We start from the raw sequence: 68,819 nt of genomic DNA, 5'->3' as shown, positions 1-68,819 counted from the left end.
ATGTGAGATGGAGAATAGGATCGATTGCAGGACACGCGCACGTACCATAAGAGTTCTGTGGCGCGCACGCACATCACGCGTGATTATGATCAGACAAACGATGTGCAGTGTTAGTCCTTGGTGTTAGTGTACAGCATAGAGCAGCTCTATGGTGTACAGTTACACTTCAGGAATGAGCAAAGAGATTGTATGGCTCCAAACTATGATCACACGGGTGAACATTTCCCCACGGAGACGTGTGTTAAAATTCAAAATTCAAAAAATTCTGTAAAATAGCAGGGAGAAATGAGGTGTTTCATATTCGGTAACCTGAAAAATTGAAGTATACCCTATACCCATCCATCAAATTTCCAAGGGGGATTCTTCAGCTCAAACTCTGTCCAAGTGTTCGCAAAGCAAGATTACGAGTTCTTTTTTACTCAAAATATCACATGATTATTTTCTGTATAAACATGCACCAAATCAAATAATTAGTCCCTTCAAATTCCATGAGAAAAGCTTTCATCTTCTAACCAAAATGCAGTTTGTAGAGTAATTCATACTCAATATCTGCAGCTATTCAATTTCTGCCAAACTGCCTTTTCTGATTTTTAATTATTTTTTCCTTCATTTATTTTAGTATCTTTGGTACGATTTTGTGATCAGGGATAGGTATGAGCCCTGTATGGAACCTCACTATCCCACAATGCTTGTACTTGCGCATGTGAGCCATCCAAGAAGGAAAAACATCATAGGAAAATGACTCTCCCCATACACCCTACCTCCCTGCACCTGCAGGTAAAGTTGGTGTCGAACTTTTAGTGTTTGATAAAGTTAACATACTACAGTTGAAAATGAATATCGAACTATTCTAATATAAATGTCAATTAACTTGACCTTCTTTTTTTTCAAAGAAAAAAAAAAAAAGAGGAACCTAGTGGTCAAAACAGAAGTGATCTTTACGAATATTGTGTTAAAAGTGAGTTTACTTTGATGTGGATCACAATACCATCACCCATCACTCTTGACTGGCAGGGTCCCATTAAGAACCACACCATTTCATGTTAAGATTTGTCTTTGAAGAGTAAATTACACATGCAGTGGTAGAAGAGTTATTGATAGACCTACGGGGGAGGGGGGGGGTAGTAATAAAAGTAAGAGAGTTATGGAAGTTCCAATTCTTTGAACCCGAATATAGCGACAGGTGTACAAATTATAGCCGAGGCGAAGATTATACCTAGAACGATTCTCGCATCGGTTTCCACGCTGTAAATTCATAAAAACAACGCTTTTTGTCTTAAATTTAGCGGTTTGTATAATCCTCTCCTTCCTGGCAGTCATAACTGCTAGTTATTTCAACATTGCTGTCACCACTCATATAAATAAATAAAGTAAATAAATAAGTAAATAAATACAACAATGTGGTGCACTGTGGCAAGGTTTGTTTGTAGGCGATTGGTAGATTGCATGATGACATCATTACCTCATTAATCTGCTTGCTATTGAATGTGCTTGCTGATCACAACGTTATAGAAATCATAGGCCTATGCTTCCATATCCTTCGAATTTGTTGGAAGTGCTGACGATACTAGGCCTAGTACTCTGTTAATGAAGGGTTTTCTAATTATTTAACATGATGTAAACGAATATTTGTCTGCCGTTTTTCGAGTTCACCGAAGTACTAATGGGTCTTAGAGGATATACGGCTGTTGGCAAATCATAGGCCTATAATGCGAATTATAACAATGAAGCAATAAGATCCATGTATCCTTTGGCCGTTATAGATTTGTTTTGTGCAGCTTTTTGAATCCGAGGGTGTGGATTAATTGGGGTATAAGTAAACGGTGAGAGGACTTCGTATTTCCAATGGCATTTTTTTTTTCTAATTGAAAAAAAAAAACCTTCAATTTGTCATGAAATAAAACTCAGAACGTTTAATAACATAGAGGCACTGAGATTCGTAACAATTCCATAAACATAATATATGGTAATCTATCATTGTGTGAAGTGTCGATACACCTGGTGAAAAAAAAGAATGAACAATGATAAACACAAACATTTAAAGTTGTAGGAATCAAACATAAAAGATCTCAACCAAGCACAGAGAGCGGAAGTATTGCTAGACAAAATTGATAATGGTGAACACAATATTATGGATGGCAAGACATTTGATTAAAGAACATTCATTTTTCTTTTTTTTTTCTTTTGCTCTAAAGGAATTGCCGTCATTGATTTTGACGTCGTAATCTAACGCAAAACAACGCTCAGCATGCCACATGACGTCATCATCAGCCCCTGGAAGATAATGTCTTATGATGGTATAATTACTTTTCGCTGTTCCTTCTTATGAAACATGAGCGGTACAGACAGAGGGATGTGCGAATGAGAATTCCCTCGAATTACCCGACTTTATATGTTTTTACACTAATCTAACATATTATTATAAATGAATAAAGAACTATGTACAATATCAATTTTGTTTGTCGGATGTGATCGGAAAGATGATAAAATCGACTTTCCAGTATAAGGGTGCAGTTCAAATATTTTTACAACGTACGGCTCAGATTTACACTTTTTGGCGTAATCCTGGGCCCTGTTTCATAAAGCTCTTCGTAAAGTTACGAACAACTTACGAGCGACTGGTGATCAGTTCTGAAGTGCTATACTTATCAGAATTTCAATAATTCAGCACAAGAACTGATCACAAGTCGCTCGTAAGTCGTTCGTAACTTTACGAACAGCTTTATGAAACACCCCCCTGGACACTTACTTTTTTTCATAATTATGCCTTATCATTAGCTGAAATCTAATCTCCTTCAATACAAAAACAAACATAATGCAGCCGACATTATGTTAGCGTTCCAAATGAATCATCTCTTTGCCCGGAAAGACGGCGGCATCGAACCCCGATCATCAAAGTCACAAATGCACCTGTGGATTTTTTTTTTTGTACGTCAAAAGAAAACTGACAGTTTTTTTGAATGTTTAAAGCCACTTGGAACTCCATTTCTCAAACCTCCTTGGGACTACTTCGTCGCAACCTCCTATTCTGTCCAGAGTAATGTATAAACGAACAACATAACTTGCCTGAGCACGCTCGGTTTTGGAGCATGGATTCAAAAGATATCGACAACCTTGAACAAGTACAACGCAGGGCTCTCCGATTCATCACAGGAGACTATACACATAACCCTGGCTGCATCACCAGTATGAGGCAGAGGCTAAACCTACCCACCCTATCATCAAGAAGGCCGATACTCAAATTATCATCCTTCTTCAAAGCGATCGAGGGGTTGGTCCTGGGTGTACTTATTGATGATTTTCTGATCAGAACAAGACCTAAAATAAATATCAAAATTAAACAGTTCAAAGATTACAAAACTTAAAATGTTTTATAGAAAGACAAGCGATAAACCGCGACAAAGGGTTCAAAATTTGTTGTTGTAACACAGAGCAATATAAACATTCTTTTTTTTTCCTTTTTTTTTGTGAGCACCCACCCCCCGGGCTTGGAATCACCTCCCAGCAACAGAAATCAACAGCCAATCTCCAGAAATCTTCAGAAGTAAGATAGAAAAATGCCATCTTCCCTACAAATAAAAAAAAAAACCCACACAAACACAAACAAAAAACACAAACAAAACAAAATAAAAAACCTGTGATTAGTTTTGCGCCCTCTCTCCCCGCTGCACTAACCACCCGGTCCGGTAGCGTACTGATCCAGATCCAGATCCAGATAGGTCTACTACAGCTCATGAGTCACACAGCTCACTATATTGTAGATCTTGACGCCATCACTGATTTTGATGAGCCCATGTCAGCCGAGTTGAGCGCCATGATCTGGGCCTACACGATCGAGGCCGAGCTGGGAGACCCAACAGATCCCAGCGCGACAACAGAGAAGGAAATTGAAGAGAGGTATCGACTTATAGCGAGATTGATTTATGGTTTTGCCCTCAAATCTACTTTGTAGTGAAATGTTTACTTACAGTATCACGAGAAATGTAATAATTATGATATACAATATACCTTATTGATTGCTGGTAAGCAATATGATATCAATTTACTTCTTTTTTTTTGCGTCTATGAATAAACCATGCCGAGAAAGTAGGTATTGAAGCAAAATTCTAAATGAGGGTACATACATCATAGCTTATGTTTTGGCCCTACTTATATTGCAAATGTTTATTCTGTTCATGTCAAACAATATATACAGAAATCAAGTTTATAAATATATATTTTTAGTTTCTCTTCTTTCCTTTTTTTTTTTTTTTTGCCCGACAGTCTGCAGAAACTGGCAGAAATTGACTGACCGATCGGTAAATAACTGTACTGACAGGTTCAAATTTATCCAACGTTAAACTAGGAAATACAATGGAAGAACGGAAGGTATATTGATTGTTCATTCTCGTAAAAACCAAAACAAATAACATAAAAGACACAAATTATCCTAAGATTACTACAACTCTAACTTTGGGTATTCTTCTTTTCTACTTTTTCTTTGTAATAACTGAAGTTGTAGGTCTACTTAACTGCCGAATGATTCTCGTCGCGATTGCGAGAAAATGCACGTACTATGTAATTTTGTTAGCTGGTTAGTATGATAACTTATTAATGTGGAAATTGGAGTTGTCCATTAACTGTAGAATATAAAGGCTGTGGAAAAGAAGTGACGTTTCAACGTTACCATTGTACCTTGCCACGTTTCAGACATAATAAACATAGTGCATCTAGATTAAGAGCCAAATATCGCAGATGACAAAAATACAGATTTGATTTTGATTTTATTTAATTGTTCCACATCTCAAACACATATAACGTGATACAATCGATTAAACATAAGACTAGGCATAGCGTCATGATTTAAAAAAAAAAAAGAAGACAAAAGAAGACAATTTTACAAACATGACAAGTGGGGGACCTGCTAAAAAGCAGAGCTTGTAATTTATAGGTCCCTTGATATGATGTCGGTCTTGTTAAACAAACAACCTAGTAACGACAACTATATGAAAGGAGGGAAAGGGATGCAAATGTTCAGAGAACCTCGTGTTTGCTGTACGTTTAGGTTGTATCTGTGGTTCCAATTTATTTGCTCCTGCGACAATATTGCTTCCATAAATCTGCACGCTAAGCCAAACATGAATTCGACCCACAAACATAACCCTGAGCCTAATCCTAATCATCACATCAAATTAAATCTAAAACCATACTACAACTCTATAAACCTTAACCCCAAGTCCTTGGAGAACATGAGACCGCAGCAATAATATTATCGCATGAGCAAAACATTATTGTTGTGTCACCTGTACCTTCATTCATAGCGCCCGCCCGGGCTTCAGGCTGGTGATATGTACTTGCACAAAGTCATATTTCCATGGCTGAGTCACTCATATCAAGGATACCTGGTAAGCAAGAATCCAAACATTCTCGTCCGGACTACATGCAAAATCTCAAAGAAGACATCGGAGATAATCTCTTCAGCCCATATGAAAAGAGTCTCTTTCTCTTATTGTATACCCAAATCACTCTTCACCCAAGGAAATGACAAGGTCTCAAAACCAGTACGAGCCAGGAGACGGAAATCATCGCCTAGAGTGGGAGAACGAAAACGATCAAAGACTCCGAAAGAGAAAGATATGGGTATCTCTATATCACACTCTCAAAGCAAGCAGGCGAACCATGAGCAAACACCATCATCTCATCAACACTTCCACTTTGGGCATGATCCAGGTATACCTCACTCTAACACAGATATAATTACACACACATACATACACACACACACACACACACACACACACACACACACACACACACACACACACACACACACACATATATATATATATATAGATATATATATATATATATATATATATATATATATATATATATATATATACGAACATAGGATCTGTTCACCAATAACAATCAACCACACAGCAAACATGCACAAAAAAGTAGCTATAGATGTGGAGTAAGGATCACCGTGTTATAATCTATCAATTCTATATGATTCCGTTTCCTGCTGTGCAAGGCCAGCGTACTACAGTATACCTCGTTTCACTGCTAATGTCCTTTCTTCTTGTCGACTTTCCGACATTATTTCTTTCATTTCCCTTCAATGGAGGTCTGTTCTTTTCCTTTGAAAATACAAATATCATCCATTTTATCCGAAATGTGACTGGTTTTATGAGTTGCCCTTTTCCAATATCCTACATGAACAGATTGCCAAACTTGACTACACAATTTCCAAATCTGATCGTGCGTGCAGTCCAAAAATCGTACATGTACACATTGGCCGGGACAGTGCATTGGATAAAGCAAACTGTACATTGCCGCATGCATGACGTTGAACTTGAACTTTAATAGTGAGAGTGTGTGTGCGTGCCCGCGTGGGTATGTGTGTGTGTGTGTGTGTGTGTGTGTGTGTGTGTGTGTGTGTGTGTGTGTGTGTGTGTGCTGGGGAGAAAATGATGGATGATAACTTTTTTCGTGAAATTTACCATTTCCTCTATATACACACGATACATTTAACTCGTGAATTGACACTGACACCATTACAAATAATTTCTCTCATAGGCCTAGATTTTTTTTTTCAGTCAACTGGAGCTGTGCTGAGGCAAGTGTGACTCTAATGTGTTTAGTTTTTATAATGATTTCTCCGCAAAAACCTTTAAAGCAACCATTCAACCATTCAACAAATCCACTCCACACCATGCAAAAACGAAACAAAAGAAAACATAATGTTTCTACTGCTCCATTATAGTAAAACTATTTTTCACGTGCTTTCTATCGCTTGTTTCTACATTTAGTTTCTTTAATTGGTTTATTGTTGAATGACCAAAAAACAACATTTTTAATTTGCTCTTTGCTCTATGCAAACGTACAAGGAACAATCATCATCATCAATGGAATATTAAAGAGGCTGTTTTTTTTTCTCTCTCTCTCTCTCTCTAATTCGCGCCTTGTATATGAGTCCACTCAATCACTTTTCATGCAACACAATTGAAAAACGTTTCAAACTTTTTTCAAACTATTTTTCACTCAGTTTAACAGATTTGTAGTTCAATTTCGTCCCAAGAAATCTGGAATATGCCAATCCTAGTTTGTAATTCGTCTTAATATGTCGATCATTATATTTTTCGAACAAAGTATATTCAATTTGATAGTCATTTCTCACACATTCTCGTCATTTGCAATTCAGTTTAGTCCTTCACACTCGCTGCACACATAACAGCAAAAGCAAATTCGTTTTTTTAGCGATCATTTTCGTCAAATTTCCCTTCGAATTCATCTCGTATCTTTTTTGTTCTGATATCTTGATTATTTCATTTTTTCCGGTAACAGTTCACTTTTTCCACATTTAGGAGTATCATATATTTGTACCCCACCCCTACACACAAAAACACAGACACACACACGCACACGTGCAAGCATTTAAACACATCAAAATCAGAGTCACAGGGAGACAAACATTATAGTGTTACACAAATGAAAACAGTGATCCACGATTTCCAGGCACATTATGATTGACGACAATTTACGTATGTAGATTTTAAGCCCGTTTTGATTAAAAAAAATAATCAAAAGACATTGTTTTTGCCGTTTTCCGTGTTAAAAAGTTTGTTTCATACACAAGGTGCAATACCTCATATAAAAATTGTTCAGTTAAACTTTAGGGTGCGTTTGTATGTGTATATATATTATGTGTGTGTGTGTGTGTGTGTGATTAAGTTGAAAGGAAATCTGACGAAAATGATCGCTAAAAGGCGAAATCGCTTTTGCTGTTATGTGTGCAGCGAGTGTGAAGGACGAATTTGACATGTAAATGACGAGAATGTGTGACAAATGACTAGATAAAATAGACTTTGTTCGAAAATGATTGACAAAAGGCGAACTTGAACTTAGGATTGGCATATTCAAGATTTTTTGAGTGAATGAAGAAAACAAGTTTAAAATGATAGGGAAAATAAATAACATAAATTTCATTCATCAACGGAACATTCAAAAGACTCTACAACGTGAGCGTAACATATCGCGAGTGCAGTATTGACAGGCTGCCGTACAAAAAGAGCGACCTCATTCGGTGCAGCACACTACAATGTAGTTATCTGCTTACAGTGTAATAGTATATACTTACACTATATTTGGCTAGTGAAAATTTCCGTAGTATTTCCTGTTTGGAAGACATCTGAGATTTTTGGCTTAAAGGGAAGCTTAACCTTGAGCTCCAATTGACTCAATTGCGAATAATAATAGAGTAAATTAATGAGCAGGTGCCAGGTCAGTATGATAACATTCAGTTTCAGTTTCAGTTTCAGTTTATTTTATCTAATCACGGCAATTTGCTTCAGCAAAGCTGTTCTTCTGCAAATCCGTGAACAATATAAAAATAGCAGAAATACATACAAAGTGAATATACAATAATAAAGAAATGAACAAGAATCAGGTATAGCAATTAAACAACGAAACATTAAAAAAGTACAGCAAAAAAAAAAAAAACATATCCACTTATATCGGAAAAAAGCAAGAGAGTTAAGGAAATTCTTGTCTTTTTGTCGCAAAACTGTGAAATCACTTCATTACTTATACTCAAATCAGACAAGGCAATGGTAATCATCAATTTACAACGTTACCATTTGTAAGGTAATGGCTTCAATGACATCCGAAGAACGAAGACACTTGATGGTCTCGAAAGCAGTCCGGGATAATGAATACAGCATGACATCACAAAAGGGACATGTTTACTGTAGTCTCGGATCATCACACTTAATACCATAACAGCCTTATAGATTGGCACCTGAAGGCTATTATACCTGTTCTGTCACACAGAACAATCCTTTGTTTGCGTACATGATTGTTTGCGTACATGATAATATCATGCAATATCAAACTTTCCCGTCTGGCATGTAGGCATAGAATGATGTTGTTTTGTGTCACGAGACCTTTGGAAATAACAGTCCATTGATGCCATATATACGCACTTGAATATTGTCATGTCCCTGCTCATACAGCTGCGATCATTAATTCGTGTAAGTATACCTCAGTCATAAAAATCCCAAATATTGTATGAGTTCAAGGTTCACGAAGCGGTTAGTCGACGGTCATTTCGTCTGTAGAGAAAGATCAACAGCTTCAACGTAGAGATGTCACGTTCTGCAGGTAACAGAATCAGCATGGAGAAAGCTGTATACGAAATATTGGTGCGAGCTAAGGCTTTTCAGCTCTTATCTGCTAAATCTCAATACAATAGTTTTTGCAGTACCCTACTGCTATTATTGTCCCATCCCCATCCACCCCCTCTGGAATGTCCTAAGCAGACGGTTAAAAAGCTCTTTTCAAATCATCTGACACTAAAGGTGCCATGTCTGTATCGGCGTGCCAGTATATGGATTCTGTCTAATTCTACGTTCTGATATACATGTAGATATCAGCTGTCGATATTGTTGCGGCCGAATTAAAGATCTTTTCCAGAGTACTAAATTTAATGTCGACAGCAATTTATGCTTTGTATTTTGTTTCACATTTTTGTTGAATGGAAATAAATGATAATCAAATTGAATTGAATTGATCGGTAAGAGACGGTCTCTGGTCTTGCACACTACAAGGCTTTAAAAAATGCCACAAATTTCATGTCAGCTAGGATGATTTTAAAATGTTGAATTGGATTCGTCTACTTGGTTTTTTTTATGCTCGTCGAAAAAAATCTGCCAATAGCTGTCACATGACCTTACAAAGAATTAACAGTTCAGCATTCTCAAAAAGTGATTTGTATGTGTGTGAGTGTGTGTGTGTGTGTGTGTGTGTGTGTGTGTGTGTGTGTATGTGTGTGTGCTGATGAAAATATTCTTGTAAAAAACATTACACTTTGGTGAACATACGCTTCAGTATTATTGTGATTAATGGACAGACACATGCACACACACATACACACACACGCACACACAAGAAACTCGTAAATGTCGGAAACAGTTGTCTTCCTTTCATGAAGGTTAAACTAAGTGTAAACACCATTCACGAGTTTAGTCAGTTCGGCAGGAAAAGGTTACACTAGGGCGGAAGAAAAAGGCTGAGCGATAGAAAGTAGAGAGTCAGATAGAAATATAGAAAGATAGATAGATAGATAGATAGATAGATAGATAGATAGATAGATAGATAGATAGATAGCGATGCATGGATAGATAGATAGGTGGATGGATAGACAGGTAGATAGATAGATAAATAGATAGATAGATAGATAGATGATAGATAGATAGATAGCGATGGATGGATAGATAGGTGGATGGATAGACAGGTAGATAGATAGATAGATAAATAGATAGATAGGTAGATAGCGATGGATGGATAGATAGATAGGTGGATGGATAGACAGGTAGATAGATAGAGAGAGAGAGAGAGATAGATAGATAGATAGATAAATAGATAGATAGATAGCGATGGATGGATAGATAGATAGGTGGATGGATAGACAGGTAGATAGATAGATAGATAGATAGGTAGATGGATAGATAGATAGATAGATAGATAGATAGATAGACAAATAGATAGCGGTGGATGGACAAATAGGTGGATGGATAGACAGGTAGATAGATAGATGGATAGACAGATAGATAGATAGATGGATTAGATAGATAGATGAATAGAGAGAAGGGGAGAAAGAGGGAGAACGAGGAGAGAAGAGAGTATGAATTTCTTTTATAAAACACTCTAGAATTGTGTCTGGTAACAGATGGACGTGATTTATTGCTTCCTGCATTATCGTCGTGCGTAGTTCAAGGTACATAATTTAATCTTTCAATTCAATTCAAATGAATTTATTTGGAATTTTCTGCATTGAATATGTATCACAAATGAAATACAGTCATTTCTTTTTATTTTCAAGACAGTAAAACGTACAGTATGTTCATCCGAACATAATTGAAATATACGTTTACAGATTGAAGAAAAGAATAAGAAAACACGTCAATTCAGCACCACTCGGGATATGGTGAATCAAATCATCTGACTGAATTATGGCGCATGTATTGGGAGTGTGAATGCAGAAGACTGTCGTCATGTAAGCATATAGCTTGAAGATACGCCAGCCTTAAAACAGAGGGGGGGGGGGGAAGAATTATGGGCAAAACCTACATACACGATCCGATCATAATCATAAAAAAAGAAGAAAACCTTGCGAAAAAGATCAATCAAAAGCGATACAATAAATCGATAGATTGAAGGGGATTGATGTGCTTGTATATTTTGGAACATAAAGGAGAATTAGAATATCTATATACGTCTCATGTAAATGTGGTTTAATGGACTTACTCGAGAGATTTTGACCCTGACCCCATCACCTTCACCTTGCGCGGTGCCGGTAGCAGTGCGTTCAAGCATTCGCCCGGCACATTGGGATCGAGGATATTGTCACAACGTGAAACCGATGCGAATGACGTTGCATTCGGAAAGCAGAGAGAGAGAGAGAGATTCGTTCTCTCGAATAGAGGAAAGTAGAGCGAGATACGTTGAGAGACACCAGAACGTACGCGGTCGCCGTCCCGAGCGGAAAGCACCGGGAGAGGTACGCTTGACTGGCGATTATATACGACGCCAGTGTTAATTTTCGTTATGGACGGAGCAAAATCGGGGGTAGTATTTGTGGCGGGACACGTCTACAAGTTCGAGATCATGGACTGATAGTTTTGGAGAACCTTGCAAGCAAGTTCATCTCTGGGTCAGCCGAAATGTTTCGTGATCTTCATGACCGCGTTGTGTTGTTTGCATTCGTCAGATCTGGCTATATGGCACTTGTTGAATGAAGAAGTTTCACTTTTCGCATGTTGCCATTCATCTGGACTTCCAACGGTTATTCCAGACACTATCATTTGGCGAATGTACGTCGATTGCATTCTAGCGGAGCTCTATAGTTGAGCCTTGGGAGGTTAATGCTCTAATTAGCTTCAATACGCGCATATTTGCCGACTCTTTAAAAGTCCTACATATATCTCGGATGTCACCATCTTAACAAGCTCCCGGAACACAATATGATGTCGTGCTTATAATTCGTACACGCTTTATTGCTGCTGGAACCAACGTGAGATAGCAGCGTTTTTATCAGTGCCTTTGTGACAAACTATTTAAGCGTTTGGTGTCTCATCGACGAAACTTTGCACTACGCATTGCGACGGTTCTTCCTCGTAACTTTGTGCTCTCGTGGATCCAGGTCTATCTATCTAACTTACAATCAGCCTCCTCCACAATGCATAACGCCGCGCGACTGCTCCTCCTGACCCTGGTCTACATCCTCTATATCTGTATCGGGGCCAGCGTCTTCATGGCCCTTGAACAGCCCTACGAGCGGGACCTCATGAGGGAAATTCGACTGAGCAGGGAGCGGTTCATCGACAGCCACTCCCAGTGCATGAGTCCAGAAGATCTTGACGGGTTCGCGCTGGAGCTCGAACGGGCCATCCGTTTCGGCGTCATGTACAGCACCGTCCGAAACGCGACGTCCTCGTCGGACTCGCTTTGGGACTTCGGCGGTTCTTTTTTCTTCACCACTACCTTGGTGACAACTATAGGTAAGATGAACACATTGATGACATCTTCCCAGTTGGTATGTGGTTTCGTTCCCGATTGTTTTTTTTTTTCCTCCTCTTTTTCTTCTCTACTTACTTCGGTGTGAAGTGTTAAAGGGGTCATATAGTTTTGGTTGAGACCTAATTTCAGGTTTCAAACACTTTCGGTGAGATAATGAGAAACCTCTTATGAAATAAGAAAGAGCATGTAATTCTATGAGGAATTCAACGTTTATTTGATGAAAATTGGTTTTGAAATGGCTGAGATATCCACAAAAAAAAAGAGCAATTCTAATAAAGTGTGGGACCCACGCTTTATTAGGATCGTTTTGTTTTACTTTGTTTTTGGATGTTTCAGTCATTCCAAACCCGATTTTCATCAAACAAACTTTGATTCCTCTTAACTCTGTACCATATCATAAGTGTTTTCTTGGTATCTCGCAAAAAGTTAAAAGCCCAATTCTCATCTCCACCAATACTGTACCATCCCTTTAATATCAGATTAAAAAAGAAAATGGCGTTTCAGCTTTACACTCTCATAGCAAAATAAAATACACACACACAAACAAAGCCAAGAACGTACATTTTGAACTCACTGTGAAATCACATCTTTTCGCTATGGATTGTGACAGTGAATAAGTTTGTTGTTTCACGCCTGGAACTCTCGGACGTATATGGTTCCAAACTAACAACAGCACCTGCTGATCCAGGTAACTTTTAGGTCACCTGAAGGCAAATACCTTTCAATTTCTCCACCAAAACTATAATGAGCTCTATATTCAACATGACCATTAACTTTCAGTTCATATCACATAAGTTTTAACTCAAAGATATACTCAATTGTAGCAGTTCAAAGGCATCTAAAACATCCAATCACGTTTCATGACTGAAGTTGGATTTCTAGATTTAGTGAAGTGAGACTATGCACACTGTCTTTCTTGTTATTTATCTGCGAGCTATAGATAAAAAGAGATTTCATACTATCAATAGCGGGTAAATATGATATGGGTGAACTTGATATTTTGTTTGAATACTTTAATACGAGTAAATAGCAAACTTCCTGCTTAAAAATTGTGCTGGTAGGAAAGTATACTGTCTGCACGTGATTTCAGAATTCGGTGTTTTCTTTCTTTTTCGCTTTATTAACAATTTGTTTTCTTCATTCTTCCTTAGAGTTAGATTGAAATTCAGTTTCATATATTCCGCGTTCGCAGCAATAACTGCATGGAGAATTGATTATGAAATACTACTTGCGTGCTACAAGTCTTGGATGAACCCATCCATTTAGTGGATTACCGTACCGCACAATCCTTCCCGGCAATTTGCGGGCGAGTTTGGAAGACATGAATAATCCGATACATCACATCGAATTCAACAGTTCATGATGATTGAAATAAGTAGTGATGACAGTTCTAATATATCGACACTTCTATAATATCATCATCAATAGCAGGCCTACTTAACCATCAGGCGAAATCCAGCGCAAAGATAAATATTGCAATGCTTATAACAGTGACAACATTGAATTGTGTTATAACCAAAATGATTGTATGCAAGGGCAACTTGGCAAACTGTTCCGTTGTGTGTAACATATTTTTTACACACCTGCTCGTAAGCTCTTATATGGCGCAACCAGTATGTGTTTATTCCCCATTCACATTATAAATCCTTCATTTATGGTTAGGATTGCCCTTTCATCCGAAACTGGGTCTGATTTCAAAAAGGTTCTCCCCGTTTGCATTCTCTCTCCACGTTGTTTTCTATACTAGTACAGCAGTTCTTCTCAACTCTCGTCTAAAAGACAGCCATACTCTTTGGTATATCTACCCATTTCCCCCTTTCCGCCATGTTTCCTTGTCTCTTTCTCGCTTAATTTCTCTGAGTCCGCACTCCCATGTACACGAAAATCTTTGTTCTGAGGAGAGACAGTTCAAATAATGTACCTTTTCAGGTTTCTGTGTATCGTCACGTTTGTTTTCACGCTCTGTTGGTTGGTACTGAGATGGGACTGTCTATTCAGGGAAATTCCATGGCAGCCCTCGACAATGCTGCTAACAGTAATCTGGGATAGGAGAGCTCAGGGTACAAAATGTCAGTACAGTGAGTATACAGTGAAATGCAATGCCACGTACTGAAGAACGTACAATACCTCGATTTGTGATGGCACTCCTCCTACGGTGCCCGGCATAGACACCAGCGGAGAAAACTTCCTTAAGTTGCACACGATGCATCATTAAAAGGATGGTATAGTATTGGTGGAAATGAGAATAGGGGGCTTTTAACATTTTGCAAGATACCAAGAACCCTCTTCTGAAATGATAGAGCAAATAATTCTAAGAGGAATTCAAAGTTTATTTGATGAAAAGTCGTTTTGAAATGGCTGAGGTATCCCCAAACAAAGTAAAACAAAGAGATCCTATTGAGAATTCGGCCCCACCTTTTATTATAAAGGAGCGCTTAGTTGCTTTGGATATCTCAGCCATTTTAAAACCAATTTTCATCAAATAAACGCCGAGTCCCTCTTGGAATTACTTGCTTTTTCATAAGAGGTTTCTCACGATCTCTCTCTCTCACACACACACACACACACACACACACACACACACACACACACACACAATGATATAGAAACCTGAAGTTAGGTCTCAACCAAAACTATACAGTCCCTTGAAGAGATATCTGAGGCATCAACGTTTAAGTTCTCACAACCGCTTGTGGGCATCAGACGAAAGTAAGCACATCGTAGCTAATCATTATGACTAATCTGGCAAAAGGGCGATCCTAGTCACGTCACCGTCACAGTCGTGTTCTTGATGTCCACAAGACTGGACCACGACGGTGAAAAATAAAAGAAATGAATTGAATTATTAATTAAGTGACATTTTTAAAGATTTGTGTTAGTTTCCTTTACCGCGCAGAAGAAAATACTGACTCCACAAACCATATACCAATTGTCATCTATATTGTTAGAATGTTAACTCTAACTCTTTAACAGAGGGATATCTTATTTTAGGGGATGTCATTTGTATAAAAAACAAAACAAAACAAGAAAACGCTCGCTGCTCTATTATACTTGGCTTCTCTCTCTCTCTCTCTCTCTCTCTCAAAATATATAGTATATATGAATATGAATATATTCATTTCATATGAGTATGAAATGAATATAAACATGGATAAAATAAAAGGAGTGAGATCGAATTACGTCCCGTCGAAATATGTCAAAGTCTTGGAATGGTTAAAATGGAAACACGCATTAACAAAGAGTATGTGGAACTCGTTGGTGACAAGCACGCAATTAGTTTAAACCAAAGTGTTAAGATTGAGGTTATTGTAATGCATGTTTGCTGAAAGCATGCAGTCGCATACTAATTACGAAATCTTCTGACAAAATGTTATCAGACATTTAAAGGTTCTTATTCAAGTCTAATTTGTAAACATCCAGTAAGAGAAGCATGTAAGCTACTTTCGAGAGGGGAAATGACTGATATTTTGTACACATTTCTCTCTAAGTGTGAATATTATAGTGATTGGCTCACTTCTTTTGCACTTGACCTCACAAAAAATCGCGTTTATCAATTGGACCTCTTACTCAATTCTTCGGTATAGGTTTTCATAAATAAAGCAGGACAAAATCATACCTTACAACAACATTTAGTCTAAAACTAAAATGTCCAAATACAGCTGCAATGCAAAAGCGATGTTTGACGACTGAATCAAATAATCATGGGACGAGTTAGAATACAATGCGTAATGAATAGCGCATATTTCGTAAATATTCATATACATGATAATATTCATAAGTATAGCTATCTTTATTTCTCTAAGTATGTTTCTTATTTTCTCCTTGAGGTGATGATAACGATGTTTATTTTCACAACCTTATACCAATTTGATTTTTTGTCCAAACTTAAGTATGAAGCGCATTCATTATTTTCTTATTAAAATCTGCTTATCCTTTTTTTTTTCACTGAAGCGGATAGGCGCGGATGGAGTGAGGTTGATATGGATTATGTAACATTGCTTAGTCAACGCATTACTCGGATGCACTGAATGAAAAATTTGCTGGCCAAGAAGGAAAAACATGTTGTAATTATATGATAGCCGCTATTTTGTGTGCTTATACACCTCCTGCGTTTGAGGCAAATGGAGACACCATTATTTACGTCTTATAAGATTTTACCTTTCACACAAAGGAGACTCGTTATCCGGGAGACCCCCCCCCCCCCCCCCCTCGTAAAATAAAGAAAAGAAAAATGTATTACGAAAGCTCAGTTTATTCAGAATAGGTCAGCTTCCACTAATGAGACACCTCTCGCCTCGCTTTCGAGTCCCGTTAATCTCTTAGTGACGTAATATGTTTCCATGGTAACGAAATAATGGTCCATGCAAGTAGATAGAATTCTGAAGGCGTGTATTACGTAATCTTATGAAGTCTTTATAATGCAGCGTAAACAAGTAGCTTTTGAGCTGATGAGAGAGAGAGAGCAGAAAGAGAGAGAGAGAGAGATGGAGAGTGATTAACTTCGCATTATTTGCTGTCTAAATAGAAGATAAAACATACATGTATGCATGCGAGTTAAGTTACAAACTCATTTGGGATCGATGGTTTCTCCAGCCGATCAAGACCAGTATTGCAGCGATGTCACCATGTTTGCACTTTCGAGCACGCCACAGTTTTCATCAGTTATGGTATAAAATCCAGAGCATGGTTCCATGCCATCTGTGCGCAGTTTGATGCCTCAAACAACGCATCTTAATGAAAGCTTGACATTTAGAAGAAAGTTTGTCCAAATTATTGACATTATCGTGAATCAACAGCGTAAAATGACGGCGTATATCACGGCAACATATTGAATAACATACATACGTAATATATGTATATGCCGTCTGATTAATATGCTGTTTTCATGCGTATAAACTAAAAATACTTATACATTTGTACTTGCGTCCAAACCTCTGCTGTCACTATTGTCACGCTATCATTATTCTAATCTCTTTTTTTTTGGGGGGGGGGGGGGTTGGGTTCTGCGAGTGTTTTGATTATCGCTATTGTCAGTGCACTGAACGCACTCGAGCCAAAAGGACTGCTCGATGTACACTATAATTGCAAACTGCGCTGACCAGAATCCCAAGAATGATATCCTGAAACATCTGTTTGGTGAACGAAAACGGCCGCATATTGTTATTGTTGTTCTTGTTTTTTATTGTCATTTTCGCGTATGATCTCGGGAGATAGTTATAAGTGTTTATAGTAAGCGGGTCTGATTAGTTCTATAATGCTGACAAATTCTAATATAATTCTATAATACTGATTAATGACAACATTACAGTCGAAATGAAAAGTTAATGAATATCAGCGTTGATAGAATTTAGATCATCGTCGTCCTCATTCGGATTTCATCATGATGTTGATAACTCCACCAATTCGCCTTCGTGAAATCCTTGATGACCACGTAATAGTTCTCAACCAGTTCATCAGACTTAAACAATAACGAACAATGTTCAAATAATGATTAACCAACGCGGTGTTTTTTTTCGGCAGACGCATTCTTATATCTGTTTTGGACCTGAACCACCCATTTGCAAGCTGTTCAAACATTAAATTGAATAGCTCATAAAAAGGGCCAAGATCTTTTCTTTTGAAGAGGTATTAGATGTGTTTAATCACCGCACTGATTAAGGACTGTTACAATTATTTTCATAATAAACAGCAATGGGCGATTTTTATGATTAATGAATGATAGAAACTGACCCGGTTTCAGAGAGACCCGCGCAGACGGTTTCATTTCTCTGTTATGTCGGGGCACCCATGATATTGTCTCGGGCATGCCCTCTCTGATCTACCATTTGCAGAAGTGGTGTTTCATTAGTACAGCTTAATAACTACGCATAATGTAAGTGTGTGTGCATGTGTTTGTGTGGTAACGAACTGTGTGTGTCCGTGTTTGTCTCGAACCTTTTAGCTTTATTCACACAGACTTTCCTTTATTGGCCTTGACCGAATGCAAGGAATACAGATTGTATCTTTGCAATTTGCCTTCCACCATTTTGTTAAGTAGAAAAGGGTCTCACCGGGTTCTTCTTAATTGAAATGAGAACCAATACGAGTGATTAACTCTGTGTATGGATTGGAATGGGCGTTGGGTGCGTGAACATTGTATTCATTGAGAATATTCAAAGTGATATTTTCTCACTGTGCTGCATGAGTAAAGCATTATTTTGATGAAATTTTGATTTGTTTTACCTACTTATCATGGTAAATTTGAACTTGAACTTTGCGGTCTTGTCAATATTCATGTGCCAAAAGGAAAAGGAAAAACATACAAACAAACAAACACACACACAAACACGCACACACACCAAAAAGAAAGAGTAGGTGCTATACTTCAATGTCTTAAAATGTGTTGGCTAAAAAGCTCTCTTGTGTTTCTGAAATATATCCTTATGACTATGAGCTCATTGAATTACATTTTCATACTACCATGACTACTGGCTGAACACTTGTCACAAACGATTACGTGAATAAAAACAAAAACAAAACAAAAACAAAAACATTGCCTGTTATGTTGCCCAGGTAAGGCAAGACAAAGAGAGAAAAAACGTTGATAGTGAGACTTCGAGGTGTAGGTTTAAGTGACGTATAGACTTCAGAGTAATCCTGATGTCGATTTGACGGTATTTCTTATCATCATGGGTTTTTCTACTTCAGAATACCCAAAAGAAAAGGGGCAAAACGGAGGGAGGGGGGGGGGGGTAATAACCAGACAATCAACTTGCTTTTTCTCCCACCCACTCACCCCCCCCCCCTCCATATTGATGCGTCCTATGTCCTATGTCTGTACACATTATTCATTATTAACCGATGGCGTGCGGACCGGATGATGGTAAGGGTGATTCTCTATTGCTAACTCATTTGTTAAGGGTATATCTGGTTGTTGTTTTTTCTCTCTCTCTCAAAAAGTGTGATGAACTAATACAGAAAACGCAAAATTGTCACCGCCAAATTAGTGTGTAAACTTCACCCTCAGTGATGCCTTGATGTGTAGGCCCTATATGTAAAGCGTCACTCTGTTGAGCATATTATAATTATGTGCTTTCTTAAAGAGCTGGTTATTCGTGCGAAATGTTTGATAACTTTGAAAATCAATATATTCGTCATATTTAGAATACACAAAAATATCAGTATCGATACAGTAAATGCTAATGCCATTTCCACTTGATATAAATGGTAACATTTTCCCTCACCAAGGACACTCAAAAAGACGATGTAATGACATTTTTCTCAGCAGTCGATTCTACTTTATTCATCATTTTGTTAATGTTTTTATATTCTGAACGAATAATGAGATGAATCTTAGCTGCAGTTTCACCAGCATTCATTGATGAAATCTCAACGTCTTCTGGGAAAATGGAAATAATTGGATGGAAATTTCCTTATTCTACCAAAAAGCAAAACAAAACAAAACAAAACAAAACAAAAACCACGTTTAAATCATACATTACAATGTCGTGATTGACTTAGCATTCATTAACTTTCTTCCTATTTTGATAAAACCTGAAACATTATCCCCTGTTCCTTTTTTTTTTACGAGAGTTGAAGACCTTTATATTGCATTGCATTGCATGCACGGGAAACTGTACAGATCCCATTGGCCATGTCTTGCTGTTGCACTGCATTTAAAAGTATGTGTTAAAAGCATTAAAAGTACCGTTTTAAGTAACTTTTCAATAAGTAATTCTAAAAATTACGTTGTACATACATAACAAAAACACACAAAGAAACAGAATTCAGGAAATGATACCTTCACAAGCTATCAAAGAAAAACGAGGAGGGCTATAAATATGTATATATAGCCTTAATGATTGTTTTTTTTTTAATGGTTCTATTTATATCTTTTCCGCTGGAATTCAGATTGTGTGGAAGAGAAGAAGAGATAATATATAAAAAAATGATGTTAAATTTAGCTTTACCAGGTGATAAAGGCCTCGATGGATAGAATAACGTAAAGACAAACACGCCTTCTGTATGTGTAATGCTGAAGAAGATCGCGTGCCAACTTATATATAAATATGATATATACTGTATATATATATTTATGTATATTTTTGTATATGATCTATAGATAAAATATATATATATATATATATATATATATATATATATATACATATATATGCATATTCGGAATCAACATACAATAGAAATTCATTTCATTGTTTGTTTGTTTGTTTGTTTTTGACGCAAATGTGAGAACGTACTTTTTACGAGAATTTTTATCACGCGATCGTGATAATGTATCATGTGATGTGATATGATTGTTATAGAGTTGGAAGAGTCAGATCAAAACGCAACTTCCGATTAATCGTGTACTTCACCGTGCTATTCACAAGGCCAAACTATCATGACCGCATTCATCCACACGCAGCCCCCCCCCCCCACCTCCCACACAAACATCTTAAACATATTACTGTTTTATGAAGCAAAATGAAGTCAACTATTTAACTATAGGACTCGAAAGGAATGGAATAAGGCGAAATTTACTGAGAAATAAAATGCATAATGATAATCTTATTTAGAATAGGTATATATATTATCCACGTGCACTCATTCAAGCATTCAAGAATTCAAGCAGTTATAGCTGATTAAGAGGTTGACAAAAGGTAAATTCAGTATGTTTTGATGCATATATTCTCTAAATTGGTTGCCAGTTAGGTTATAATTAGTTTATTAGACGTAAGTAATGTTTTCTTTTAGTAATCCCATTGACAAATAGTCCAAAGGCGAAATAAACAAAATCAACAAACATACAGGGAATTATTCATTGTAAAATCTTTGCCAATATATATATACATATATATATATATATATATATATATATATATATATATATATATATATATATATGTACATGCCACTATGTTCGCTTTCATCGGCCGGAAAATAAGTCCGTTGAAAATGAAATAAAAACGACAACAACTACGACTTAAAAACTCTACTCGCTTTCCAATATCAGTGGGTTCTTAGGGTATTGCATCAAAACGTGTGAATATTCTTCAACCTTTCCTCGTATTGGAGTGACAACTAGCAAATAGCGATCTACGCAAAATTGAAGTCGCTTCCTCGCAGTCGATGTACATTGACCTTTAGCCATTCTTTAGGACCACGTTCAAATTGGATGTTGACAATTGGAGTTTATGATCGATGGGGAGCAGTGCCAAAAGCTATTCTTGAAGTGACCCTCATTCCCATTTTTTACGCAGAAAATTATCTTTCATTACTCCATAAACCGGATCTCACAGTGACAGAGAAGAAACGAGTGTCAGTTGTCTATGTTTGTTTGATTTTATAGTCCGGCTAGCATATTGCAGCCCAGTCTTAATTGAGACAAAATTTAGGGCACTGTCTTTCTTTGATCACGTTGAAGTTATCCTCTTTCTCCTTAGATAATTTACCTGAAGTCATTTGAGGCAGTTTATCTCATTACCAATTACAGAAGACTTAATTGCTTCAAGAATGAGTGGCCTGGTAGATGTTTGTTTTATTTTTTTCACCTTGTATCGCGTTCGTATATTGTGCTCCAAGACTGCATCATCTAATTCGATTTGGCAACTGAGCGATTTTTCTCCTATTGTATTATGGGAAATGAGATTACTGACTTAGGGAGTGAAAATTTTATTACACTACCATAGATCCTGCAAGACCACTATGAAACTCATCTTATATCTCTTCAATTTTAATATTTTTATGCAATCAAAAAGAACCTATCAAGTTGGAAAGTATTAAGTACCGAACATAATCAACTTAGAATAAAGTCCATTTCAATCAGTAGTGGGTTAATGAATTCAGTTAGGTCCCGCTGAGCAACAATAACCTTTGTCATGACGTAAAGTTGATGCGTGTTAATAGATCAGCAATAGATACCAAAATGAACAAAACAATATCAAGTTCTTTCCAGCTGGTCCCCTTTCCTTTGACATGGTTGATAAATTCTGACATCAGTGTCAGGATTTCTTGATTAGATTTGATTAGCTTATGAGAAGCTTTTACTCCGCCAGTGAGCGATTGAAAATACCGTGAATTCTGGTGAAATAGTTAAACCAGAAAGAGCACTTGCACTTTGCTTTGTACACCATGATATATCAGCTATGTGAGTGTAACATATAGATTTGTACATGACTGTCATGCAGCGCGTCTGTAATTTGCTTTAGAAGAAAATTCTGCATTTTTTCTGTCGTTTATAGGAAGAAAATAATCACACCATGACATCACATCGGCTATGTGAGTGTAAAATATATGTACATATACTAGTTCACATGACTATTGTTTACTAGCATTTGTAATCGTGTCTGTGTGCGTGTGTGTTTGTGTATGTCTGTAAGTATACCTTTTCTTTCAATGATAATCCTCCCTTTTAATATTAATCATGTAATTCTGAGGAATAAGACTGTGCTTAATAATGAGCCCCAAAATGCAGATTGCAAATAATGAATAACATATAACCTCTCTCTCTCTCAAAAAAAAGGAACAACCCCCCCAAAAAAAAAGAAAACTAAGAAGAAAAAGAAAACGAGGCACATTCTATCACACATTATTCTCCTTCAATGATGATGAGATAAAGTGGACGTAATTGCCATGGGTACCCGTGCCTCTTGGGAGAAATGAAATGATGAGGCGCTTGCGTGACTCAGCGAGCAAGGAACAGGTGATTTGTGGTCCTTGCGAGATCAAGACAGAGCTATAAAACTTATACAGGATAGATATATGCGCAGTTCCGGGTCGATATGCCTTGATGTTATCATCAAAATCTGAGATTAAATGCATCTGAGATGCACTGAGGAAGAAATTATTCAATTCAAAATGACGTATATAACATCTACATATCATTTTGATCAGTCAGGAACGTGCCAAGGAACAGACAGTAACGCTGTGGTTGAGTTTAGGACATCGGTATTCGTTGAATCTATACAGTATAAAGAAGCATTTTTACGTCATCCAGCCCTCTTTTTTGTTTATTCTAAGCAACAAGAATGCACGAGTAAACATTTATATTTGTATAAAAGCATTATACGTATGTAATATACATTCACTTGATATAGTGTAATTATACCGGTACCTATTCATTTGGTCATTTTGTCTATTAAATTTCTCATGCATCCACTTATCCGCCATCCTTTAATGTATGGAATAATCCTCCCTTTTTTGATATGACACAAAATCTGGAATGACCACAGTCAGTTGCTTTTAGTTGTTCCGCTGTAACGACAACACAAACATTTTTAAGTATGAGATTATCACGGACATAGAGATGTTTTTACAACGGAGCAAAACATTTGAAACATTTGGAACGGTGATTAAGTCATAATGAATAAACTGGATAATCATGCTATAAAAAGAGCTAAGGGTTTCTTTATCACGGAGCTAGTAATGTTTTTACTACTGAACAAGAAATTAGCAACAAACAATTCATGCATGTCGTGAAATATAAGATGGCACATCATTGTGGATGAGCTAAAGATGCCATTATAATTTCATTATAACGGAGGTTTAAACGATTCTGCCCCATGCTGTTCTTCAGGTTCTGGACACACCTCCCTACTGAATGGCTTTGACTGAGCTACGTACGACATTATAACTGATTCTAGCGGCGTCTATAAAGCCGGGCTAAAGATGCCATTTTATCTGAGCTACGTACAGCTGTATAGATGACTAAAGATGTGATTATTAAAGGTCTAATGAATTCATCCCATGTTTTTCCTCAGGTTACGGACACACCTCCCCACTGACCTGGAGTGGCCAGCTATTCTGCCTTTTCTTCGCCCTCTTTGGAATACCACTCACGTTCTTCTTCCTCGGCTCCGTCACCTATGTCGTCAGCAAACCGTCACAAAAGTTCCTTGACTACCTCGTCGTTAAATTTGGTGAGATTTTGAATTATGAATGGGATAAAGATTTGAATGTAGATATAAAGTCGTTAAAAGTGATATCTTAATTTATGATGGTGCTCTGAGAGATCATTTTTGTACAGATCATTTCATATCTCGATGTAATTTGGGATTTTGTCTCACTGTGTCATGAAATATGCATTATTTTGTACAAAAAGGGTGTGGCCTTAAATAAATGATAGATAATTTTCTTGTTACTTTAAGTCTGATACCGTGGTGGTGGTGGTGATTTGTTAAGCTGTCAGAAATGTGTAACATGTTGTTGTGCTTTCACATGTCCCTCCCTTCCGTAATAACTGTATTAAAATTTAGTAGAACAAGTACGGGTAAAAAAAAAAATGCGTGGTCATGTGCTCTTAAAAGCGCTTGGACAGATGTCAAGTAGATATAAAGGCAAGTTCAGTGAATGTATGGGTTATCTGTTAGGGGACGTGGATTTTAAAAGAGCACTTTTTGTTATTTGCATGCTTTACTCCCCCCCCCCCCACACACACAAAAGCTCTGGGAGTATAACAATTTGTTGTTGATAACATTATTGACAAACAAACACGCTAATGGCATCACGAGGCCAATCTGTTTGCGAGCAATGATTGGGTTGCATTTCGGTATCAAAAATATATTTGTTCAAAAGTTCAAGTTGATGAGTTACTGGCTTTGAAAATGGAAAACGTGATAGTCTTTTTCTTTATTTATGTTATACACTTTGAAAAGTTTAACGAGTCAATGTGCTGTGACATTGCAGTGAGGATTTAATAGCTCAGGCGTGAGTTTCTTCAGTCTGTCTCCCTCCCTCCTTTGTAGAGGGAGACAAACTGAAGAAACTCACACCTGAACCTTCACCCCTCTGAATAATATCTTTCTTTCATTGATTCATTAGCTTATTGTTAAACACCGGTAAATTATGTCCATATTATATTCATATCTATACCTTCATCTATCTATCTATCTGTGCTATATGTACTGTATGTGGTGTGTGTGTGTGTGTGTGTGTGTGTGTGTGTGTGTGTGTGCACGCGCTGTTTATTTTCATGTGTCCATGTCGGGTAATGGCTAGATCTAAAGGGGAGGGGAGATGTAAATATGGTGGATTTTCGGCGTTTTGAATTGTTGTAAAGGTATATTGTAAGGAAGGGGCAGTAAGGGAGACTTTTTTTTTGGGGGGGGGGGTGGGTTATGTTTCAGACATGATATACTGCCATTTTTGAAGTTGGTAATTAATTGCTGTACCATTTTGATTTCATTTGTAACATTAAAAAATGAAGTGTGTGTCTATATACCTTCGTTATTAATTTCTATTTTCAAGTGCGGAAATGTTACTTTAGGAACTAAATTTGTTACGTTGCACAGAAATAACAAATTGACTTGCTGTTTTTGGTATTGCTTGAAAGGAAATGAATAAATATCATTTGGGCGAAAATGACGTTATTTTCATTGCAGATACGGGCCTACTTTACTTCGAAAGGAAGCTCATTCTTCCTCTGGCACGTATATAGGAGTATTAGAAAAAAATCATTAAAAAATGCATTTACTCTTATAAGAGAGAATTTTGACAATGATATTCTTATTGTTTCTAAGTTTCTTATTGTAATGTGTCGCTATAGACCAAAGAATGCCGGACCTCTTCATCCGCGGTGTCCATCTCGGCGTCCTCTTCGTCTGCGTCCTGGGACTCTTCTTCCTCGTCCCAGCCACCATCTTCAGCACCGTCGAGCTGGGCTGGTCCTTCTTCGAGAGCTTCTACTTCATCTTCATCTCGCTCACCACCGTGGGGCTCGGCGACTTCGTGCCGGTCACATCCATTAGCTCGGACTACAAGGCGTTATACTTCGTCGGTGTCTCGGGTGAGTATAGGCGAAGTGTTGTTGGTTGATGCCGTTTCTTCTTCTCCTCCTGTTCGTTCTTTTTATGCATATGCCACAAAGAGTCGTCAGAGGCATTACGTTTTCGGGTTGTCCGTCAGTCCGTCCATCCCTTTGTCTGTCCGTCCGTCAGTAATCAATTTGTGACCGACTTACCTTAAGAACCGTTTAAGGTAGCCAAATAAAAAAAAAACCGGGCGTATGTAAACATGAGTGGGCGAAACTGTGCCTATCAACGTTCAAGGTCATAGGTTAAGGTCAAATGCTAAAATTGTAAGATTTCCCCCTACATCCCTGCAATACCTGACTATTGTGTGTGTGTGTGTGTGTGTGTGTGTTTACGAAACTTAGTGTACACATGTATCATCAGATTGACATTCTCTTGCAAAAGTTTAGGGTCATGAGGTCAGAGGTCATATTAAAAATGCTAAAAGTTTACTTTTTCCTCCATATCTCGGAAATGGCTCAAGGTATTTTCATTAAACTTAGTAGGAGAGTAGATCTTATCATCGGACGCTTTTTTTTTCGTGGCTTTGAATTCCGTACTCAGAGGATGAAATTTCGGCTAAAAATAACACCACTTATTCACAGACTCCTGGAAATTACGAATTCAGCCAACTTATGTCAATTGTTCGCTCCAGTTTTTAGAAAATATGCTTCAAACATACCCATCTATGGAAAGTTGTCTTTTTGCGCGGTGCAAAATTGCATTGTATTACCGGACATGATTTTCGCAATGAAATAATCGACGTCTTTCACCTAGTCCTTGCACCAGAATCACAATTCATCCCACAAATCACCGTACACATTCTCACCGAGCGGATGACAAGAAAAAAATCGGCAAATAAGGCTCAAATTTCGTATTTTACGGTAAAATGTCTGTCTTGAACATTTCGAACAGTTCACGCAATAAATCCTTGTGAGAAATCGACAACTTCTATTTTACGTGCTTTGTCTATGGGAGCTGCATTCGCGGGTGACGAGTTGCGGGCCCCTTCCTTAGCGCACAACTATTCCGCATCGTTCGCGTTTGAGGAGGATAGCTACAAATTTCCGATATCGATCAATGAACTTTTGGTTCTGTTGGAATCTTCAGCGTTTTTCCTGTATGTGAGTGGGATTTCATAGAATTTCAGTCACGAAATGTGATTCAAACATGCATAAATATTAACTATGACGAGGTGCGGGTCACTCAACTATGAATTTGAGGTAAAATGTGAATTTCTTCGGGGTTTTTTTTTATACATTTTTATGTCGCGTTTTTTTTTTGCGATTTCGGTCTACACAAAGTTCTGTGAGGCTAACCTACGAAGTCTTATAGAATGTCATTAGTACGCAAAAATGTGCGTGCCCGGTAAAACCATGGTGTCCGGTAATACCATACCTGTAGGCTATATACATTATACTTGATTTGCCTCACATTGATTCTCTTCGGAAGTTTTTTGTCATGTGGGTAAAGTTCAGGGGTCAAAGGCCAGGTTAAAATGCCGAAATTATACACTATTTCGTGATGAAATTACACTCTCTTTTTTCATACTCTGAAGGACTCAATATATACACATACAGAGTAATTAAGGTTTAGTATACATACAAAACGTGCACACCGGCACAGTGATTCTCTATTGGGAAATTAAGTTTTGAGCCATTATGGTGAAAGGTCATGTGAAATACTAAGATTTCTCCTTTTCCTTGGTTTAAAAGTGCTCAAAGTATTGTCATGAAAATTGGTGTATAATTACCCGATAATGATTATTTGCCAATCATGTGAAATTGTCTCACATTGACAATTCTCTATGTAGGTCTACTATTGACCTACTGGGAGAATAATGCGATATGGCGGAGGCATCTCCGTCGCCATGACAACATTTCTACACATGTAGTTCTTTTTCTTCTTCTCCTTCTCCCACTCCTCCTCCTCCTCCTCCTCCTCCTTCCTCTTCGTCGTCTTCTTCTTTTTCTTCTTTTTCCTATCTTCTTCCTCGTCTTCACCGTCACCATCATCACCATTATCAGCAGTTTATGCGAACACACAGTTCTAGCGCTACTGAGGAAAATTTTAATAGATTAGACAAAATCAAGCTCTCCTCGATTACCATGTATACAGCTTTTAAGTGTCACCGGAGTGTTCACTTAAACGTGTACTTGACTGGTCTGTTTTATGTGTAGCTGATTGAATATATATTGATATATTTGTTCAAAGCATTGTAACAAAAAGTGAGAACATTATGAGATGTGCACCTAAATGATATCCTGTATACCAGGCCCCTGAAAAATTGCGCAATTTGTTGATCCCGTGTCACATTTCACCGATGAACGAGAGATGACAAATACATGTAGTTCAATGTCATGCTATAACCGCAGGCGAGATCAAGCTCATTGTATGCACAATCGTGCAAGACCGAGTACACAGCGTGTCTATATCAGCGGGTTGTACAGCTGTTACAGACAAAATAAATATGTCTTAGCTATATTGTGTTACATTCGTTCTTTTCGCTTCCAAACGTATGCATGGCAAATGATGCTTAACGCAAAGATGAGACTCCTACAAAGTTTCATAATGTATGCAGCTATATACACCGTGTTTGAACATTCGATCCAAGGTGCAGTACCCAATCACTATAGCTACAAGAATGAAAAATCTTCTGCCTGTGGAAGAACATATGGTACTCCCTTACAGTTTCATTGTTTGAACAATATTGTCCTATAGGCGAGTTCTTCAGATATAGCATAATTATTGGGGTCTAGGGCAATTACCCCGGACCCTTCCCCTGACCCTAACCCTAACCCTAATCCTAATCCTGAACCTATTCATAACCCTAACCCAAACTCTAACCCTAACCCTAATCTTTACTCTGACCTTATCACTAACCAGTATTTAGCCGGGGGAAGGGGGGGGGGGGGGAGGGCAATTGCCCTGATACGAAATATTGTATTACTTTTGTCAGTGAAAAAAGATTGCGAGTCATCAACTTATACAGGCTAAGTGGGAAACGGGGTTGCCGTATACAAACACAAATGGAAATATTTTGCATTCCATGATTCATGCAAGACACCAGGAATGCAAGACACCAGGAATGCACCAAGACACCTGGTGCAAAGCACCAGGATGCTATTGATTTTTCATAGGCTTGTTAGGTCGCGTCTTTCGCGGAATTCCGCATCGCATCCCCTGTTTTTCCTATTGCAAACTTACGTGCCTTCACAGAACAGATAATGTGTTCTGCTATCAGCAATTCCATACAATTGTATATATCACTTTCTCGTCGCTTTTAATGCTCTACACTTCTAATATGGCTAATAGTCTCTGTTGGTTTGATCTTGAATGTACCGATTGATCTAGGCTTTTTGTTCTTAGTTGTCTCGTCTCTTTACTTGTATTTATGCTTCTTCCCTTTCCCCTTTTCCACTTCTTTTTTCATCCCGCACACTTGTAGTTAAGTTTTCACCTTTTTTTTTTCTTCCTGTGAGGTGCCCACGTTGTACAAGCATAGTCTTTTGAGTGGGTACCTCCACTTTTTTTGGCAGAATGTATAAATATGTCTGTATGAAAAATGCCTAAATTTGTAATGATTATTGACAAATGCTATCCTTTGCTATCTATGTATCATTCCTTCAAACGTATGTCGAATTTATATTTTTTGTACATTCTGTTGAAAGAAGTGAAAAAATAAAACCTTTGAACCTTTGAACCTTTGACAGGTTTTGGGATTTATCGAAATTGGCGCCAGGGAGTTCCATCCAATTCTTTGGATTTTCTTGCTGTAGGATTATTTAGAAAGTGCTAAAAGCAAGGTTTTGTTTGACAGTAGAATGAATGGGACAGCAGCTAAAATGACAGGGAAAGGCTCAGGACAGTGCACCGTAGATATTCACTCACGTGGAAAAGCGATTTATCGACTTAGCGCCTAATTGGCTCCGAGTCAATACTTTCCTTTCTTCTGTCTTTGTGTTGAAATCTTTCATTTTGAATGGTCCGAAAAGGATATAAAGCACACAAGCGTTTTTAAATACCAATCTATTGCAAATAAGATTCCGAGTGCGTCCAGCCGTTGGCAATTTGTTGAAGAATCACCGGAAAAAAAAGGTCCTCCTCTCATATTAGTTAAATGAAAACACACAATTTAATAAGGAATGCAATTTTTATTTTGGTGCATTTTCATAATATGTTTTAGGTCCGTAAAATGACGCAAATTTTGTATCTCTCCATAATTATATTATATCCAAATTATGTTTTGATATCATGACAGAATTTCGAACAAGAAGAATGATTCAAGCACGATACACGTATTAATATACCGGAGCAACAATATGCCCCCGTTATTAGATAATTTCATCTCTTATCGTAATGAATCGCACGAAATTAAAAATGACGTCATTGATAACTGTCCAATCTCTGCGATACTAATGGTTAGGAACAGAGTTGATTGCTAAACGGTAAACTTGGTAAATTGGTATCACCGTTAATTTATGTGCAGCAAGAGCGAGAGTTTCTATTAGGAACGAGAAAAAAAAAAGGAAGGTGCATGATACCATTAGATTCCTTCTCTATTCTTCATGGTTGTGGTGAAATTTCATATCGCATAAATTTCTAAAGATATCATCTTATTTGGGGTTGCTGTTAGTTTTCCACTTGGCAGGATTTACAAGCCTCACTTTGAAGTCAAATTCTTGGGCTGTTCTGTTCGTACACCTACTTTTAGGCAAAATCATGCCCCAAATAGTTTGGACTCGACGCACAGCAATTAACGTAACAAGCTGTATTATCATCGTTATTCTTTGTTGCGAGGGTTTGCATCTGGAACCTCCTTAAAGCGTATATTTGAAAACCTAAATTGTGGGGGCGTTGTGGCAAAAATCTGTAATTAGAACCTAAAAAAAAAGTGGCACTTGTCACCTACGGTGCGTATTATTTTAGTGGGAATAAACCAGACGGGAAGGGGGCTAGAAAGTCAAGATCACTTATCTTTTATTTGTTGAACTCACACGTTTTAATGACCTGTCAGATTGAAATGTCACGTGTCAAAGCCTGCTCATTAGACTCAGCGTACAGGCGTCATTTCGCGGAGCTCTTTTATTGCAAGCTGTATAATGACACGGAGACAGGGCTTAGTCTTTCAATCGAGAGTAAGACAGAGAGAGAGAGAGAGAGAAGGGGAGAGAGTGTGAGAGGGAAAGGGAGTAAGGGGGAGGTGGGGGGGGGGGGGGGGGTGGTGCACCAGTGCGGTTTCTATATAGGATCATAATGCTATATCTCTGAGCATCTGCACGCAGTACTTCATTTTATCGTTGACAGGCAAACGTCTTCTGTTGGTAGACGCTCCAGAGAAAGTGGTTTGTCACGCTTCGGCGTTGGTTTGATATTAGACAATAATTAGAATTTCATTGGGTCTTGTGAGAAGAATATACACTGAGATGAATAGTTACAGCTTAGCCTTGTAATGGCCACTGCAATTGAAGAAGTGATGGAGCATAATGCGACAAGTATAGATGAAGAATTTCACAAATAAAGTGAATAGTCGACATTTAAATCAGTGCATTTATGTCTACAGCACACAAACCCCGTCTCTAGCTGTGGACATTGTTTTAGTGAAAAGAAAGCATGGCCCTATAGATATTGCATGAAATTATGGTAACTTTCCAATCAATGGTAATTACCATGGCAACACTATTCCAAAGCCAATCAAAGCCGAGAAATCATAATCACTGTGGCTTAGTGAATAAGACTCTCCTGACTCCCAATCAGAGGACCCGAGTTCGATTCCCATCAAATGCTTTTTACGTCGTTGGACAAGATGTTTTACCCACCATGCCCCTTTCGACCCACTTATGTTGGTCAACTATCAGGTCAACATCAGACATGTTGGGCGAGATCCTCATCGTAAGATCTTGCATCATCGGATGACATGTCTGAGACAAACCTGAAAGTCGACCAATACAAGTCGGATTCATCAGAGTGCGATCCGATACACTTCGGTTTGTGGCTGGAAGTAACAAACTTTGCTTCCGACGAGTGACCGATGTGAAAAAAAGAAATCTCTGTGGAACAGGGGTGTAACAGATATGATCATGGAGAGAATAGATATTGAGTTGGATGTTGCTTTTTTTTTCTGTGGGCAGATCCAAGTAAAACAGCTTAAAGGTTCCCACAAATAATGAATTAGTGATGATCAGGGTATTATCAAATGAACACAAGTCAACGTGCATTTGCGTGGCATAGGTCCTTTTATATGGACAAAGCGTTTCTCCTTGTGAAATAATTCTTTAAAAATGTGAATTCTTCATCATTTCCTCCATTACAATATTCATTGCACACACCATTTCCAATACGTCTAGACTGATGTATGTTCGGATTAATGACTGAAATGTCAAGGTATTCTTTCTTAAAACCATGCACTTCGCGAAAAAAAAGTGTCTCCCTCTAAATGTGTTTCATTATTTTGCCCCATAAGCTCACATGTTTCTCATTACGGTCATATAAAGCTGGTGCGATAATTACTAAGTGGGTTTTCAGGATTTGGTTTATTCACAGCCACATTGTTAACCCTTCCAAGTCCACTGACATTGAGTAACACTGACTTCTTAATTCAGAGAGTTGAGTTTGTCGACGCAAGAAGACTTACGAAACTACGGGCCTAGTCTTCGCCGCTCATTGAGTTGCTAATGGCCCGTTTTCCCCACTGCACCTGACTGCGCAAAGCTTGAAACAAACATACTCCCCCTCTCTCCCCCATCTCTCTCCCCCCCCCCCCTCTCTCTCTCCCCTCTCTCTCTCTCTCTCTCTCTCTCTCTCTCTCTCTCTCTCTCTCTCTCTCATTCTCTCTTTCCAGACACCAAAGAATGCGAAAGATCCATGGCAGATATGAGCCTAACATTTACATTCGTTGTCATTATATACAAGTAAAGATTATCGGTTTCTCATTTCATTTCACAAACACTTTAGGCGTCTTTATCCTGGCGCCCAACTTCTTTTAATATTTTTTTTTCTCGTTTAAACAATCAACCAGACTGAAACTACTACATAAAACGAATGCGACACCTGCCCCGCAAATTCTCTTGAATGTGCATTGTTATATGCTTCGCTTCAAGGAAAAGAAATCTCACTTTGTCTCACGCACATTGTCGGTTTTCATTACTAAACCAAAAAAGCAGCAAGAAAACATCAGAGAAGCGCTTAAACCTCGTCAGTGCCGATGAGTGAAATGTGCACAAACTTCTCACACATATCATTATGGACAGGAATTCCATGCGACAAGTACAGGGTTAATGTTGTGAGCGAGACAATCATGTCAATGTCGCTGGTATGGGGTAGCTAGCTGCAGCCGTCTTGGTTCATTAGAAGTTTAAAGCTTACATTCGTTATGCACCGTCAGACGTATAGCATGCATGCATGCATGGATCATGAATACGCGGCACACATTCGATCCATATCGCTATAGTTGGCATGCTTTGTGTAGATTTTTTTTTCTTAGAGGGATAGTATAGCATTGGTTGAGATGAGGATTCAGCTTTTAACTTCTTGCGAGATACTTAGAAACCACTTTAAGAAATCTTACAAAGCATAGCATACAATTCGAAGAGGAATTCAAAGTTTATTTGATGCAAATCGGTTTTGAAATGGCTGAGATATCCAAAAACAAAGTAAAACAAGCCATCCTAATAAAAGGTGGGTGCCATGTTTTATTAGGGTCACTTTGTTTTGGATAACTCAGCCACTTCGAAACCAATATTCATCGAATAAACGTTGAATTCCTTTTAGAATTACACATTCTTTCATATTTCATAAGAGGTTTCGTATTATCTCAAAAATCATCATAATGAAAAAAAAAAAATGCTGAAACCCTTAAACTCCATTTCAATCAAAACTGTATCATCCCTTTAATGGGTGTCAAAGGTATCAGTCGCGATCACTTCTGAATAGAGCTCATTTTGCGTGACTTGCGGCGGCAAGATTTAGATCGCAGAGAGTCATTAAATCGTCATGTCATATCAAAAACTCGTCAAAGTCAGCAATACATAGCACATACAAACGGCGTCAGTTGATGGGGCATGTGCTACAAAGTCCTGTCCTTTTTCCTATAACCTTCTTTCGCTAAATTCATTAAGGCTTTACGCATTATTGTTCTTCCTTCTACCCTCTTCCTAATGCTCTTAAGTCATTCACATGTACCTCAGTCATTAGTATGGCAAAAAATTGTCATATTTGTCTACATGGTTGCTTGTGTGCACGTCAGCCCTTGAGCATGTTTCATGTATTGCTTCGTTTCTTACACTGCTTTAGCCTATACAACGATAATTTATTGTCCTTGGAAACTTGTGCTCTGATTTTATGTGTAATAATGAAGCAGAAGCCAGGAATTGGAATGAAACGGAAAAACAAAAACAAAAACAAAACAAAACAAACAACCGCTGACATACCGATCGGGTTTTAATTGATTTTAGTTGATTGGTTAATAACACTTAACATGGTTTGTGTAATCATTGTCTATATAGTAGAGCAGTTAAGCCCTCAAAATCATGACAATTGTGCAAAATTTGACTAAAGCATGAAACTTTCTCCAGTGTTAGTACATACCATAAGATTCATCTTAAGATCGGGAGGTAAGTCTGATTTGACCTCTGATGACCTCCAGAGGTCAATGAACTTTAAATATCAGAATATTAATGTTTGGAGGCATTTGTGAATGATAAGCCTAGATCTTGGTTACGCTGCACTAAATAATGCATTTGTACTACAAATCTTCCGTTTCCACAGGGCATTGACTGGTTTCTACCTTTGACCTCCGATGACCTTTAGAGGTCAATGACCTCAAAATACCATAATATTGATCTGTTATGTTATTAGTTAATGATAAACATTGTTAAGATGTGCAAAACATGCATATCTGTTTTACAATGAAATTGTCTTCATATTCCAAAGAGCACAGACAGGGCTCTACCTTTGACCTCTGGTGATCTTTAGAGGATGTACAACACAAACATCTGTTTTACAACGTAGCCCAGATGGCTACTAGCATATGAAATAAAGAATAGAATAGAACAAAATAGAATAGAATATAATAGGATAGAGAGTAAAAGAAAACAGAACACTGCATTCGTTTTCCTAGTCACCCTGTGACGTCAATATGCTCAGTATTTTCTCCTTCTTGGAGTTTATGAAACCGTTTATCTTCCTTCCAGCTATTTTTTGTCGAAACCCCCTCTCCCAAGAAAAGTTTGTGGTCATAGGAATTTATAAGTTAGAAATTGGCTATTTTCCCCGCTGAGTGGTCAGTTCCAATGGCTCTTCATCCCCAAAGTCCCACACCAAATTACGGGGAATGACATGATGGCGTGTTCTTACCCTCTGATCCCCAAACATAAATGATCTTCTGAGCTGGAAGGTCGCCCTCCTGCCAGAATTTATCCCTCCTAAAGGGCTTTTTACACTTGCAAATTTTTGCTTGGTCCCGTACCGACGGTGGGGCTAAGGGGAGGTGCCGGGGGGGGGGGGGGGGGGGGTCTTAGCCCCACCAATAAAAAATTCATTTCTAGTGAACACCACACCCCAATATAAGATTGAGCCAATGAAATGCTTTAGGGAAAGGAAGTTTGTTAGCAGATTACTTATAAAAAAAAAAAACATGTTTGAGCCGAGAAATCAGTTAGAGTGGCAAGCTGTAAATGTGATGACAAATCCAGTATCTATGTATCTGTACAATAATATGGTCGCCGGCTCAGAGAAAGTCGTAAGGAGCTTTTGGGAACTTACACAATAATGACGTTGTCTTCATATATATATATATATATATATATATATATATATATATATATATATATGAAGAGTGTGTTCGCAAAAACCGATAAGTCCATGTTTGAAGTTTTTGAAGTACGGTCTCTGTCATAAAGTACAAAATAATATCTTTTAAATGATATATTGGTCACTACATATGAAGGTATCTACATTTTTGAAGTTATGGTCAAAAGAAGCAAACATTTTCTTATTGTTCTCTTTATTTTTCTTGACCTTTAATCGCAAATATCTCCACTTGGCAAATATGGACTTATCGGTTTTTGCGAACAAACTCTTCAATATGTGTGTATATATAAGAGAGAAATCGTTCAAGAGGAATGACTTTAATTTACGTTTGAAGACATTTCAAGAGATGTAGTCTTATTTGTTAAGGGGCAAATCATTCTACTGTTTGCAGTCTTGTAAACATACTTGTATTTTTAATAGCGAAAACTGTTCGAGTTCGTGGACGGTGATAAGTAAGCCCCTTTAATCAAATTATGTATGAACCAAATGGTCTCTTTTGAACATGTATTGTGTTGAAAAGTTCTTGGCAAAATTCTAGGGAATATGTGTACGTGAAAATTCCGATGTTCAAAGCATGCGATGGGAAATGTAAACAGTACGTGCGAATGCTTCTATGCTTCCTGCTAAACTAAGTTGTTATTGGGGAAAAGAAAAGAAAGGTCTCGCTTTACCATGTCTACACCACAATGCCTACGGATATCTAAGCTGGAGGTGGGTTGGAATGTCTTGTTTAGAGCATCAACCTAAGTACAGATTAATTGGCACGCTATCTTTTGAAGAGAAACAATACTTTGTTTCACATTGTTAACGAAAAGAAAAGAAAAGAAAATAGAAGTCTCGCTTCACGAGAGATGTTCAGATCCCGCTCTATACCACAACGCCTTCGGATGTCTAGACTGGAGGTGGGTTGGAATATAAAGCACCAACAGTAATTGCAGATTAATTTTGAAGAGGAACACTACTTTGTTTCACACACGATGATAGCAGAAAGACAATTGATAATCATCCGCTCGTGTGAAATCAAGCAGTTTTTCAAAACATTTCAAGAGGCATCTTGGTGAGTTACAGTCTGTTAAACATGTCGATATAATGTGAAAAACAAATTGAAGGCCACCTGCAATAGGCCACCTGCAATACAGCCTCGCATTTTCCGACATCATAACTTCACGTGAAATAATCAACACGTTCCATATTATACTTGTGATGGAGAGGGAAAATAATAATCAACAACACTGCAAGATTGATGAAGACAACAGACGGGAACTGATTCCACGTAAAATACATAAACATGTACATATGTATTTTGATTTCTCCATGCATTTTCCCATATCCTTACACACAATCATTGCACACGTGTAGTCTTGATATGGTGTTCAGCTCACTGTGTGCAGACTGAGCACGATCCGATAATTCAGAACCTTTGCCAGCGACAGGATTGTAGCCTATCCCGCGAGTCAAAAAGAAGCTTTCTTATCATCTCAAGCATCCTGTACTCTATGCGCAATGCACCCATCATAGGGTGCGTTTACAACTCCTTTTCTCGGCAGAAACAGGTTATCCAAACAGCTTTCAAGGAATTTTTACGAGTTGATAAACGCAAAGCTGTTTTGAAAGCCCTTTAGGAAAGCCTTTACGAAAGGGTGCGTTTATCAACTCTCCTTTCTCGGCAGAAACAGGTTATCCAAACAGCTTTCAAGGAATTTTTACGAGTTGATAAACGCAAAGCTGTTTTGAAAGCCCTTTAGGAAAGCCTTTTCGAAAGCCTCAAATTTGTGGCTATCCAAACAGGTTTCCTAAACAGGTTTTCAGAAACCTGTTTGTAAAAGCCTTTTGGAAGTTGATAAACGCAAAGCTGTTTTGAAACGGCTTTGTAGTCTTGTACTTCAGTACTTGTACTTCTCCTCGGGTCGAATAGCGCAATGCAGCTGTGCAGTGACAGGCTATGCGCAGTTAAAAAATCGTGTTCGCGAAGAGAGTTGATAAACGCAACTATTTTAAAGGGCTTTGGAAAGTGCTATCGAAAGCCGTTTAAACAGGGGAAAGTTAATAAACGCAGCCTCTATCGGAAGCCGTTTAAACAGGGGAAAGTTAATAAACGCAGCCTCTGACCAGGCTGCGTTTATTAACTTTCCCCTGTTTAAACGGCTTTCGATAGCCCTTAGTAGTATAGTAGTTCCACTCCTATTTGGAAGTGAGGTACCTAAAGATGTCATTAAAAAAAAATGCCCCAAGTTGCCTGACTTAATGACCTAAACTTAAGTGGATGACAATAGCAAGACACAGGATTACTAATGTGGAGTGCATGTTAGGCCTCACAGTATCTCTCCAAATGAGTCTCTTCCATGAGTCATTCATCGGAACCATGCCCACGAGCTCGAAACTAGGTAGCATTGCCCATGAGCTTAGGCAGACCAGGCCCATAAGAGTTCGACACATGGGGGGGGGGGGGGGGGGGGGGGAGTCCACAAGACCTATACACTGAATAGATTAAACTATCTGAAATACATATATTAATCTCGTACCGTGTGCCAAGTTTTCCTCGAGTGTCGAGCGCGCGGACCGCACAGCTTGTGGGCCTATCATATTTGATGTCGAGCTCATGGACCTTGTTCATCTAGTGTTTAGGTCACAGGATGTATGACTCGTGAGCTGCGTAACTCATGGGCTGTACGACTCTTGAGTTGTTTGACTTGTGACGTACACCTGATGAGGTGGGCCTGTTGTTTTCTGGTTAGTATCTTTCACCCTTTCATCCAGTTCAAGGGACTTTCCCATATGCCTGTTCACATACTATAAAGCATCAACCCAAAATATGGTACTCCTCTCCCCACTTTCCATGTTTAAGCGTACAAATTTTGTCCAGTGCAAATTTGATAATGTTGCACATAATTTCATGCAAGCTAGGCTGCACAACTAACCCAAACATGAATATTATACAGTATGTCCCCCCCCAAAAAAAAAAGAAAAGAAAAAGAAAAGAAATACAATTGATTTTCGCATTGATAACACACAATATGATTAAATTGTCTAAATGCTACTCCAGGGTCTGAAAATATAAAATTTTAACTCTATTTTGCAGTAAACCCCATTCGATTTGGTTAAGCGGTCACAGAGAAATGGGGATTGTTGTAAAGCATGTCATGAGTTTGATTCTTCCAAGTTTAGTATACTTCAATGATTCTGTGTGTGAATACAATAGACAGAACTTGGAGGGAAGAAATTCCTGACATCTTCTATAAAATTTCTCATTTCTCTTTGACCACTGAAGCAAATCGAATGGGGTTTCCTGTAAGATGTGGGCAATGAGGTACAGTTTTCATACCCTGAATTTGTATTTAGATTGATTCGATATTTTTAAAGATATCATTGCGGAGGGTCCCGTTGTAATTTTTTTTTTTTTTTTGGGGGGGGGGGGGACATACGGTATTTGAGGTCACTGCCATCACTGAAGACACGTGAGCTTCATTTCTGAAGTAATTGACCGCTCACATTTCTGAAACCTTTTACTATGAACCAGTACTCTGTGGAATATGCATACATGCTTTGATTATAACGTCAAGGCGTGATTTGTAAATGATTAAACTTTTAGGATTAAACCAAAGAAGCCAAACACAAATACTTGTAATCCTACACAAATTTTGATATTCTAAAAGTCTGACCTCACATTGTCCTTAGATGTCAAAGTTGGATATACACAGGGTAATGACCAATGTTCTGTGGAATGAGGAGACACTTCTATTGATTGCACACCAGGTATACAGTTAACCATTGAATATACGTCAAATATCAATATTGTAATATTTTGAGGTCATTGACCTGTCACAGTCCTCGGAGGTCAAAGGCAGAGACATGTAAATAATTTCCCTTGAACTGAGGAATAGGAAAGCGATTCAGTTGTAACACAAAATGTTTAAGACATCGTTATCATTTTCATCATCAACCAATTGCACCAAATATCAAAATTCTGATAATTTGAGGTCATTGACCTCTGGAGGTCATCAGAGGTCAAAGGTAGAAACCTGACAAGGATCGGTGGAACATTGAGGCAATTCCACTGTAAAAAAACAAACAAACAAACAAACAAACAAACATGGTTTTAGTACATCATTGCCGTGTTTATCATTAATCAATGACAAAATATCAATATTCTGATATTTTGAGGTCATTGACCTCTGGAGGTCATCAGAGGACAAAGGTAGAAACCTGTCAGGGTTCTGTGAAACATGAAGACAATTCCACTGTAACACAAAATGAGTTTTTAGTACATCATTAGGACCTACCATTTTAACATTTATCAATGACGCAAAATATCTATTTTTATCAAATTTTGAGGTCATTGACCTTTGGAGGTCATCAGAGGTCAATTCAGACTTACCTCCCGATCTTAAAATGAATCTTATAACATGTACTAACACTGGTGAAAGTTTCATGCTTTAGTCAAATTTTGCACAATTTTTCGGCTTATCTGCTCTACTAATATAAGTATATAGGTATAAGATGAGTTAAGGCTATATCGAGATGGCAATGAAATCAATTCGGACTGATCTCCTTTATTATCTTTTAGGAGCTATCCAACGACATAAAGATCAGCACAATGATAATCGGCAGTGATTGCGGAAAAGTAGTTTAGCTCCCACTCAGCCCGTCTTGACCCAGGTTTCATTCAAAATGCATACTTTGTCATTGTGTCATGCTGCTGATGTGATTAAGACAAGCTAGCGACAGAAAGGTCGCCGAAAAGTGCTGAATCTGCCCGTCGTGATGAATACGACCATATCATTCTTGTTGACATTTTGTCATCAATTCTTAAATCGAAGCCCCAATAGATACAGTACGCACAATATCTCCCTCCCCGCAAAATACACATTCAAATGCCCCTTCTGTGTATGGAAGCTACATCTCAAGGTTAATGAATACTGCCTGTTGGTTCCTCACAACGTTTGAATATTATTCTGAATTCGTATTCCGTTTCCTATACGTCGGGTCGCACTACTACACACAGCCTCCCTCGAAAACTGCCTCTACGTTTGCACAGAGCTAACCCACTTTAAAAGCCCCTAAATTAGCGTCTAATTAGGCTTGCTGAGTATTAATGGGCATCGGTTGTAAGTCCACGCCAGCGTGCGATGCCGGCTTCGGACGTAGGTGAGAGTGGACGCCACATAAAGTCCGGCCATGAGTATTCCTTGACCATCCAACCCTCTCTCTGTCCTCCTCTTCCTTCTCCTCCTTTCCTTCTTTCCTCCTCTTCCTTCTCCTCCTCTCTCTCTCTCTCTTTCTCCGCCTCCTTATTTTCTTCTATAATTCATCTCTCTCCATCAGTTCTTCTTCTTAGACCTCTTTTTGTACCTTCCTCTCTCCTATCCTCTCCTCTTTCTTTCTCTCCCCACCTCTGCCTCTTCTGTCCATCATCCTTCCTGCACTCTATAGCTCCCTCCCTCTCCCTCCTTTCAAACATCCCGGACGCGGTCACAGTTAGTTATCTACTCGTGGTCTATCAAAGATGTTGGCCGAAAATGTAATTGGTCTAATGGAGCTGTGTGGTATAGGTGATGTTTGATCACCGCGTTCGCTCACTCACACCCCTTCCTCCGTGGCGTCACTTTCCAGCGCGTCTTAGATACGACTGTTTGATTTCATCGTCCATCACATCATAGGGCTAATTACCGAGATTCGCTTTTACGTGTGTGCGGGGTTTTTTTTTCGCCTCATCATTATTGCCACACATAGTAATGAGAGCGAACTTTTGGCAATCGATTTAGTTGATATTGACATTGGACTCGAGAAACCTTCGAGAGTCGACAGTTTTAGCCTCTTAACTGCTGAAACGTGGAGATGACGCAGTGTAGTTAAATAACGAGAGGGAAAGGGGGAGGTGGGGGTGGATGAGGAGAGAAGTGAGTTTCATTGAAAAATTGTGATGAATCACTGTGAGTTAATACCCAACAGGTCAGTCAATTGGTCAGTCGGGATGCGAGGAATATGAAACGACATGACCGGTCATCTTTACTTTGTGAAGTGGTGTATTAGTAACACATAACTCAGATCAGTGCAATTAATTTCTGCATTTTCCGTGTAAATCATGCATGAATTAACGGAGCATGTATATTCGTTCGAACAAAAAATCCACATAGGAAATTCACAGTATAAATGACCACAATAATTTCAAAAGTATTAGAACAAATTTGAACAAAGAAAAGAGGGAGGGTATCTTTCATTGCAGCTTTATTTCAGTTGTTTTCTCCAGTAAAAAAAACCCACCCCAAACTGATATTATATGGATGCTAACTATACATGCATGGAATTACAGATCGTGATGTACAAAAAGACATGATGCAGACGCGAAAACAACGATGATACTGTGCGAGATAGCAATGCTTACTTTCGAAGACTGGATTAAATTCTTTTAACATAAATCCTTCACTCTCACCAAAGCAACTCATCATTTTTGGTGAGCATTTAGGCCTACCACTGCAAATGACGTTTGTCAAGTTGCTAATTACTCCAGCCGAATTCTGAATTGCATGCCAAGTTTTCTCAATTTATGTTGTCATAAGCTGATTATCAAATGATTGTATTCAAAGGAAGGCTGACTAAGCTTTGTCACAGACATCAACAACACAATGGCACCACGTACTTGCACATAGCGAACTTATGATTCAATCCTACATGCATTAAAAAGCGTAGAAAATATTCTACATAATCATTCTCATCCATTGAAGTAGGGACGGGCGCAGCGGGGGCAAAGTCACAGTATAACAGACGGATCTGCTTTTGGCGTGGAGTCGGTTGAAGATAATCCAAGACAACTATTAATTGGATTTCCAACTATCGTTCGTGCACCGAATTAGAATCATTTTTTTTTTCTCCGTTTGTGTTTGTTTTTTTCATTCTCGTGTATGCTGCGTAATTATTACACTCGGCTTTCTATCTTCCACGTTGGTATTGGATTCTCGTCTTTTTCCATTAGTTTACCTCGTAATCATTATAGCACTCATGCTCAAGTTAGTCGCTCGGTTCTCATAAACACACACACACACACACACACACACACACACATACACAACACACACACACATACACACACACACACACACACACACACACACACACACACACACTACACACAATATTATGTATAACGCAATTTACTTTGGTAAGAATACTCGTTAGGAGACTCAGACAAGACAATAATTACACCCGTCAAAAGTGTTTAATGTTCCACTGTAAAACGCATTGACAATGGCACCCAGACAATAACTATTTTCGGCGTACGTTATGAATAGACATGGTGCTAACAATTTTAATGGGGAAGCTACTTGCGCAGTGCGTATAGTGCAGAGGGAGTGGCCCTTATAAATAACCCACTCATCATTTTCAACGCCCACACATTACACATGCCCCTCAAGTCTGTGAGTTATCGTACTTTGTGAAAACCTGAGCATTGAGACAGGTTTGTGATAGTATGTTTCCGGCGAGTTCGCACGGCAATTAGCAGCGTGCCTCTATGCATAGGGTTACTAGTGAGTAATGATCACAGCTTCCACTACTCTTCGATGTAGGCCTGGTTTAGTATGGGTGAGAGTGAATAAACTAAGGGGTGATGCCCTCGTTAGTAGGTTTTCTTAACTCCTCATTTCATCAGTCGACGGCCATGTTATATGTTTGCTTTCTGTTTTTTTTTTAATGCACACACACAATGACGCGTCTCTTTTTGTTTACGCTAGTTCTTTACAATCATTGTTATCATTAATATTATCATAATTAATATCATTATTGTTATTGTTATTATTATTATTATTATTATTATTATTATTATTATTATTGTTATTATTATTATTATTATTATTATTTATTTATTTATTTGTTTATTTATTTATTTATTTATTTATATATTTATTGATTGATTGATTGATTGATTGATTTATTTATTTATTTATTTATCCGACCAGGTAAAGAATATAGGATACATGTCATAAACATTACAAACATGAAACAAAAACCAGAATGAACATTACAAAGACATACACTGTACCGTACACTCTGCAAATGTCATATTCTGTACAAAGCAATTAGTGCTCTTGCTATTAAGGCGCAATGTGCGAATAACGTGTGACATTATTTTGTACTCACATACTCTAATCGTCTATGTATTTGGCTCATAACCATAATATACCACACAACATCGCCAATGAAGTGGGAACAGAATCATCGCAAATATGGACTCTGAGTAAGGTAAAAACACTCGAGCATTAATTTGGATAGGTCAAAAAGTGATGATTCATGTTCTGTATAGTGTGGACATTTTACCTTTCCATTTTCATCACAATCAGAAACCTGCTATCGCAGTTTTGGGAACACCCTTGACGGAAATTTTCTTGAACTCAATGAAGCTATGTTTTCAACTTTGTCTATCTATATTGAAGGGCATTTCAATTGAACTTTATAGAAAGGAGGAACTTCACGCCTCAAATAAGTTATAAAGGAAGTACTGCTTGACAAAATAGGTAATCTAACATGATTGATGTATTGTTATTATTATTATTATCACTATTATTACTATTGTTATTATTATTATTATTAGGTGATCCGAGAATCCTCTCGGATCACCTATTGTATCTGTACGGATTCTTTCTTTCTTTCTTTCTTTCTTTCTTTCTTTCTTTATTTCTGGACAAAAGTTGTGCAGAGGTTAGCTCAGAAAGTGCATTGCCTACCAATGTCAAACTTATACCATATATGTATCATGTCGCAAAGACGACAGCGCAAGTAAAATCATAGTGATCAGTCGACCGTGACGTCACTATGACGTCATTATATGAAAACACATTTTCATGCATATCTCATTAATGAAATGGAATATTTCAATGAAATTTACGTCACATATATTTCAAGTCAAGCGGATTTTACTCATATTTTCAAAATTCATTTTTATTTCAAAAAGCGCGCGTACGCGCGCGTTGAAATATTTGTATGCTCGAATCGAGCTCAAATTTTTTTTACACACGTTTCAGACCATTGGAAGCATTTTTTGAAAAATTGAAAAAAATGGACGGACGCGTACGCGCGCGCACATATTTGCACGCACAGCTAATATGAAATAGAAATTTTCAATTTTTTCACAAGAATCGGATGTCGGAAATGTCAAGGAATATTTCTACCAAGTTTCAAGTCAATCCGACTCAATATGACGTCATACGGGCCCGTCAAAGTTGAAATTCCGCGCGCGCGTCAATGGCGATATACAGTGCAACGATGCCAAAAAAACGCCAATTTTAAATCCGATTTTACTCGTCAGGATGGACGGTAACCCCCCATTTTCTTTACATATTCTGAAAGCTGATGAGTTGGACATGTTATTTCATGGGTTGGCAATGCTGGCAAAATGATTAAAAGATATCAAATTTCTTAATAAAGTAAAAAAAGTAAATTTTCAAAATAACATCATCAAATTTCAAGTTCACTCGAGCGTATCTCACTTATCCTTTGCCAATTTACACCCAGATTTCAGTATGTTGTAGCTTATTGAATGATCTTTCATTCATATCCTTACAACATTTTGATTGGATGACGGCATCACTTCGTAAAATTGGATTGAAAGTAATATTGTCAAATTTGACCAGTTTACGTGTTATCTCTATGGGAGAGCAGTTTTTCTGGCAGTGAAAATTGACATGACTCTCTTTTTCGAGCACTAGCTCACTTATGCTTCGGTGAATTTCTCCCAGATTTTAGTATGTTGTAGCTGAGACTTTGGGCTATCGTAAGTGTGCCCTTCATTTTTTCATACGACGTCGGCATCACGTCGAAAAACTTGGTTGAAAATGGCACGAGGCTTCGATGCAGCGTCATTTTGCTTAATACACAGGGCCTATGGAGAATGAAATAGGTCATTGCGTAGCGCATCCGACTCGTAATCCTAAGGTCCCTGGTTCGAGCCTCACCCCTGCCAATATTTTTTTTTAAATTTTTTAAACACTTTTTTTCTTCTTTTTCTTTAGTTAATCTTAATCTCCCTTTCCTTACTTTATCTTTTTCTGATTTTTTTATGCTTCTCCTTCAAATTTCTATAAAATAACATAATTTTTTCTTTATTTTTCTGTCTTTCTACTACTTTCTGTGCAATAGATGAACAACAACAATGGCTATCAATCCCATATTTTGCACATGTTTAGTACATGTCAAGTACATTATTTCATAAAATAACAACTACTTGATCGGACACCATCTTGGGTATGTAAATTAGGGTCAAAGGTCATAAATGTTTCGTCCTGTATCTTGGTGAATACATGTCCTATCTTTCTCATATTTTGCACACGCGAAGACCATGTTACAAGAATCATTTCATAAAATAATCACTTTTTGCTTAGACGCCATCTTGGGTGTGCAAAGTGAGGTCAAAGGTCAAATATACTTCATTCTGTTTTAGCTTTCTCTCGCACTTGTCAATTATAGACCACAAAGCACAGTCGTTGAAATTATCTAAAAGCTGATCTTCGATGTATTGAGATATTTCTTTCTTTCTGCAACTTTCTTTGCAATAACTCACGAAAAACAGCCCTTATCACGCCCACATTTTGCACATGTTTAGTTCACATCACGTACATTATTTCATAAAATAACAACTACTTGATCGGACGCCATGAACCTATTGACTGTGTAGGCCTACATGGAATCTTCCTCGTCTAATTATGTGTGTTGTAATGAAATGTAAAATAAGTAGACTAGAAAAAAAAATCATGGTTATGAAACATCAATTATTAAAAAAAAAGTTTGTATTTCATTGTCTCTCACCTTTTCTCCCTATCTCTCTCTCTCTCTCTCTCGCCCTGTCCTTTCCATTTATACCTGTCTCTTTCCATTCCTAAAATGTAATGCTGATAAAGATATTTTCCTATGTCATAACAGGCCACGTGATAATGACTTCTCACATTCATGTCTAAGGGACTTTCAATCAGTGAACCCTTTGACACTATAGTAACAACTTCATTCGTAGATTTTTTTTCTCCCAGTATATTTCATTCTAAGCAAGTTCACTTTTTTAATTTGGTCTTAATTAAAATCATGTCTAGCTGTGGATAGTACATGGAACACACACACACACACACACACACACACACACACACACACATCATGTGAAGATGGTTAGGTGTTGTACTTGCTGAAACAAAAATGAGGCAAAAGCAGTCATTGGTTTTAGGTCACTGGTTACACAGAATTTATTCCTCTTAACATGCACATCTGTACAAACTGCATACAGCCAAGGCGTATACATATGATAACAATACATTCTGAATACTTATGACATTCACATAGTATACTAAGTACACATCAATTTAACTCACTTCTGGCCACCTTGAACCAACTGACTTAAGTGTGGGACCCACACTTTATTACGATCACTTTGTTTTACTTTGTTTTTGGATGTTTCAGTAATTCCAAACCCGATTTTCATCAAATAAACTTTGAATTCCTCTTAAAATGGTATGCTCTGCACTATATCATAAGTGTTTTCTTGGTATCTTGCAAAAATTTAAAAGCCCAATTTTCATCTCCACCAATACTGTACCATCCCTTTAACTGTCTCTGAAGTTCAATGAGGGTGGTCAATTTCTACCACTTGGTATCCTTCATTCATTTTACATGACATTGTAATCTTAATAAGAACTGCGTATGTTATATAAAACATGATATACACATGTGAGTATCTCTTATGGCTATTCAAACCTTTCTTTGCTTGATTCAGCTCACAGTACGAACAGCACCTCTATCATAAATATATCAAACTACAGATGAGGACAACTTTTAGAGCAAACTAACCCTTTCCTGTTATTTAACTCACTCTGATAAAACCAGCAAAGTTCCATGTCTCATTATGCTCTTTTATGTATGCCTTTATGATCATGAAATATTCCTTAGAACTGTGCATACAGTTAGTGTGCATTCTCAGAATTTCCATATCCAAAAAGGTATGTCATGCTCAGGCAAAAAACAAAAAAACAAAACAAAACAAAAACAATACAGATACCATACACATTATAATCTCAGTGCATATTGCATGTAAACTTAGTAAATATTTGCCTGTATATACATACGATAGTATGTGTAATTTAGCAATATGAGAATGTTCACTAAAATCCTACCATATCGACAAACCATTTTATTTGGATCACCTTAATTTGTCAGTGATGACAAATTACAATCTCTAGTTGTTATTATTATTATTATTATTATTATTATTATTATCATCATCATTGTTATTATTATCATTATTATTTTTATCATCATCATCATCATTACTCCTGTTTATTCTGCTTTAAGTCATCATCCTCAAACCATACTCGGCGTATGAAGGAGGAATTAAGATTGTACAATGTCGATTTCTTTCAGTCTCTCGATGGCACGGCTCTCTATACGGCTCTAGTGTGAATGGGCCTCATCTCGTATTAGTATATCTGTGTGAAACAGCCCACTTCGGGTAGTCTACTTTAAGAAATCATGCGGGTATATCATGGCTAATATCTCAAATAATGATGTGCACACTCTGCGTTCAGCATAAACTTATACCATATGGCGATAGTAAGGTGCTCCCTTCCTGTATGTTTATGGCATCAAAACGTATATAGATGGAAACGCAAACACTATAATTTATCTACGTCCCATTGAAAAACATGCAGCCCATTTTGTTGGCAGGCTTTATACAGGGATTTGCTTGGCTCGCATTCGAAGGGGATATTATGTCTAAACAACACAGAGCATACGTCACACACACTCCGCCAATATGCGCAAACTTGTACACATTAAGCATAATACATAACTCATAGTATAATTTCATATTATCATCTTCAGAGAAACATTATGCCTCTTCCCTTGTCTCTATTTGAATCAATACAGTAGATACATACGTATGTGCATACATATAATATATATAGAGCGATATGTAGATAAACGTCTATGGTATAGTGTGTGTGTGTGTGTGTGCGTGTGTGTGCAAACGAAAAATTGTTCTATTGTGTTATTAGCTTCTTTCAGTATTCTCTGGAGGTATAGGGACATAACTTATGGCTATATGATATGGATGAGGACAATTTTGTTCGACGAGCATATTTCTGGTCTTGCTATGCACTTGTTAACATTTATTTGTATGATTTATATATATATATATATATATATATATATATATATATATATATATATATATATATATATATATATATATATAATATATATATATATATATATATATACGTGTGTGTGTGTGTGTGTGTGTTTATGTTATTTTAATTGTACTGAGGTGTATGCGTGCGTCCTGTGTAATTCAATTTAACTTCAATTAAATTCAAATATCATTTCATTTTTCGACAAGAACTTATACATTTCACTTTACTTGGCAGTAGATAATAAGTTTTCATATTTGTATTATCATTCGTCGAATGATTTTTCCCTGAGCTGGAGATTAACAGTCATCATCTTATTCGCTGAACCCCACCCTTATCGTGTTGGCGTGGGAATTCTCCGTTGCTCGCTCTTTCTGAAAGGATCGTCCCGTATGTCCCATTCACTTCAGCTATAATAGACGATGTATCCTATGTCAACATGCACTACCAGTCAATTTGTTGTTCTTTTTTTCTGCGTGATTTATTTATCTTTACCTAGTCGAAGCGAGGTCATCTGCTTGTTACACAGAAGAAACGAATAATGGATTGATTATATGTTCACACGGATATGAGAGGAAAATCAATACCATCTCGCACGCCCAAACACGTAATGATCGATCTAGCATTTTTTTTTTAGGTCGCGGCAAGCAAACTGCAATTATCACCTATTACGAATGCATCATATACCGTTCTAGAGCATGAGTGCAAACAACAGACCTGTTTTATTTGGAATTCGTGAAAATAATTGTAGATCGTATCCAAAGTATAAATCCCCATTTCCAGACCCCTCTTTCCCTTAATATAAAAGGAAGAGGGACAAAAATTATCCCGGATAAAAGGGAGTTTTTTCGCCCTCCGCGTTATTGTCATTAATGTGTTGGGCAGGTGCGGCTAAGACTAAATTAGTAAATAAATCCTTATTTTACTATAAAGACTGTCCACGTAGCATCTGCTTCAGAGAAAGTTAGCGTAAAATTAATGCTGAAAGCGTTGTTAAATGCAACGTGCATTTTAGTATTTTTCGAGAAACATCTTTGATAGTTACTAGGACAACAAAATGCTGTAGATTCTTTAGTTTATTCAGTGTAAAATCAGTGTTGTTGGACTGTTTCGTCCACTATGAAATGCATAACCCTATAGAGCCACAAGCACAGCGTGGATATCAGTATTTCAGCGATCATCCTTCCACTGGCAATGGATTTCAAAACTAGATCGAGATGAGAATTTTTGAAAAATGACAAATGCATTCTTTACTTTCGACTCTTTCTCTATAATGTTCATGTTTTTGTTCTTTCTTTCTTTTTCACTTTGTGAAGCATTTTTGTATTTCTTATTTGTATATCTTTTCATCTCTTTTCCCCTATTCATGTCGCCTTTCTCATTTACATCCCAAGGATTCTCGTCCTCGAAAAACATGAATTTCAAAACTAATCCCCTCAGGGTAAATTATTCATAGGCTATAGCTCTCTTGCCGCTTCCGAAAGGACGAGTGTCATTGTTTCTCACTCCTTGTGTTTAAGGAGATATGAAGGAAAAGGACAAGGCAGAAAAATCCGACTTGCACACCTGTTTCTTTAATAACATACCCAAGGTCTGTCCATTTCGAGCCGTTGATACAGACTCTCGGCCGGAACTAAGTAGATCACCCAGCTTGATCATGATACTATGATGTGTTGACTGGTGTGCGGGGTTGGTGGTATATACATCATGATTTGAGTGCGTTGCAAAGAACGTTTAGGTTGGCGTATTTCCGCCACAATGCAACAAAGCGTAATCAGCGAACGCTTGTGCCTGTGATTCCCGTGTTTTGTTTTTGTTTTTCAATTTATCTGTTTTTATACTCTTTCGTTTGTTTCAGTTTGATTTGTTTCTGTTTTGTCTTTGCCAGTTTAGGAGGAGGTTGTTGTTGTTGTTGTTGTTGTTATTGTTATTGTTGTTATTGAAAGCGTTGGCACCATCGGTTACCAAGAATTTTGCCATTATTTGACAGCTTCAAAGAAAAAAACAGTTCATGAAAATGACGCAAGGATATAAAGATGCATTCGTGACCTGACGATAAATCTGGAAACAATGCCGAGATATGTAGATCATGGACACAATTATTGAGGTAGATGTTTTTGTTTGTTTTTTGTTTGTTGTTTTTTGGTATGTTTTGATAGTAATGAGTCATCCTGTCATTCATCAAATGATTTTGATGAATACAGGGGGATTTTTGTCGACCTTTTCGGCCAGTCTGGCGAAACTGTCTCTTTCTAACATGTATATGCAGTGTCTCTTCCGACAGGTATGACAATTGTTTCCATTTGTTTACCAGTAAGCTGTTTTGAGATTATGGATTTCCTTCTGTGGGACCTTCATACAGAGTGGGCACGAATAAGAAAAGTGTATAAGGGGGAAACGATTTCATTGGGATGATAATCTCATCACCGAAAGTTATGAGATACCGCCTAGCGTTTACTAATAACGTTATCATTTTCAAAATGATGATTGTAATAGGGACGTCTGGCTCTGACCTGTACGACGGTGGTGTTACGAGATACTCTGTGGTCTGTCCTTATATTATATAGAAGGGGTCCAGACCGTGTACAGAACCAGTGTAGCTCCTTCATTATTTATGCAGCGCGAAAAGATGCAAGATGAAGCGTTCAACGGTTAAGTTCAATTCAATTCAATTCAATTCAATTCAATTCAAACTTGAGTCCATTTTTCGAAAAGAACATAAACATTTCACTTTCTTTGGTAACAGAGAATAAGGTTGCATAATCAAAACAAAGTAAATTGAGAAAAATATAATTGTGGAACCTTGGGGTAACAAATACGTTGTAATGAAAATTGATTGAGTGAAGTGATACAGACGATATACCATTACGCAAAACATCGAAAAATGGAGGGACCCACTAAAAAGACAATGCTTGTAGAATGTGGGCCCCTCAGGTACAGAATGTCAATAGAAAATGAACTGATGCAAAAAGGGGAAAAAGGTTGGAAATAAAGTCAGAAAAAAAGTCTGGAAGCCCACTAAGAAGACAGAGTAACAGACAGACCCACATACACAGGCGAATAAACATTAAACGAGACTAGAACGAAAAAGCTTATAAAGGGGGACTAAAATACAAGACAGAACGAGACAAGACTAACATAACAAGAAGACAATACAACGGACAGAAAGGCAAAACAGATCCAGCGATCCTCGACAGAATTATATCGAAAAAATAATGGGATGCGTGAAAAGGATACGGAAATATAGAAAAATAGAGAGAAATAGATGTAGAAGTAATACAAATAAAATCGAATCTACTCTGTACAGTTGGGTACCTAAGGGGGGGGGGGGGTCACTGTGCACCCCCCCCCCCCCCAGGACTCCTCGAAACTTACATTTTCAGGATCCTCATGACATACCAAAACATAATCAAGATGTTAACAGGAACGAAAAGTGGCTGTTCTAGGTGAAATTTAATGTATTCTATTGTTTTTCATAATTTCTTATGTATTTCTTTGTTTTTCAACTTTTTCAACTTTTGTTTTTTCTTTATTTTTCTATTGGAAATTGTCACTGACCACTTTTCTATCATAATTAGCACAAAATTAATCAATGAAAGTGATTAATTGTAAAAATAATCAGGTTTTCATGACTTTCATGACAGAGCACCTGTTTTCCATAGGAAATGTACACAAAAGCACAAAACTGTGCCCGTTTTGGGACGACATTCCGTTACAAAAATGGGTACCCAACTAGTAAGTGTCTCAGGACAACAGGGACGAGAAAATACGTGACAGTATATCACTTGTAATCCAAATTCTTCGAAAAGGACTTCAAATAAGCCAGCAGGCTAATTCAATTCTGTGGGACCATAAAATTGCAATAAAAAGACTTTAATTTCCTTTTAAATATGAAATACCAAAACATTGGCCAAAATAAATGGCGACACCCCGACAGGAGTTAGCCAAAAAACAACTGAAATTGAAAAACAGGTTAGTCCCGAAAACACCGCTCTCTTCATCAGTTGCCGGGGAGCGGAAAGTGAAAAGGGTAGGAAAGAATCGTTTCAGAATCGGGCATGCTTTTGCAAACATGACCGATCCCGGCAAAAAAAAAAAAAAAAAAAAAAAAAAAAATCGCTTGAATCAAAATCGTCGTCTAAGTCAAAATCCAGGTCCAAAGTCGTCGAAACATGGGAGCTTGTTAACCCGGGCGACCTCCCAGTCGGTATGAAATTCTCTGAAGTAACTATATCCATGATAAATCACACTAGTATTTCCTAGCTGTCAATCAGTCTGTTCCTGATAGTCATCCAGTCTTTCCTGGCGGTCACTGAAACTTACGATCAGGAGGGAATATGAAATACCAAAACATTGGCCAAAATAAAAGGCGACACCCCGACAGGAGTTAGCCAAAAAACAACTGAAATTGAAAAACAGGTTAGTCCCGAAAACAGAGGGGGCATTTTTTACATCATTAGTCAAAAAATCCCAATAAGTTGGGCCAGTGTAAATATAAAAGTGTGTTCTTAGCAAAAATCGTTCTTAAAAGAGGTAAATGAAATTCATTGGAATGTCGAGTGCGGGATACTCATGGCATGATTGATTTCTTTGAAACATAGAATCGAAAATGGAGTTGTTGCTGTACGTATACATAAATTGTCCCAAATTAAATAAAAACAAATCTTTAATTTTTAGCAGCTTATTAGAGGCAAATAACAAATTTGAGTGGGAGGGTATGGAAGGATAACAGATGACACGGAGAGCTTTCTTTTGTAGAAGGAACACTCTATCCAGTAGATTCTGGTGAGTGTTGCCCCAAACTAAAACACCATAATCAAGATAAGGCAATATCAATGACGAATATAACATCAGTAATGATTTTTGTGGGATATACAATTTCATTCTATTTATAACGCCTATATTACGCGAAATTGTGTTGGAAATAATTATAGTCAATATGTAACTTCCAAGAAAGTTTGTCGTCAACAATAATTCCGAGGAATTTAAAATGTGAAACTCTTTCTAAATGAAAATCATCCAAAACTATAGCTGTACTCAAAGTGTCAACAGTATTACTAAAAATCATATCGTTTTTTTGGCATTCAACGATAATTTATCGTTGAATGCCGTTGAACACTTCATCTTCTCGCACTATATAATATATAAATATATATATATATATATATATATATATATATATATATTTGTTTGTGTGTGTGTGTGTGTGTGTGTGTGTGTGTGTGTGTGTAAATCAAAAACACGTTTTGTCCTCATCCGCATTTGCTGTTGCTGAGTGAGATAATTAATCAAAGAAGACCTGACTTTACAAACTCAAATAATCTCTTATGGGTTCGTAATGCTTTCATGACGAAAGGCCATTGCACCACCTTGACATAATAGTGTTTCAACATGGTTATAGCTACCCGCATATTTAAAAGATATGCGGGGAGCTTTATATACATAGTACGTGTGTGTGTGTGTGTGTGTGTGTGTGTGCGCGCACTTACTTTAGACAAATAGACACGGATAGCCCGATAAGGCAGATTAAAAGGCACGTACAAATCTAAGTTGGCAGTCATGTAGTTATCAAAACGCGTCCATTCTAACTACCCCCCCCCCCCTAAGAAATAAGTAGCAATTCAAAGCTTGTAAAATACCTCAGAATCTTTCAGGATTTGAACTAGAATGATACCAGTTCCCCAGTTCATGTAAGTATAAAATGCTGGTACTGTTATTTCATGAAGAACATTTCGTTATGGATATAGATAAATGTTTGTACGTCGCAAACAACTAAATGTGCCGCACGGTTATTTAATATCTTATGAAGATAACCATATTGCTAAGATCTCAATTGACTTGACGAATTTTGTCAGTTGACGTTCAAAAGAGATCGATGAGAAAAAAAAACAACAACAAACGAATATGATGATGTGTGGATTTCACAAAGCAAATCTTACAAAACCAAAATTCGTCTCAGGTTTTAATTACTTCAAAACTACATTTTATTCAAATTCATGAAGTTCTTCCGTCGAGATGTTTTCATTGCAACTGATTGACAAATTGCCCTACATCGACGTAAATAAGCACTGAATTGATCAGTGTTTTAGTAGTAGCCATGATAAAAATCATGGGCGGACAGGCGTCATCTCCACTAGACCACCGAGCTTTCGCCCGTGGCGAAAGCTCGGTGGTCTAGTGGAGATGACGCCTGTCCGGTGATCAGGAGGTCGTAGGTTCGAATCCTGCTCGAGAGTATGTACTCCCATGATATTTTATCATGGCTACTACTAAAACACTGATCAATTCAGTGCTTATTTACGTCGATGTAGGGCAATTTGTCAATCAGTTGCAATGAAAACATCTCGACGGAAGAACTTCATGAATTTGAATAACAAAGCAGTACCCGCTGCACGCTATAAGGATTAGAACCACCACTTGCTGTCGGGCGAAAGCTCGGTGGTCTAGTGGAGATGACGCCTGTCCGGTGATCAGGAGGTCGTAGGTTCGAATCCTGCTCGAGTATGTACGCCCATGATTTTTTATCATGGCTACTACTAAAACACTGATCAATTCAGTGCTTATTTACGTCGATGTAGGGCAATTTGTCAATCAGTTGCAAACTACATTTTATTGTGATGGGGAATCATTAGGAGCTTTGGACGACCATTACATTTCACGAAAGTGATGGGATGTTTAAAATCGGAAACTACTCTGGTAACAGAGAACCTCATTCTGTTGTTGTTGATCATTGACTTTTCAATTAAATTCAAATTATTTTATTTCCACATAAAGTAATACAAAGCAATATACATATTGCTTACATGAGTACATAATGTTTTTTCAGGAACTTTGAATCACATAAGTTTCAACAAAACATGGATACAATTATGATAATATCAATTTTGTTTTTAGATAAATAAACGAGAAAGCAAGACAATTTTATTTTGCAACTCTATATGGAAAAGAGCAATTCACAAGAGAAGTATAGCTTTTAAATTTTGTGAACTACTCTAGAAGATGAGGGCCTGCCCTGATAGAAGCAACAATGTGCCCTTGCTGTCTCTCCCAGAATCATTCAGTATGCGACAGTTTTCGATATATGAATGAAAATGTATATATATATATATATATATATATATATATATGAAATTTGAAAATGAAAGCAAGTAAAAGTAAAAAGAGATGCAGCGATCACATAACATTATGATTCGCACCATTTCCTAAGAAATTATCATCTCTCGCTGACTGGTGAGAGACAAGATATGATGGTACCCAGGAGTGTGCTCCGGCGCTCCTGGTCGTAAACAACGTCATTTGCAAAACTTGTTTTTTCCCGCGTGGTCCGTTACGACTTCCGGAAGATAGATAAATAGATAGATAGATAGATAGATAGAGAGAGAGAGAGAGAGAGAGAGAGAGAGAGAGGGAGGGAGGGAGGGAGGGGGGAGGGAGAGAGAAATCAGTGATAATTCTGCATCATGATCTATCTTTTGGCACACTTTAAACAAGGCCAATTAATCATAATAACAGATCAAACGGTGATCAACAAGAAGACCGAAAAAAAATCGATTCCAGAAAAAATCCTAAATGCTAGGTATTGCTAAACAAATATTGACTGTTTCGGCTTCAGCAAATTTGCACGAGTTTACATGAATGCATTAGATTGGTATTTCATGGTGGGAAAAGTTCAATCGTCTGAAATAATTAAAACCATGAAGGACTCACATTGTGTGTCAACATACAGTTGAGAGGATTGTGGCGCAGTGGATAAGACTCTTGACTTTCAATCGGGGGACCCGAGTTCGAATCCCGCCCAGTGCTTACGTCCTTGGACAAGATGTTTTTACTCACCATGTCCCTAAGTATATAAATGGGTACCTGGTAAAGCTAGGGTAATAATAATAGTTACAGCTCGTTATTCCGAAGGTTCGTTATTCCGAAGGCTCTTTATTCCTAAGATTCGTTATTCCGAAGGTTCATCGTTCCGAATTTCATTTTCGGATTAACCAATCTTCGGAATAACGAACCTTCGGAATAACGCCACAAATTTTCGGATTAGCGAACCTTTTTTTCATTTTCGGATTAACGAACCTGTAAGTATAGGGAATTTATGTGTTTCGGTTAAACGACCCTTCGGAATAACGAACCTTCGGAATAGCGAACCTTCGGAATAACGAACAGCACCCATAATAATGACAAGGCCGTCTAGTAAAGCAGTGGGAGAACAAAACAGGCTGCCCTGGATAAAGAGATTTTTCGGGATGGCTTTTTCAAAAGAGTATATTGTCATTTTTTATTTGGATGAAATGAACAAAGACAAGGGTCATTGACTTATTGCCCCAGACAAGATGGGCAGGGTATAGGTTAATAAACATGATAAACATCGAGTTACATTGATTCGTATATTTAATGTTTACGTGAAACATCAAAGGCAAGAGAAACCTCTCGGATAGATGATAAAGCTTTCTGAATAGGGTGCGCTTTCTGTAATACGCAGTCTCTCTGGCATGTCTTCACAGACGTATCACAGCTTTTGTTGGAACAAAATTGTTGATATCGTGGGGTTTTGTATTCTCTGCAGCTGCTTCAATGTTGACGATGTTTATAATAGCAGGTCTCTTATCGCCTATGTCAGTTTTGATTAGTCATCCATGACGTGTCATGGAATAGAATACGCATTCAGCTACTGAGACCACTTTTACACTTGAAAGGCGGCCCCGCCCCGGGGCTGGCCTGTAGTGAGGTCGAACCTGCTAGAGCAGTGAGTTTTTCTATGTGTTTGTTTGTTTGTGTGTGTGTGTGTGTGTGTGTGTGTGTGTGTGTGTGTGTGTGTGTGTGTGTGTGTGTGTGTGTGTTTAAGTGTTTATGTGTTCTTTCTTTTTCTTGTTTCCATACCATGTAAATTTGTCATCTACACTTGGATGTAAAAATGTATGCCTTATAAAATCCTACCCTTTTGCAAAGATTCACCAAGATAACTATGGTACACATGAAGACTTATATCGAAAGCAACAAAGTAGAACAAAAAGGTATGGGACGAAAGGTTGCTGGGTACAATATATTAGGTAATAGGCCTAACCGTATACATATTTTTCTTCGCTTTTTTCACAGAAATACAAAGCAGTGTGTTAAGATGTGAAACAAGACTACACGAATACTGAACAATGGTTAGTGTTAGTATGCGAGAAATTATTCTTTGGAAGGTACATACTGGCCGGCAATGATCATAAAAAGGCCTCTGGAGAAGGTCATGTGACCAGCCAATCGCGAAAGCTGGTACTAGGCCGGGTTTACCTTTCACACGCAGCCGTAAACAGGCCCTGGACCTCCAGAAATATCCTGAAATGGAGCCGGGTTTTGTCGAGTTCTTGGGGCCGGCCTAAATAACAGCTAGGGGTCTTGTTTGCTTGAAAGATAAAACCAAACCAAAACCAAAACCAAAAACTATATTCTAAACGCATACGTTTCTTTCACATCTCCCTCTTCCAGTATATCTGCTGCTTGGACTTGGCATGATGCTCCTCCTCGTCGACACCATCATCAAGATCCCGGAGATCCAGCGTCTTTGGGAGATGTCGTCGATGTCCGCTCCGTCGTCTGCCTCCACCTCCCTCAACTCCTCGCGGAGTGCCTCGCCGACGCCCTCCGGCGGCGGAGACAAGTCCTTGCTCAAGACCTTCGGTGGTAAGCACAAGTCGGAGGAGGAGCGAGAACTCACTACGGCCGCGGCGCCGATAGGCACGTATGACGCCATCGGGGAGAAAGAACAACGCGATGCGTGAGAGGAAGAGACCCCGCAGGGGTCATGATTTATATTATGTGCAATGTGAGACCTGACGTGACTATAAGAGCACTTCCGGTGCTAAAGGTCAAATGTAAAGGTCAAAAAGTATACTACAGTTACAGAAGACGTGAGACGTTTTGTTCGTTTTTGGAACAAGACAAAAGGGGCATTGTTGCTTAAAGCGCAAACGACTTGTTGCATATCTGTTGCACTAATCAAGACGATATCAAAATGTGGAGCTTGTCGATCTGACAACAAGCATGTGTAACAAGTAACGGGTAAGTGGATGGAAGAGGGAAAACAGGGCGGTCGTAGGGATATCGCTGCATCTTTTCTTTATCGATCATTCAACTCCCGTGTTTTGTTGTGTATTACCTAAGTTTATATTACTCTTGCCAGTCCGGCTCGCATTGACAACACTAGAATATATCTATATCTTCTTGTTAATGTGATTAATTATGTTTATATATATATGTTTATGCGTCTAAGTATAACACAGGTTTTAGCTCGTCGTTGCGATTACATTTCCACTTTAAGTAGGTTTGTCCCATTTAATGTCGTAAGAGACGGAGTATTAATACAAAACATAATTTTGTAAGTTCTATATGCACGTTCTTCAAACAAAGGGAAGTGTAGAAGTTTAATAGACTCCATCAAGGTAAAAGAGATCAAATGAAAAGGATCAAATTAGCACTATCATGATACTGATGAGGTGAAACAGACTCCAGATTCACAGGTAAAGTAAAAGTGGGGTAGGTATGACCCGTATCATGCTGAACTGCGAATGTGAACGTCCGACACAGTCGCTTAAACCGGAATTCGGCATTCCTATATATCATTTTTTTTTCCAATTCTGTATAAGCTGAATAGTGGTGGTAAATCTGTGCCAACAATGTACGGATTATATGGATGACCTCACTGCTTGAAAAGGAATAGATAATAGGATGAGTTAGATAAATATTTGCTTGGATTACTTCGTGTTATGATACAGGCTCGTCGATCATGCATGATATCCTTAAAAAACCCAATAACAACAAAATCAACCACACACACAAAATACAAACAAACAATCAAACACAAACGTTATGTGCAAGGTTCGCGAATCGGAGGTCATGTTTTGTTTTTTCCTTGAGATATTATGTTCAAAAGTATGCACATAGCGCTTTGAGACACAGCGCAATACATTTTTGTAGGCATACCGTGAAAGAATTAGTACCGAGACTCAACCCCACAAAACCCATCTAGAAGGCTACTTCAAAATACTTCTGCCAGATAATGTAATGTTTCGACATGCCTAGTGGTTTTGTTTGCGTGTTTTCTTTTCTTTTCTTTAGTTTGTTTTTTTTTTAATTTGAGTTAAGCACCACCAGCAGTCCTGATGTGCACGTTAGTATAAACATAGTGTGATTTCGGTTCGTACATTATTGTGTACTTACAAGCCTAACTTGCTCCATTTGAATAGTCTTGCCTTATAAAACGAGACACGAGAAAGTCGTTGCCGACAGTCTGTCTATTGGTGATAAAGAAAGAAATGCTGCTCCCGTCTTTGATATCAAAGCAAATAAATATATCACTGAATGAGCAACAGATTTGTTGCGTTTTTTGAGCATCAAAATGTGTTCTGTCGATTCAAAGATTACGACGCCATTTTGCTATGATAACCATGATTACGGGTATTAAAAAGAACAATTTCAGACCGCGTTGATAGTTTTGCCATCATGGCTCTTTTAAACCCTTAATTTGTTTGCTTGTTTATTTTCTGAGGGAGTTATTGAATCTTAATTGACATTTCGTTGTGCAGACCCTCTTTGTTTATATGATTTGGTATGGTTTCACAGTCTTTCGACATTAACAGTGTTTACGATTGATTTCTTGCTGGGTATACTCGTATTGTGTTTAAAGTGTGTATTATCTGTCTGTCAAGCATAAAAGTGCCAGTTATACTGGACAACCAGCACGACGTCAATTCTCCTGTAAGTTTGTGTTCGTGCGAAAATATTGTGTTGCATTTATTCATTTCAATCATAAATGAAACGCACAGACACTCACCCAAATCATGCACTGTTATATCTTATGCATTGTCACTCTTAATGATTTTTTTTTTTTTTTTTTGGTTCTTGATGGCACGTATTTGCGCAAAGATGTCTCGATTTACATTATATTAGTACTGTCACGCTGAAAGGAAGGCTTCTATTCGTTATTCCGAAGGTTCGTTAATCCGGAAATGAAATAAGGTTGTTATGCCGAAGGTTCGTTAATCCGAAAAAGAAGGAAGGTAGGTGTCATGAGGTCGAGGCGTGCTCAGTGTAAAGTGGACATTATACGTGTATGTATAGATTAAATAAAGTGTGAATGCATCAATGGATTCACAAGGTTTACAATCGTGTATCATGAGAAGAGACTGTATATTTCTTTTCTCTCCCGTATCCCACTTTTTTTCTCTCTTTTGTTTGTGGAGCTGTCATCAGTTGAACTACGTAATGATAATCGTGTTTATGTCAGTGCGTTAAAAATAATGTGTGTATGTATGTGTGTGTGTGTCTGCGTGTGTGTGCGTGTGTTTGTGTCTTGGATAAATTCGTTGGAATGTGCATGAGCAAGGACAAATAGGGCCTATGTCCTGGATTCAAAAGGTTTATAGTGTTTGCTGATTCCGTTCTGTGCCAGTGAGTCAAATTTGCACAAACTTCACGCACATATATACTTACGGACAGAAAATTCATGTGTCATGCAGTGGGCTAATGGAATACTGTGTCATGATACGAGATAATATGGCACTGTTCATGATGTGTGTTTGACTGCGATATAAGATTTTACGCAGGAGGAATACATGCTAAGCTTAATTGCAGTTTTATATTATCAAGGTTGAGATGTAATAGAACCATATGAGAGCTAATTGTACGTTTGATATGCATATACAGTTAACACAGTACACTGTAGAGTAGGCACCATTGTTTTATCAAAGAGAGCAAGATAATATAACATCAACTTCCCGTGCAAGACAGACTTTATATTTCTAATACACGAATGTGAAGGGGAAAAAAAATGCATGCCACGTGTGACCAATCAACCAATTACAATGTGTAGGCTTATTATTAATACGCTATAAAAGTTATATGATGATGCATTATAGGGCTCACACCTGTAAATAAAATCAAATGTCCCTGACCCATTCACAAAATCGTACCAAAGATACTAAAATGAATGAAGAAGAAAATCAATCAAAAATCAGAAATGCAGTATTGTAAAGAAAGTGAATAGCTTCGGATATTGAGTATGCATTCCTCCACAAACTGCATTTTGGTTGGATGATGAAAGCTTTTTCTCATGGAATTTGAAGGGACTATATTTCATTGGGTGTATGTACAGAGTTTTGAGTGAAAAGAATTTGTAGTCTGGCTTTGCGAACCCTTGGGCAGAGTTTGAGCTGAAGAACCCCGCTTGGAAATTTGGTGGATGAAAGGATATTTATTTCAATTATCCAGGTTAATGACGATGAAACACCTCATTTCTCTCAGCTATTTTACAGATTTTTTTTTCTGATTTTGAATTTTAACACACGTCTCTTTGGAGAAATATTTACCCGTGTGAGCCCTATAGCTGGTGTGTGTGTGTGTGTGTGTGTGTTGGTGTGTGAGGTAGAGTTTGTGAGTGTGTGTGTGTTTTGAACGGTATTAGCTAATGCGCTAATACAACGTTACGATAAATGAAAATACCAAAATAAGAACGCACTTACAGCTGATTGGATGGTGCTCAGCTGTCGTCATGGTGACCGCGCTCATCGTACTTTACCAGTAATCAGATGGTGTCCCAGGAGGGCCCTGCGTCATACACGCCGCGCACGCACTGGTATAGATAATTCTCTAAGCAGTAGGAAATTCCTAAGGGCATATTGAGAAAAAAAAAACAGAAAGAAGAAAATCCTGTGTCTGCAAATGTGATAACGTTTAGAAAAAGGATTATAAAACTGAATCATTGATGATGAAAAATTTACGCAAGTACTTCTGACCTTCCGCAAAATTTTTTCCCCTTAGTCTTTGTTTCTGTTGTTTTTTTGTCTCTGTCGTTAAAGCCAGATTTATTAATCCCATGTGAGTTTGAATGAAATACTTTCTGTTAGCGGCATCAAAATCGGATCTGAACAATTCCCCATGGAAAGGGGAAAGAAAAATACTCATAATGCCGTCATGATCAATATTGTCAATGAATATTGACACAGTGTGTTTATAAGCGATTGACACAGTGTGTTTCTAAGCGATGCAGCAGTTTCATCTGAATGATAGCTTTCGAATAATGTGATTGGATTGAATCAGCATTAACCCCTTCCATACGGGAACCTGGTGGCCTGCGTATTATGTCTATGGACATTTCAGAATGAAGTATGGTAACGGGTTAGACATGGATTGATATCTTCACGTGACGGGCGCGTGGAAGGACTGCATCGAAAGGGAAACCCGCTCAACAAAATATACATATGATCACGCTTAAAGATGAACATATAATCAAAAATGATATCTTGCCACCATCAAAGTAGTCGTAAGCTACCATGAGGTATACAGAAACCAATTAACATGATGTATAGCGTTAGATAGGAATCAGGCTCTCCTTCTTGTTAGTTTAGTGCAATTATACTTTATTTCCATCCAACGAATGGTAATACAAAGTAAGAAGTATATGAATGAGATAAATAACCTTGTTTTAATGATTTCATTTATAAGAAGTCACGTAAAAAAAAAATCAAGACGGCCATCTACCTCTTCAAAGAACATAAAAGTCAGAAATCAGTAATACAAAAGAGCGTAGAAAAACAAAAACAAGCAAAATTATACTGCCTTATCATTGAACGTAAATATGTAAAGTAAGTTTTCAAAGTTTGTCTGTAGGACCTACTGTTGGGTAAAATGTGTATACAATAAAACATAGGAGATATATGAAGGATGCAAGATCCTATATAAAATATATCAGGAAAATCCTTCGCATAGATTTTGAACCCCTATCTCTTTACAGACCGGAAGGTGTGGTTGCAAAAATAGGCTTCTGTCAGACCGCTTGTATTACTCATCAGCTATTCAATAACACCAATTTCATGGGTGATGGTGCTCTTTGAAAAAAATCATTCATGCAGTGTGATTCTTACAGTATCCGCACGCTATGAAATGCATACACGGACAAAAAAACAAACAAAACAAAAACAAAACAAAATAGGCGGGCACAGCGAGGCCAGACAGTATGAAAACTCTCTGACAAAGATTCGACACGAGGCCACGCCTCTTTATTGATTGCAACTACCAAAGACTTGAATTAAATGTCACGAGTTTTTCGCTCTGCGCAATGCCTAGAGTGTAATGCCATGGTATAATACATGTGTAAAGTGGTTTAGCACGGAAAAACCCGTAGCGTTGCACACATTGTTCAAAGTCCACGGCACAGAAACGGTTGAAATGATATCAATCAATTAGAATGACAGGAGGATTCATCAGAATAGGACATTAATTTGATTAGAAAGTTGTGGAAGTATTCATATTATTGATATGATAAAGTGATCAACGCTCGCATATACGGGGTCATCCCACGAGCTCGACACCCACGAGTCTCACGGCCCATGATCTAGACATTCGAAGAAAAAAGGGCTGCGAGTCATACGGTCCACGATCTAGACATTGGGAAAAAGGTCCGCGAGTCATACGGCCCACGATATAGACATTGGAAAAAAAGGTCCACGAGTCATACGGCCCACGATCTAGACATTGGAAAAAAGGTCCACGAGTCATACGGCCCACGATCTTGACATTGGAAAAAAAAAAGGCCACGAGTCATGCAACCCACGAGCTATTAGACACCAAGTAAAAGAAGCCCACAAGCTAGATACGCCCCATGAGCTAGACACTAGAAAAATAGGACCCGTGAGCTCGACACTAGGCGAATAACGCCCATGAGCTCGACACTTCTTTCTTAAAGCCCCTTGATGTAATGTCGAGCTCGCGGGCCTTGTTTGCCTAGCGTCGAGTTCATTATGGGCCTTATTTGTCAAGTGTTTAGCTCTTGGACCGTGTAGCTCTTGGGCCTATTTCAGTTGAAGTTGAGCTTGTGGAACTTGTTCACTTAAGGGGAAATCCAGTCCAAATACAGTATAAGTTAGTCTGATAAGAAAGAGTAAAGTATTACGAGTTCAACGGTAAAATTTTGATCGAAATCGGATGAAAAAAAAGGGAGTTATGACCTTTTGAAGTTTCACTAATCTTTTAGGATACAGTTCTTGAACGGTCAATATGAATATGCAAATGGCAAAGTGAGCATGTCATCCCTCACAACTTTCCATATTATAGTTTGTACATAAAATTGTGAAATCTCCAGTTTTTCATTCAAACGCAATTATGCCCGAGGCTCAAATCCCGATTAATCTAACTGATCACTATTCTGAAGTTAGTCAACCAGGAATAACATCATGTTTCAGACTTTAATGACAGAAACATTGAATTTTCGTCATTTTTTTTTTTGTGTGTACAAGATCAATGGAAAATTGTGAGGTTATGACATGGTCAGCTCACTCACTTGCATATTCATATCAACTGTACAGGAACTGTTTTGCAGAAATAAGCAAAATTTTAAAACTTCATAACTTCCTTATTTTTCATCCGATTTCAGTTGAATTTTTATTGTTGAACTCGTAAGATTTGACTATTTTTATAAGACTAACTTATTTTTCGACTGGATTTTCCCCTTTAGTGTCTAGCCCGTGGGCTGTGTGACTCGTGGGCGTCGAACTTGCGACGTGCACCCGCATCTACAATATCAGTGTAAATGACAGGAGGCACCGGCGCAGCGTCATCTCCTCATAAGGTTCTCAATGACACGTGACAAAAGGTCTTTAATCCTTCGTGTGTTTTAAGTGCCGATTGGCACGGAAAACGCGATAGCATTGTACACACTGTTGAAAGTCCCTCGTACAAAACGGTTAAACCTATCTTTTGGTTTTAAAGGGAAATAAAAAAAAAAAGAGAGAATGAGTTCTACCTTTCCCGTGAAATCACACAACTGTAATGTTTGAATAGACTGCTAAAAGGAAAAATTGTTCCAGTTTCAAGATTATCATCTTTAAAAAAATACTTGTGAGGTTATAGCCCGTTTCCCTTTTCCATTTCGCGTACGAATTACACTAAGTATATTGCGACTAATATCATTGTTTAGTGCATAACCTTAACATTCAGCATGTTCAGTAACTTTCTTACGTGCGATATTAATGAAATGTCCACCTTCAATGGTGTGGCAATGGATTTTAATCCGTTATATGGTTTCAAGTGTTTTCATTAAAAGGCAACCATGGCTACATCACGGAATTTTCGACCCCCCCACCCCCATACAAGCAAATGAATATATGTATATATATATATATATATATATATATATATATATATATATATATATATATATATATACATACATATATATACATATGGTGTGTTTAAAATCAGTTTAAATTGGGCTGTAAAGAACTCTGTGTATTGATTTTTTTTTCGGTTAGGATACCACGGATACATGTGACGAACGAAGGTATTACACTATACCGAAGCCTCAGAATTCCAAACGTTTTGGCCATTTCAAGGAGTGTTCGTCATAATCGTGTCCTAGCTGTATTATTGTAGAATAAGGAACAGTCCTGAGGTACAATGAATATCAGTAATTGCGATTATAACTCGATGGATCTCGCGATGTGAGTGTGATTCTAATATTGTAACAGTTTTCTTGAGTGTTACAAAAAACACGGGCTCCAAACATCAGATTAAAAAAAGGGAGAAAGGAGTGACGCTGAATACTGACCTTTTCTGATATTATCTTCGAGAAAACAAAGGGTTCCACTTTTTTTCCTTTCATCTTCTCAGCAGTGACAACAAGTTGAGAAGTGTAGGTCCACCCTTGCGTGTTAATACGTCACTAATTAAAACACAGGACCTTGCGATTTCTCGAGAAACTGCAAATACAAAATGCGGAGCTGTTATGAGAAATATATCGGCCACTATTGTATACACGCTGCTCTAAATATAGCCCCTTTCCGTTCCAATTAGTGGAGTCTCAATATGTTATTCTCTCTCCCACAATCTCTTTTCTCTCTCTCTCTCTCTCTCTCTCTCTCTCCCTCATCCGTATATACTCATTATATGTTCAGAGATTGTCGTACAAGGCGAGATTGTAGGATAGATGCGGCCTCAGTAATAAAGCACAGCACTGACGTGACGTTTTGACAAAACAATCAAATCAGGCTATTACCTCGTACTTTGTTCGAGATATATCTCTAACACTTATAGTAGGCTCTTCGATCAAAAAAAACCCACAAAAAACCCGATGATGTAAGTTTATTATAATAAAGATACATATAGATATGAACATAGTTTGTGTATGTATACATTATGTTTGTACATGTATGTACATGTACATATACTGTATATATGTATATATATATATATATTATATATATATATATATATATATATATATATATATATATATATATATATAAATATATCATATACTCAAACTTAGTTTTCTGGTGTTATAGTATAAATTTATAAAATTTGTAATAAATACGTTAACCATTGGATAGATTTGACAATGAACCCCGAGGGTCAACATTGACCATCAATCAAATCAAAATCCTCTTTATAAAAGAGCATTTTTCAGCAAATGCACAGTTATAGACAATTAACTCAAAATGCATTTGTGAAACAGCCTCTAATTTTCTTTCCCAAAGCAACAAAAAGGATTAAGTAAAAAAAATCCAGGTTTCGTCAGACAATATTGTTTCCGGTTACGAGCTGGCACCAACTACAATAATTGTCCACTGTATCGCAGGTGACTCTCATTCTTGCTGTAGTCGTTGTTTTTCATTGTGATATATCTCTTTGTGTATTTCACTGTCGGGGGAAGTGCTCCACTGGCGCAAGTGCACATTTCGCAGTGTGTGTGATGCTAACATCTGCTGTGCGGTCAATTCGACGACGCAAACGTGACAGACCGTACGCCTGCTCATGCAAGACGCGCCCACACACTCATTGGCTGTGTTGTTGTTGTTTTTAATCGCACCCATCTGTTCACATTTGTATTCATCCGCGACGTCTCGACATCATTATAGGCGCAGGTCGGTAAGTAACAGGGTGTGCGCAGCCCCCGCCCCACCCTCCACCCCATCCCTTCCGCCAGAGAGTTCCTCTTGCCGACAGTGATAATAACAATGATGATAATGATGATAATGAATAAAGGAATAAGAAAACAGAGATTTGGTACGCCCACCTTTGGCCGAGAATGAAGAATGACAGACCTTCCTTTATCTTATGATTATGAAAACTTTGGTACATGTACAACCAATACCTTGACGAGTTACGAAACTGTGCTCTACGAGATTTTCACAAGTCAGGTCGAACATAGTCCATTACGTGTTGTCAGCATGAAGGGTTTAGACAACAAAAACAGCAATCGCAAAAAATACATTAACGGCAAACTATAATTCTTATTCCTCACAAACATACTTTCATTGGCAAGTACAGAGAGAAAGAAATAGAGAGTGAAAGAAAAGGAGCGATCTGAAGAAGCAAAACTGCTGTTTAGACTAAATCAAAATTTTCATGTTTTTCAGGGTTTTTTTGCATGGAATTTTATCTAATCATCTTATCATGAAAGCTTTCCAGTCACTAAGTCATATAGGGCAAGAGAGATAAGTATATATAAGTATACACGTGTTTATAAGTATACATAAGAGTAGACAAG

At 37.8% G+C, this 68,819-nt stretch overlaps 1 protein-coding gene across 1 annotated transcript; it reads left to right on the top strand.

Annotated features, from left to right (window-relative positions):
- The first annotated feature begins 11,502 nt into the window (after positions 1 to 11,502).
- LOC139710659 (potassium channel subfamily K member 6-like) lies at positions 11,503 to 59,535 on the top strand. Its single transcript, XM_071622582.1, has 4 exons — positions 11,503 to 12,542; positions 24,300 to 24,458; positions 26,084 to 26,323; positions 58,766 to 59,535. Exons 1-4 carry the CDS (start codon positions 12,221 to 12,223, stop codon positions 59,056 to 59,058), a joined length of 1,014 nt encoding a protein of 337 aa, XP_071478683.1. The 5' UTR covers positions 11,503 to 12,220; the 3' UTR covers positions 59,059 to 59,535.
- Positions 59,536 to 68,819: the final 9,284 nt, after the last annotated feature.

The sequence above is a fragment of the Diadema antillarum genome, unplaced genomic scaffold (assembly GCF_040938485.1).
Source record: "Diadema antillarum isolate AM-2024a unplaced genomic scaffold, OU_Dant_1.0 seq00001551_RagTag, whole genome shotgun sequence".
Lineage (NCBI taxonomy): Eukaryota > Metazoa > Echinodermata > Echinoidea > Diadematoida > Diadematidae > Diadema > Diadema antillarum.
The sequence above is the reverse complement of the archived record's forward strand: the minus strand, read 5'-3'. Positions and strand labels throughout refer to the sequence as shown.

Coding starts and splice junctions, on each gene's coding strand:
- LOC139710659 (XM_071622582.1), top strand. CDS start 12,221: ATGCATAACGCCGCGCGACTGCTCCTCCTGACCCTGGTCTACATCCTC. Junction 24,459..26,083: donor CTACCTCGTCGTTAAATTTG/GTGAGATTTTGA, acceptor GTGTCGCTATAG/ACCAAAGAATGCCGGACCTC. Junction 26,324..58,765: donor ATACTTCGTCGGTGTCTCGG/GTGAGTATAGGC, acceptor TCCCTCTTCCAG/TATATCTGCTGCTTGGACTT.